Source organism: Anser cygnoides, chromosome 4 (genome assembly GCF_040182565.1).
Source record: "Anser cygnoides isolate HZ-2024a breed goose chromosome 4, Taihu_goose_T2T_genome, whole genome shotgun sequence".
In the NCBI taxonomy this organism is placed as follows: Eukaryota; Metazoa; Chordata; class Aves; order Anseriformes; family Anatidae; genus Anser; species Anser cygnoides.
Genome location: NC_089876.1, coordinates 53911911 through 53970035, shown reverse-complemented (window position 1 = coordinate 53970035; position 58125 = coordinate 53911911). Strand labels below are relative to the sequence as shown.

The 58125-nt window shown below is 48.3% G+C and overlaps 1 protein-coding gene across 5 annotated transcripts; it reads right to left on the bottom strand.

Annotated features, from left to right (window-relative positions):
- Positions 1-35235: 35235 nt before the first annotated feature.
- LOC136786311 (maestro heat-like repeat-containing protein family member 2B) lies at positions 35236-54066 on the bottom strand. 5 transcript variants are annotated; one of them, XM_066996148.1, is made up of 41 exons: positions 53342-54066; positions 53025-53164; positions 52559-52681; positions 51802-51967; positions 51521-51619; positions 50865-51016; positions 50317-50460; positions 49670-49762; positions 49313-49382; positions 49088-49201; positions 48928-49001; positions 48445-48564; positions 48198-48305; positions 47839-48001; positions 47676-47716; positions 47241-47382; positions 46782-46834; positions 46274-46381; positions 45891-46010; positions 45619-45741; positions 44965-45120; positions 44610-44783; positions 44217-44296; positions 43670-43808; positions 43462-43554; positions 42963-43067; positions 42629-42752; positions 41792-41904; positions 41551-41703; positions 41152-41306; positions 40759-40921; positions 40289-40476; positions 39224-39361; positions 38914-39025; positions 38565-38708; positions 38108-38290; positions 37811-37963; positions 37188-37310; positions 36851-36953; positions 36230-36282; positions 35236-36051 (listed from the first exon to the last, which is right to left on the bottom strand). In XM_066996148.1, the coding sequence occupies exons 1-40, from the start codon at positions 53364-53366 to the stop codon at positions 36248-36250; spliced, it is 4812 nt and encodes a 1603-aa protein (XP_066852249.1). In that variant the 5' UTR covers positions 53367-54066; the 3' UTR covers positions 35236-36051; positions 36230-36247. The 5 variants fall into 5 exon arrangements, with proteins under 5 accessions (XP_066852249.1, XP_066852246.1, XP_066852247.1 ...); XM_066996145.1 differs by having other exon boundaries at positions 42629-43067; XM_066996146.1 differs by having other exon boundaries at positions 42629-43067; positions 44610-44732.
- Between the last annotated feature and the right edge of the window lie 4059 nt (positions 54067-58125).

Below are 58125 nucleotides of genomic sequence, written 5' to 3'. Positions count from 1 at the left end.
GCTCATCATATGAGTTTGTTCTATGAGGCGAAACCACAATGTGTTAAGGTTCTCCTGATGTATCCTACAGGTATCAAAGAGCAGATGGCAGTGAAATGTGAAAGCTATCCTGAAAAAAAAAATGCTACCATAAGGAAAGAATTATGTATTCTCCACAATACCATGAGCTATGACAGGAGCTCTTTAAGCACAGACTAATCTCAGAATGACAAAAATAATAGTTTCTTAGAAGGTTATAGAGCTATTTGATTATTTTTCTTACAGGAAAGCACTTAATTCTTTGTCAAAAAATATTTTGAAGATAGCTTCAGCTTATGAGTAAATTTATACTCTGGGAGTGTGATTTATTTTAATAAATAAGGGGGGGGGCTTCTTTCTATAAATCGCAGTTATACTGAGTGCAGGCAGCAACATACTCTCACTTCAAATTACTCTGTTATTCAAAGCTGTTTATGGACTTCAGTCTGAGGGCATTCACACACTAAGCATGTTATAATTGTAAGATTTTCTGCAGTATGAATAATTCTACACTGGACGTTACCACTTTTTTATATGAAAGGTAAATGTTTCTCCTAATTTGCAACATACTTGAGTATTGGACTAAAACCATGTCCAGTTCATGTCTATTTACAACCTAACCCTAGTCACCTTTCTAATTTTTAACAGCTGCTATAACGGATTATGTGTTATATCATGTTCCTAACCTCTATTATTTTCAGCTGTAGAGTTGGGCATTGTCGTCAATATTTGACTTTTTAATTCAACTGCATGACTTGAGTGAGTTTCTTAGCCCGTACCCTTCATTTTACCTCTGAAAGCAAAAGGTATAAAAGGGATTTTAGGAAGGGATTAAAGTATTTAGTCTTCCAGAGAGCGCTAAAGGTTATTTATCACCTTAACTCATGTGAAACTCAAACATCTATAAATCTCTCACCATGTCCCAAAGCACTAATAGTGACAGTAGGCAAAATTAAAAAACACCCAAACTACTGCAGAACATTTTATGTCAAACTGTATGGAATGCAATGTCAAATTTCTCATCTAATATTTTTTCCATGTTGACACTAAACTAAAATGGCACCAAAATTGAAACAAAACTTTCAACACAGACCTTGACACACCAGACAGTGTCAGGCCTGTAAAAGCTATTTCTTCAAAATTATACACAGAAAATATTACATCTTTGTCTTTTTGAGGCAAGGTATGAAGTTTTTACTATATGGAGAGCAGAATTCATACAGAAAATTCAGGTTGCGGTTTTACTGGTTTAGCAGTGTTTTTACTGCATGCCTGTTAGCTTCTCCAAGTTTTCTGAAATTCATCCTTAGAAGTTACAGTACAATTATTCTTGCAGGAGATATAGTGCAGCACAATGAAATCAAATACTACGCACTAAAATTAATTTTGTACTTCCAGTGGTGGCTATTCTGCAGAAGTCTTTGCTTAACAATGTTATTTCCTCTCCTACCACAGAATTTATTCTTTTCATGCATATTCAACACTTGCTACTAGAACTGGTAGAGACATTCTGAAGAAAATAGGTTGCTTAGCTAAAAAATAAGGAATTAAAGCATTTGACTAACATCAGAATTGCACTGAAAGTTGTATTACTAACTTCAACCTGAATTAGCTCTTTCTACAAATGCAAGGAAGTTCCCCTGTCAAGGCTTTCTCTCCTCCTTTAGTTCTCACTGTTTTTAAAACAGTGGATAAAATTCAGCCAGACATTTCAAATCTCAGTAGTTAAGAAGCTGAGATATTCACTGACAAATAACATACATATAGCTGTATTATTTACTAGCTGGAAAATGTGCACCAGACATGGCTGAAAAAAGAACTTGCACTGGAGCAAGATGACCAGCTCACGACTGCTTGAGGTCCCTTCCAGCCCAGTGTTTCTGTGATTACATATGGCTGTGCACTACATGCATCATTTTCAGAAAACTTTATCATCCAAGCCTGTCATTACAGCTTTTGTTTGTGGCTGTAGCTGCTGAAAGGCTTCAAGTTAGCATTAAGGGCTACGTTCTCTGTTACATGGAGGGTGGTCTTGTTCCACTTCAGGAATACAACAAGAATGATTTCTATGCCCCTGTTTAGGCACTGGTGGGGCCAGAGGCTCCATGGGGACGGCAGGGCAGGGCCCCATAGCGAGGGCCCATCCCACTGCCCCAGCCAGGAGCCAGGAAGGCAGGGGCGCTGGGGTAGCTCCAGGCCCAGGCATTGGGCCTCCCTCCAGGGACAGGGCCAGGCTGAAGCTAGGCCAGCATGTGGGGCTGCAGGGCTGTGGGGAGATGGGGACCAGCCCTGACACAGGCTCTGGGGGCTAAAATGGTGTCCTGAGCTATGGATAGGGTCGGGGGAGACCCAGGGGAGCAAGCAGGGACTGTCAGGGCTGTTGGTACCCTCAGGGACATGACAACCTCTGATAAAGCAAGAAGAGCTACACAACAGCTGAACTTTGAGAATGCATCGTGTGATTTATAAACATGCTAATTTTTTTCAAGTATCACCAGATGCTTTTTGGTATTTCTTTGTTGCCTTTAAACTACTTGCTTTTTCCTTCACCGTAGAGCCACTTGGACGTCAGTCCCATTTTCAGCCTTACTTCTGCTTGTGTCCTTGTTTGGTCTCTTCCTCTTTCTCTTGCTCATCCTACCTCACAGTTTCAAGTTAAGAGCTGCATGGAGAAGGCCACTAGCTATGCACAAGATGTTAGTTTCGCCTTATGTGTTATTAAAAAACAGCATCGCATGCAAGCAGGCACTAATCCTGGCATCCTACATTTCTCTCCCTAAAGAAGCAGAATAATAAAAAGTAGAGATGAAAGCAATCCTGAGAGATTACTTAAGCAATTTCTGTTTCCCAAGATTGAATCAGTAACATTCAAACAATCTTTGACACATTAATCTATTTTACTAATATTTTTTTTCCCATTCTCATCAATTAAACACTCATCTTCATAATCAAGGCTTCTAGGTGGAAAATGGGACATGAAGTCCTACATTATGACACAGTTGCGCTTTGCAGGCCAGAGATCATTAATCACATACATCTTCATGCTTCAAGAGAAAAGAAAGAGATATTATCTGCCCCTATGTGTCCAGACTCCAACCTATACCTCAGAGTATGAAGAAAGCTGAAAGTTCAAGGAAAGATGTGAAACTATCCGAGTTTCCAATAATGAAAAGAAGAAAAAAAATGCCATGAGTCCTCAGATTCACCAAAAACAAAGTCCACCAATAAAGTTCACCAAAAACATACTGTCTTTATCTATGTAAATATTAGATAACCACCCTGTAACACACCATTATGTTTATTGTAATTGATGAGGTGCTTAAGAGAGCCATCTGTCTCTGGTACTTTAATAATGTAAGGCACAAAAAGGCTGTCACAAAACAACCAAGGAGTCTTTCAGAGAAATTCTGAGACAATAGCACTAATCTAACGGGATTTTTTTTCTTCTAAGGTTTCAGTGTTAAAGGGAAGAACACAAAGGGAGATAGACAAGACACCTTGGAAGAGTATTTCAAAGTGCTCCTGAAGTCCAAATAGTGCTAGATTCAAAGTCTACAAGAGACCCACTGTATTTTCCTTAGAGTGGAAAGTTGCCAACGTGTTTGGGACTCACTTTACCATGTCAGGTGACAACTGCTCACATGAATCAAGGTACGCACTTGTTTAAAGGCTTGCAGAATCACAGCTGTAAATTATAAGAATGTTACTAAATATCAGCAAAATTGAATTTACTTTGATGATAATTAAATACCCATTTCTTCCAGAATGGAAAGAAGTATGCCAATCTTGCAGTAAAGGCAGAAGTCTCAGCCACTTGGGTTCTATCATTAAAAAAAATACAGTCTTTCCGTGGGATCTCTCCTTACAATTCATAAAGCTTATAAAAAGACAGCTGCAAGACTCTGTCATTAAATTATATGTATTACTTCTTTATAACTTCTTTGGTTTAATGTCTAAGAAAATCCAGATTAAAGTTAGGCAGTTCACGTAGCAGGACACGATCTATGCTACCTAGTGCAGACCTAATGCATCTAATGCATCTCACCAAGTCCTAAAGTTTTTGTTGCCTGTCATACCTCATTTTATGCATAGGTACTAAATCCTTTGATGAGAGATCATTATTTGTTTTTGCCTATATAGTTTGTAGAAAGGTGGAATTCTAGTCTGTGATAGAATCCTCTATCTGCCAGGAAATGGCAAATAACAAAAATAACAACATCTGATTTACTGCGGATATCTCTCTCAAGTCACTTTCTCCATGTAATTTTCATTCAGTAACACAATGCTCTTTGGCTTCTGAACACTACAATATGTTTTATATTTTATTTTAAACAAACTTTATTCAGAGATTAGTTATATAATGTTTGTATACATCCTTGAACAGCAAAACACAGTGGAGATCCTAAGTATTATTTATAGTTTTTTATCATGAGTTTTTATTTTATTGTTCTAAATTCCATAAAGACTTCCACACTGCCAATACATTAGATTTGTTCTTGACTGTTTCTGTTTACTGTCTGAATTTCATGGGATGTAGTTAAATCCATAAGTGTGAACATTAACATTTTCTCAAATACTTAGACAGAAAACTTCAAAAAGCAAAGTATCTGGGGACATCGTTCATGTGCAACCATCAGGCAAGGGCTAGTGCTGTCTACAATCGAAGGCCCCATTTGGTTCAGTATAGATGTGTGACCTGTGGTCAGTCTGGTGAGAAAACTGCTGAGACTATAGAAAGTAAGTAAACAAAAAGCTGTGTGAGGTAAGAAGAGTACAAACACGGAAAGAAAAATAAAGTCTAAGTGTAGATACGGGGACAGTTAGCAGCATGAGGACTCAAGAGGAAAAATACTGATGCTAGAAGGTCTAAACGCCTAAAACAGTGAGGAATCAGAAGATGGCATCTCAGCAAAATCAAGGATCAGCTCAATCTAAAGAGCAAAGATAGCTGACCCCCCCTCACCTTACGTACAACTACCTGTCCAGCAAGGACTTGTCAGATGTCTCATCAGAGTGGTGATCATGTCCGGTAATATTAACTGGATATGATATTAATACCAAATTAATATCTCAGTCCAGTAATATTAACCCTTAGCCTACCAGCTCACTAGTCCTTGCTATGCTATGTGCTTACCAATAAATAATTGCTCTGTACTCTGTAGCTGTGCAAATTCCATGCTTCTTGCTCACAGTAAAATGAGAAAAAGGAATAAAAGTTGCTAGAGCAAAGTGAATCAGAGAAATGGGATTATAAATACAATAGTTGGCTTTAAAAATAAAATAAATAATAATTATGGTTGCAGTACCATAAGGCTATTATGTTCTGATGGCATTTTCATACACAAAATACTGCAAGGAGCCTTTATATATTCACAATGAAGTGATTATTATGAAATATGTAGTCTCCTGGAGTCATTGTGCTGGTATATATTCCATATAGAATCCATGCATAGGAAGTTTCACATGGACAAATTATGTGATCATAAGCTTGACATATGAATGCATAAGAAGAAATAGGCTTTTCATAGAAAAAATAACACAGTTGCAGTTGAACTCAGAGGATGACTTGCACAGTATTGAGTCTAAGTTTTGCAATCAGCTTCAGTGGTAATGTCTATATTGCCTTTGACATGTCCAAATTCAGTCTTAAATTTATCAAGACAAGTGATCTGCACAAGCAATATCCATCGTGTAAGCGGCCATTATCCCCAGCCTGAAGACACTAGAACTACACTGTACAAGACAGTCCTTCTAATGTGCCATCCACAACAGCGCAGTATAAAACACACTCCTTGGCTAACTACGGTGCCCCATTCTCACAAGACTCTCCAAACACAATCTATCAGAGGGGCTCAAACTCATCATCATAGTGTCTGTGCTAAATTTGTTTGCATGAGTCCTGACCAGCTGAGAATTTACATCACAGGTTACGTGTCTGCTCCAGTCATTGCTTGTCTCCAACCATCACTGACTTTTCGTGCAAGCCATGAAATTCTGCAGAGGTGGACTGTTGTACACGCTAAGCTGGCTAATCACGCTGTAATTAACTTCACACTATCACCTGTACACCAAAATCTTGACAGGAGAATATCACATTTTGCTCTCAGCTCAGAAATTGTCCAGGTACTCTAACAAGCTCTTCCATCACAGCTGGAGCATTTAGTCCTTCCCTGTCTTTCAACTAACAGATGCAGACAAACAATCTGAGGTGCCTGTGCAGTCCAGCTTCAGCACAAGTTGTGGTCTGTGTGAGCAGAGAGGTAGTTTGAGATGATCTTCTCCCAGTCACACCACTTTGAAGCTCTTTCCTTCATCCCACTTATTCCAATGGGAAGGAAGTACTAAACATTTTTTTTAATTATTATTATTATTATTTTTTGGTGCTTAGACCTATGTCTAATGTATGACACTTGCCTACAATGGGCACACAACTTTAACAACAGATAATGCTTTGAAATGTATTTGCTAAATAAAAGGGAAATAAGACAGTCTCATACAAACTTCTACAAGTTCTCTAAATAATACATAACATATGGATTCAGAAACCATACATTTTTCCTCTCCTGATAGAATGGCACGAATGCGTGCGTCCCTTTACTCAGAGAGTTAAAAGCACATTTTGTCTGATAGAACTGCTTGCATACCAAAGGACTATTCACTGTGAGCAAGGGATGTAAATCTGGCCACACATAAATATCTGGTATTTACAAGCTACCAAAATTTCACAACTGTATCTAGCAAAGCCTACACTTCCAAGCTTTTTTTTTTTTTTTTTTTGTGCTGAAATAGAAAAGAACATCTGGATTTAAAATTCATATTAGCCAATTCTCAGCATCACTGTGAGTGTTTACATTCCTAGCATCTCATACACATTCAAACAGATTCAAAATTAAAGCACTGCAAAATGCTTTCTGTGCATTTGCTTAAAAGGCTGCAGATTGTGAAAAGAGTCCAGTACACAAAAAAAAAAAAAAAAAAAAAAAAAAAACCTCTGGGAAATGTGGACTAGACTTAGTCATAGGTAAAATCTATCTCATGATGTATATGGAAGAAAAGTTCTCTAAAGAACAGAAATCATTCATAGTTAATGTATTTTAAATGATACCATCATTTTGGCAGCATTAATTATGAACTCTAGTATATAATTATAGAAATCAGTTGGCACTAATGTATCTATAAGATGGAATAGACATATTTTAGAATTAATATCTTCTACAAACTTACTTTCGTTCAAAAATAAAACTAAGTTTCGAACTTGCAAACATTTGGACATACTGTGTTGGTCTTGGTTTGGAAAGATGTAAACTGCATTATACATCCACAGTGCAAGTCTAATCTCTAAGCTAATTAATGAAATCCAATCAGAAATAGGGCTAAACACAGGAATACTTTATATCAGAGAGTAATTACTTTTGTACCTTTCTGTCCTTTAAAAAGGAAAAAAAAAATGTAGTCACTTTTCTTCTAAACATGAAGGAGTCAGTAGCATCATTGAATTCTGTTTGCAAAAAAATTATCAGTCTGGTACAAAACAAACAGAATTGTGCTGACTGTCAAAGAAGGTAAATTTTCCCCAGATACCTTAATCATCAGAGTATTCTCTGCCATTAGAAATGGAAAAAAAAAAAAAAAAGATAAAGTTTAAAATATTAACCACTTTTTTGGGCTTGACATGATCTTGGTGACTTTATGATTCTAACATAAAAAGAGACATAAAGTATCTCCCCTGGTTATGTCCACATTAATAGTTAGTGCTGTACCATCACAAAGGAGTTTTCAAACCTTTTACTTGATGAATTTTATCTAGATGGCAGCACTATTCTGGAGAGGAATTTTCAGCTTGTACCTAAGTGTTTTCCTTAGTAGAGATGAACTGATACAGATGTTCAGGTTATATAAATAAAAGAAAGGAAGACAGGTGACTTTTAAGTTCATTTGGGGGACAGAATAATAACTGCCACTGACTTGAATACTCAAAAATGTGAGAAAAATTCACAGTGTACCTGAAATTTTGAATTCAAAAACCATGCTGCTCTTAACATAGCTAGAAGTGAAAACATTTTTCTCTCTGAACAATATTAAGATATTCTGAAAGAAATTCTGATCAGCTGTGATTTACTCTGTAGATAGCAAGTGCTACAACCAATTAATTGGGAGATAAGTAAGTTATTTGCCTTCTGAAAACTGGTACCTATTACCATTCAGTATCAGTACATACGATGGCCATCGAAGTGTAGGTAGGAAATGGCAAGTGCCTCCAACGACAGAGCTCTGGAAATGTGGATGTCTGCCTTTTGCTGCCATGGTTGGATGGACCAGTGTGGGCAGCATTATTCCTCACAGAAGCAGGAGCTATCCCTTCCCCATCTCTCCTTCAAAAGGGAAAGCCCTTCCCATGCAAAGAGCATCCAAAAGCCTGGCCCCATCATTCACGTTGAGGAGAAGCATTTGGTATTCCCTGTGTTGTGGACTTGTCTAGAGCCACCACTAACTGGGTGAATCACTTCCAGTGGGCTGATTTCTGCCCTCTGCAAGTTAGAGAAAGATAAAGGGACATTTGAAGCTGAGTGTTTTAAAGGGGAATAGATACATTAAACTCTATGAAAGATAACCCCGGATCAAATTTCTAGCTAGTATAAGAGACGCATAACTGAATTTAGCGAAGCTCTATCAATCACATAATCCTGGAATAAGGTTCTTTGTACATCCAGTAAAGATGAACAGAGTCATTTCCAAAGCTTTCCATCTTTGTTCAGTTGCTGTCAAGTTTCAAGAGTTTCTGTTTGGTTGGTTGGTTTGCCAAAATGATGCACAGCTCACCTTTTAATTAGTAGTAATATCTACTTTAATAGTTTCCATTCAATTGGTTTTTCAAATGGGGAAAACAGAAGTCAAGATCTTGTTAAGCACAAAAGTAATCAGATTTAATGCACTTTATTTATCAGGGCCTACTTTCCAGCCCACTAGATAACATTGAATCTTCTGATCAAGCCAAAATTTTCAAGGTGAAGCTCTTGGAACTTTAAAGACCCTCCACAGATGGGTCCCTCCCATCTGCTATCAGACTGCTCTCCAATTTGATATTCAAGCCCTCTGTTTGCAAGCCTGAAGAGCATTTTGACTGTGATAGTTTGTGGTAGATCTTCAAGAAACCCGTTGGGACTCCAGAAATGGAGCACATTAATTCCTGGCACATTTGGACATGCAGTGGCTCTAAATGTAAAACAGACAAAGGCTTTTGACAGTCCATCTCCCCTGACTCAAAGCTTTGGGCAGAGAATGTTTTATTGTAATATAAAAAGAACACATTACAGAAGAAGAGAGGTTATGACATGAAACAAACTTTTCTTGTTCTTTGAAAACTGTGGAGTGCACTTACTTTGCCACATGGTGAAAGACGAGTGAGAGGAACACAAAATAAAGTGAAAAAAACCCCTTTTCAAGAGGGAGGGAGGAGCTTTTTCCTAACGTTTTAAAATAATTTCAGACCTGTCTCACTTATAAGGTCCATTTTTTTCCTATAAATAGTGCTAAACGGTGGACTTCCCTTTGAAACTTTGAAAAACAATCACTGGTGACTCAAAAATACTACATCAAGGAGAAAACAGCAAAAGATCATGGCAAAGAAGAAATCAGCACTAGTTACTGCCTAGTCTTTCATAGGCTACAGCTTCAGTAAATAATGTAGCAAACAAAAATCTCCTTGTTTACAGGAAATTACCTGTCTTCTTCTTAGGATTTTTTCTTTCTTAATTAGAAGTGAAAATAGCATAGGCAATTCGCATGTATTCATATATTTACACAAATCATTTTCTACCGATCAAATGGATCAATAAAAACTATTTAAGCACAGAATTTATTTTGTGTTTGATTTACTACCTAGTCATCATTCATAGCATAAATATCTGGCATGCTCTAGAACCTCATTGATATTTGACATTGATATGCTAAACATAATGTTTGCATAACAGTAAAGGCTGTGCAATTTTTTTTTCAATTTGTTGTGAATTAAAGTGGAAGGTGTGTAATAACATTTTACACTCTTTTCTTGTCCCAAGCTTTTCCTTCTCTATTCAAGTTAGCAAATTTTCTGCCCAAAAGCTACCTGATCTTCCAAGTTCCCCAACTGCGAATTGTAAGAATTTTCCAGAGTGCACACTGCAAAACGTGATAAAGATTACACTGCAAAAATGACCTAGCAGAAAAAGTTCAACTATCCCAGACCAAGACGGTGTCCTAGGCTTCAGCCACTTATTCTCACGTAGGAGACTGAATACGCTGGATTCTCACCATTGTCTAATTTATTTAACAAAAGCTATCCTGACCAATTTGCATTGCTAATCCGCTTTTATAAATTCTCTCTCATTTTTTCTCCTGATTTTCCCAAAGAGGTCAAGTTTGTTTTTTTCTCCAACACCTCCCACCTTTCCCACACTCACTACAATAAAGGCAACAGAGCAGATTGTCTATGGTCTGTAAAATCCACATTCTTCCTTTTTATTGACTGCATGACTTTTCACTGCTACCTGATTCAATCATTCATAGTGGAGTCCTCTGACAAGAACTCTCATATCATCTAAGCTTAATCATTCAAGAAAATATCCAACAACTTAAGGTCACCAGGAACACATAGATAATTAAATGTGTTAAAGGGCTTTTCCAAAGTAAGCTACAACCAGGCCAGTATGGAACATCCATGTTTGCAATAAAAAAGTACTTTCCCAAATGAAAAAAAAAAAAAAGCCTACATTTTTAAAGGAAAGATTAAGGTTTCAGAAAAGCAATATTAGGAAGGAGAGACACAAATGTTTACTTCCTTCAAATACAATTTAGGAAATTTTAGTGGGTTTACTTATTTTTTCCTTGCACATTGCTCTGAAAAACAATGAGCATGATTTAAACCTGTCCCTGGAATCCTTGCTTCCAGAGAGAAATAAATATGAGCTTCTTTCCTTGAACTTTTAATGAGTTTTATACCAAGTTGTGTTTTGTTTCATTGTTGTTTATTTTTTTCCCCTAATGCAAAATGAACAATCGGTTGCTGAAAATATAATGAATATTGTTCTCAAGTGTGCAGTTCTACAATGTGAGAAGACCATGGCAAAGTTTTCAATAAGGTTTGTATGTACTGGAAAGGCAGCAAAGCTGCACAGGAGAGAAGCCAAATATAAACAAACTCTTCATGGTAATTTGACGAGACTAGGTTATCAGTTTTGATACATGAAGCAATAGTATGCACTCTACTTAAAAAAAAAATCATCTAAATGCATCTTATTTTGACAGTCATAATGCTTATTTATTATATTTTTTCTACTGTTCACTATTCATAGGACTCAGTGGCAACTGCAGAAAAGAGCTAGCCAAAAGGAGCCTTGCTTTTAAGAGAATATTAACTTTCCCATAATGATTTGTTGAGTTCCTTTTAAAAACACATCTCAGACCTCCTTCCTGCTTTGGCCATTTCCACATCAGCTGCCTATGGTTACATACGAGCATGCCCATATACAGAAGCACTGGAGTGACTGACAGGAGCCACTACCCTGAATAACATTGATTCAGGAAAGCAGGGAGCCTCAAGATAGGTTCATATGGAAAGAAAAGAGTTGAAGAAGAGACTTAGTAAATATTCAGTTTTTCATTGTTGGTGATTCTTAAAAAAATAATTTCTAATCTTTTTTTTTTTTTTTACTAGCTACATCTCTGCAAAAAGACAATACCAAATAGACAGAAAACAAACAAACAAACCACAACTTAAATCTATCTCCAGTTTGTTATCAGTTTTTGTTTTCTCTTATTTTTTGGTCTGCCTAAAAAAGATTTACTGCTCAGACAGTCTTATTAGGAACTCATTGCTCGTGAATCTAGTGAGAGCTGCAGAACAGAGTTTAGTATCTTAAACTTTTCCATCTACATCTGCCACAATTCATACACCTCTGTAAAACTGATTTTCAGAATGAAGTTAGAAGGATTTACAAACCCTCTTCACCTTGACTTGCTTGTTACCAAAGTTAATAGCAAATTTCTCATTGACTTTAACAGCTGTAGGTCCAAATTCATGCAAACTGCTAAACCACTCTGCTTTCTGAAACAAATGCATTTGTTTGAGAACTATACTGTAAATGTAATAATACCTGATATAAATCAAATCATACTTAGATATACAATCCATTATTGCTGTAAACATAAATCAAACTGGGCTTGCTTAGGTATTTTGATACCTTTACTTTGATTTTAAGGGTTTTATCTTTCCTTCTAGTGAAATCAACAGAAGTTTTGACTGAATTACTGTTTCAATTACATCAATTAAAGCTTAAATGGTAAATATATATCTCCCAGGAGCCTTTTAAAATATAAATATAAGGACTTGAGATCTTGTCTTAAAGATAATAAAATAATAATGAAAACCAGAAATGGTTGGTTAATAGCATTAATTGACCAGTAAAGAAAGTAGTTAACTTTCTAGCAGTAGTAATCATTGCATGCGAGTATGCACACACTTGGCTAAAAAGTGCTTTACAAAATTCAGTTTTAATCAGTATGGACTATCCACTCAAGCATGGTGGGCATTTAGTTTCTTTGTACATTCATTTCATTCCTCTTACTGTAAATTTACACTTTTTAAAATAATTTCAGTTGATATATCACCTGTTTTTGTCACACTGTAGTGAAACACTGATCAGCTTCATCTGTGCAAAATAATCAGGCTTCTTGCTTTGTGCTTCAGCCTTCCCCTTTCCTAAAGATTTCTTTAAATCTTTATTCAAGTTCTACACATCCCTGAAGTGCTTCGCTTTACTGCTCCAGCAGCTTCACAGGCAAAACTGACAAACCAGACACTTTAGCATTTTGACAAGTTTTCATCTATGTGGAGTCCATGTGAAGCCAAACCTGAATCTCAAACACCTTTGACCTGAGAAGTTTGGCTGTATATTCTCCCAGTATGACTTTGGAGAATATTTTTTTGGGAAAAATATGATTTTCCATTATTTTACTGCATTATTTAATAGCTTTACATATCTCTTCTGAAATTTGCCAATGCTCAGTCATACAATTTGATTGGCTTAAAACACCCAGAAGTGTTTTAGTAGCATGTAAATAACAGGAAGAAGAATGAAGTTATTAAGACACGTGCTGTATCTTATCAAGACATCTCCTCCTCGCCTTTGAATCCCAACAAAACAGTCTGTTAACCAGAAAAGGCTGCAGTATTATAGTGGGAAATCCAAGTTCAAGGACCTGAGTGCCTGTTTCTGCCACGTCAAGGCCAGAAACAGAGTATGTCCACACTGCCGGGGAGTCGGGATGTAGAGACGCCAGTGGTGGCAGTGTGCTAGCTGGTGCCTCACCTGGAAGTTGCTGAGGGTCACCGGCATGGTGCTGTGCTCAAGCTGCTTCTCCAGACTGAGGGAAGTATGCAGGTACTGGCTAATTCCAACGCAAGTCCCTTTGCTCAAGCTCTTCCCCTCTCTTTAGCTCACATTGGTTGGAACGTGGATTTACTGGAGTTCTAGAAAGTTATAAAGTCAGATGATTTTGTAGAGTAAGCTGAAAGACAAGCTAAATTAGCTTGCCTCAGAAAGCTCTCAGCACTTCCTGAGCCAAGAGGGTCTCCTCAAGGAGAGATTCAAATTTATGTCTTTCATTTTGTTTGGCCTGAATAAGGACTTGACCTTCTCTTCCATTTCCCAGGTAGGCACCTTCACTCCCTGTTTACTAGCTATTCTGTAACAACTTGCTATCTATGCTTTTGTTCACAAAAAAAATCTCATCAAAACATGGAGACATATATGAGGCATTTTTGATATAACAGTTTCATCGTGGTGTCTAGAGTACATGGGATAGGTAAAGCATGGTACAGCATAACATACATCAAACTCCACAGTCAGCTACCAGGAGTGTGAAAATCATAATTCTGAATGCTCAGCACTGGCAAAACCACTCCTCTGCAGAGACTTTGGGAAAAACCCTTGCTCATTTGTTGCTTATGGGTTACACAACAGTTACGGAACAAAGCCAGGAAAAGTAGTATATTGCTTGCTGCATGGCAATTATGCTTCAACCGCTGGGTTGCAGGGAAAACTGTTCTAGAGCTTTGTATTCCTGATTAAGATGAGTGTGTCAGAAAGGTCAAAATGAAAAGCTGGAATGCTATCAGAGAATAAACCACAACTACTGGATAAGCAAGTGATTCCTATTAGCATCTACTAGTATAGCATTGGCAGCAGTCTTATGTTATTATAATGGAAATTAATTACCAATAAATATAAAATTGCCTCATGCATTTGTACTTTACTAATTTTACATAGTTTTATACCATAAACTATGTACTTATTGGTATATTTTTGTACAGAGAGAATAGATGTGGATGCATTTCAATGTTTAAGACATCAAACCATTTAGAAGACAAGAAAGTCTTAGAAGCAAGCAAAAACATTTCACAATAAGAGAGTGAATAACTTTAAAAATATATTTGAATCAAGCATTTCTTTAATACATTTATTGTATGTTTCAAGTAATGCTTCTGATAAGTGAGCTGTCATTAATAGCTACAGGTGGACTTCTAACTCTCTGCTGATTTAACAAAATACTTAATCATGATGTTTTAATTAACAATAGGGATGGCGTTGCACTTGAGGCAGGCAGATTCAGAGACAGAGAGCAAGCAAGACAAAGCAGGCTTGCCCCAGAAATAGGTAGTAGCAGGCAGCTGTCTGTAGGGATGCTGAAAGCACTGTTGGGAGCATGGGCATTAATAAGCCTGCTACAAGAGCAGAGAAAGCAAGGCATAACAAAACCGAGGAGAATATCAATCTAGCCAATTTCTTCCTCCCTCTCCTTCCTATCTGCTCACACACACACTCAGTGGAGGACAGATGATAATATCTCGTCAGAATCTGAAGACAGACCAAAAGGCAGTTTTTCTTTCTGACGTCTGGAATGTATTTCAGACAGCTCGCTGACCATCACAGGTCATTAATATATCTAATTAACACTAATATCAATAAGAACCCAGAAGAGCTATTTTTTTCAACAACCTTGGTCAGAATTTTCACAGTTTATAATTTGAAACCTAAACCTTAGTATTTAAAAAATTATGCAAGCTAGTTATCCACAGTTTGCTAGAACTGTAACTCCATGATACATATTCTATCTCCTCCTCAAATACACTCATTGCTTTGACATTTTGCCCCAGATATTTAAAAACAACTACCATTTGTAGCAAAAACATTGAAAGATGGGAATGGGGAAAAGGGTTAGGGTGGGAGTTAAGACTTGGCCTGGTTACGTTTATTCAATTTTGTTTTTCTCATTAGATGACAGTGTAAGAACACATAACATACACCATGAGGTAAAAGGTCTTCCAAAAGTGGGAATTCAGCATCTTGCAGTTTCAGGGGGTGGTGGAGACCAGACATTCTGCATTATTTACAAGAAATCTAGGCTCGCTCCTTTAGCAGTTGTAGTAAAACTCTTGACCCTCCTGAGAGTCACAGAGGTTAAATGTCTGACTTTCATGAGTAAAAATTAATCTTACTGTATCACTGGACAGCTCAGAGGATAATCAGATTCTGAGGATGAAATTCTGCAGAAGAGGACTACATAGGCATCCTCATTTTTGTTATGTTTTATTTAAGCACAGAGTAATTCAGTAAGCATTTATTCTGGAAAACCTACTTAGCTGAAATAAAAGTCAAAACATACTAAGACAGTTCTATGAATATACTTCAACATAAACAGGTATCATGAACAGTACACAATGAGTTTCTCTCCTGACCTCTTAGGGAAAGATGATGAGACTATTCCAGAGACCCATGGTCTTTTTAAATGGGAGAACAGTCAAATTAATCTTTTGAACTACAAGCTAGTCTCAGACTTCTGTTCTTCAAGTCGTATGTGCGAGTGTACCATCAATCTCCATGCCCAGTGAGCTGCCAGATCACCAGCACACCGACAGGTTTCAGATGGGGCCATACAAATCAGTATGAAGACTCTCAACAAGGAAAAGAGCATTTTATGACGTTACAAGGCAGAGGGACAGTGTAATTAGATCAGCAGATCCGTTAGAGGACCCATAAGCCCTGCAAATGGCTTGGGAAAGATATCATGAGTATGACAGCTGCTTTTTCTGCTCTCTCGATGGATAAATGTGAACTGCAGAAGTTCTGTCAAAGTTTAAAGGAGGACATGCACAAGACACAAGTGAAAATGCATGAATTTGTGTTGCAATTTGCAAAAATGTGTCAAGCACAGATTAAGACACATCTACAAGAAATTATTCTGCACTACAGTCCCCTGTCTGTGTCTCCCTTTTCATCCCACTGTTCATTTTCTGCACTATTTTCAGTGAAATACTTCAGTTAGGACTCTAAGATCACTATTGCATAGGTGGAGTTGCATACTTTGAGAACTGCAACCTGTTCAGGGGTGCAGAGATCTCTGCGAGATTTAGGTAAACTGAGCATAGTATACATTGGAAGGTGGTTCTTCATCAAATTGCACTGTTCTGTTCAGACAGACCAAGACATAACTGTAACAACTATACTAAAATGGAAAAGAGCATATAACGTTAGAAAAGCGCACCCAGACCAGGGAGCCCGAATAGATATTTGCTCTAGTTTCTTCTTTTTATTAAGGCAAGTACTGGCAACAAAAAGTTGATCTAAGCAACATTATTCCACTTCTGGAGGTGTACTATAGAATAAATCTGTACTCTTCTGATGAAAATCTCATTATAAGGAATTGACTACTCATGAGTCAGAGAAAGAAAAACAGAGTAAGCCAAAAGAAAGTCTCGAAACTAATGGTTTTACTGGGAATTAGTTTCACAGTATCACATTATCTACAGAGTTAGTGAGGCCATTCTGCTCCTGAAACATACAACGGAGCACAAGATTTAAGTTACCTATTCCATTACAACTCTATCTATCATCTTATTTGTATTATAAGAATTACACAAAATGATGGTTTCTCTTTCTTCAGCTGGTGAGGGATAGCTTCTGATGATAAAATAGATGTATTTATTTTTTTCAGATCAAACATTTTGCACAGACTGAAAATCTCTCCTCCCCAAAGATATCCTACAGAAAATATTTGGCCCAGCACCAACTCAACATCAGCTTTGTATTCCTGATTAAGATGAGTGTGTCAGAAAAGACCTGCAAAAGACTTCTTTTTCATTTCCTATTTCCTGCTGAAGCCCAATAGCGGGCTCTTCCCAAGACACATGTGAGATTTCTGCTCAGTTGCATTTGCTACAGCAAATACTGGTGGCCATTCTGGCTCTTCATGGTGTGTTCATATTCCAGTGGCATTCCTCATTATTTCATTGTTTGCTTTCACCAATATACAAGGGCTAGATAAATATTTCCAACTTTGGAAATGGACTTTTTGTTGCTTTTTGACAAAGAAGGGCCATTACACTTCCCCAATTTTTGAAAAGGATTAATTTGCAGGGAAAAAAAAAATCATTGATTAGCATACCACTATTTTCTTTGAATCATCACATTTGTAATATTTTTTCTGTATGTTCTTTGATACACCAATTTACATAATTTCTTCAACCTACATACAGCTTTTAGATTCTATTTATTTTTCCTTCTCATGGTTACATGATAATAACTCCTGGGAAGTCTTTTTTTTTTTTTTTTTTTGCATTAACAGTACTAGTTCTTATGCAGAATTACAAAAAAACTTAGTGCAATTAATGATACAGGGAAAGTATTAATCATCATCAAACCAGACTTTGGCAGAAAAAATTGAAATCAGATTTTGGAATGATGTTAAAGTATTTCACTTTGTCTATTCAAACTACAGGGCAAGTAAAACTGTGATATAAAATTAGACTAAGGGAAAAAGTATTTCAGCTTACCAGCGCCTGGGTTACCCTGACTTTTACTATATTTCAGTGATTTATTCTATTGACTTAATGGGTTTAATGTTAACCTTCAATGCAATCTGCGTATATGATGAACTAATACAGATTGTCTGAAGTTTGTATATCACATTTTAATGTTGCCAAACCTGTCAATGATTAGCAGTGTACCAGTGCATTTACAACTTCAGGGAAACATCTCAAACTAATGAGGTTTTGAGGATTATGTTCTGAAGCTGTTTTGTTCTTGCAGGGCTGATTTTCTTGGTCTAGAATCTTTTTGAACTGATATCAGTCAGGACCGGACACGTCATGGAGTTTAGTCCCACTGTGTAGTAATGTTGTTAAACTTAAGTTTCAAGCACCATAATATTTTTTTCCTTGAAGAGCAAAAGGCATTAGACATTTATCATTTAGTTTGCAGTACCTTATCTTTCCACTGGGCACTCTGGAATATGAGTCAGGGTAATGAACTGCAGCAAGAGCAGCTGCGACTCAATAGACAGCCTGCTTAATAAATGTTTATTGATTTAAATTGCAGATTATACACATGCATGAGATACTAAAATAATTTAAATTAGAGCTGGTTATGCATCTGTCTACACTTAGCTATATGTCTTAAATAATTACGGCAATATTTGAAGCAAGGCAAAAGGGTTAACAGGTTGAGGGAGCAGCTGGTGCTTTGCTGGCCTTCTTTTTGAAGGTGCTGATCAATTACAGCACCCCTAGAAGGAGTTTTCTGAATATACCCCCCAAGACTGAAGACAGCTTTTGAAGTGCTCACTTTCTGTTTGTTTTCAAGGACCTTTATTTTGTGCAGAAGGTGCTCCAGGCCGCAGCTGGTGCAAGGAGAGGTAAAGGCACTTATGGTATGACCCAGCAATAAGTTTGGCTTTATGCCTCTCTGCTTTGTGACATATTTCCATGGCCGTACTGTTGAATTAGAAATCATTTATTCTATTCCTCAATAAGCTTGACTCTAATCAGCTATCAGACCTGCAGTGCATAGAGGTATCATAACAATTTTCTTGTATGTTTTGTGCACAGTTATAATTTCTCTTATTATTTTTCCTGACCTTCAATCTTTCTCTCTCTCCAAGTGTCTAATTCAGAGGTTTGTCACATAGAGAGGACATTATTATGTTCATAACAAAAGCACATCTGAAAACTCTGCTTTTTAAATCACTGTCTTTCAGCGGTGGTTTCTGGACACTATTGCAAATAAGTACACTTCTGCATGACTGCTTTAACTGAAATAACACAGAAATAACTCAGATACAGTTCACCTGCGTGATTACAGCCTCAGATATCTGTTTCAGAAGTTCTGTTCCTAAGCTAAGCAGTACTTAATCCAGAGCGGTGCGCCTAGGTAGGAGTATTATTTTGTACGATTTTTTTTTAAGTAACCAGCATGATCCGGTTTTGCTGATAGACTGTATTCTGCAGTATAGCATAGTGGATCAGGTTTATGTTTATGCTAAGAAATGGCAACAAGTTCGTAGTTCCAGCTGATTGGTACTTTTCAACACTAGCTTGGCCCCAGAGTTCATTTAAGTGATCTTTCAGTTCCAGTTTTTGGCAATGGTTAGATGTTTCAGGAGGTAGGTTTCTGACTTTTCAAAAGATTTTAAGAGCCTTATGCAGATCTTGGACAGCTGAAGTCACAAGCAACTGTTTCTGTCTGAAAAGTTTTCATCGTTTTTTCTCCAAGATGGAACATCACCTTATGATTCTCTATACCCAAGGTACTGCTCAAGGAAAAGAAGGATTTCAGGATGGCTGGTAATAACTGAAGTGAAGTACATTACTGGAGGGTTTCAGACTACCTGTTAGCACTACCTGTTAATTCCACTTGATTTTTAGATGGGTTCAGAGATTTGATGCCCACATTAAAGAAACTAAATCCCATAGCAAGGTGAGATGCAAGATTTCATCTGGTGTAAGAACACCCATCATCAGCATTTCCTCTTAATTGGCTTCACAGTTAATATAATCATGCTGATCAGAGCAGCCTCCGAGTCCTACAGCTGCATAACTTGTGTTCTACTCAGGATGGGGGACATTGCTACCAGCCATCTCACAGTGTCATGGGCACAGCACACAGTGTGTTCCCAGGGAGGAATGCATTTGATTTAGAGAGCTTTGTGCTGCTAGAGCTGCCCAGATGGGCTTGGATATGGTTCTAACTTTTCTCAAAGCAGAAGTCCAAAAGACTGAAGGGATGTCAGGTGGGAGGCAGTGGAAGAGTGAGAGGCTGTCATGAGACACCAGCCTCATGAGATGCATGTTTAACCAGCTTGGACACTGAGCTCCTCCTCATTTTTCTTTTAACACATGAGAATCTCATTAACTCATAACTAGTTTACATTCATGTTTGCTTGAATTTGTTTCACCATATAGTCTTGTATAGATTGCAGTCTAAAGTTTCTCCTGAATCCTCACAATTATGTTGCTCGCTCTGTATTTTAGATCTAAAGCTTTTGCTAGTATTGACTTACTGAATGGTTCTATTCCATTTGGTATATCAAGATGAATATTGTGTTAGCCAAAAGGGAAGTTTAGTGGTGCCGATTTAGTTAGAGAAGGATGAAACCTCTTTCTAATTATGTTGGCCAACCACTGAGTTTTGGAAACATCATCTGCCTTCCATGAGTATTTTGTACCATTCATAGAAGCAAACATTAATAGCATGTAAATCAGAAGGGTGTTGCATGACTAAATTAATGTTTGTACATTGTTCTGAAAATCTAAGATGCTAAATAGTTTGGTGCAATAATTAATGTTGCTAGTGTTAAGTATCATCCAATTTCTGTATTATATATTCATGTCCTTTTACAAGGGAAAGGAAGCAGAATGCAATGCTCACTAATGTTTTGAAGTCCTTTATTAAGTGCTATTAAAAGTCTGGAAAAGCATCTTTCAAATATGAGGTTTAGTTCTTTCTCTGCTACTTTTGAAGCTTAAAGATTGTACAGAGGAACTGTTACCACTTCATAAACAGGTTCCTGGGATGAATTTGCAGATATACTTATGTCTCATCTTAGGGTAGTCCTAGAGATACTATGTCATAAATATGTAGAGGATGTTTGCTATCGTTTCTTATGCTGTAGATTCATGGTAAATTCCCCAGTTTATTCAGAAAGTGGCCTGCTGTGGCTCTATATAACGTTTGTTCCTTTCGGAACTCAGACTTTTGTTATGGATACAAAATGAAACCGTAGTGCAGCATTACTACACTCTGAAAGCATTAAATGGAATTAGTATTTCCTCTGTTGTTCTTTACAATGCATACTAGTTTTTTTTTTTTGAATTCTCTGACACCAGATGTATCTCTGTCATTCATGATTTTGCTTGCCACAACAGAATTTTCTTTTGAATCAGCTCCATCACTGTTTTTGTACAATTGCCCGCTATGTCCTTTTTATGGAGAGATCTTTAGAACTATGATCAATTTTGACAATTTACCATCTTTCTTACACTGTTGTTTCTCTTCAGTTCTCATGGTCACATTATACTGATCTATATTTTAGTTACTCTCTCACTATCATTTTCTCACAGAAGATTGTGTAACAGAGCTGGAAATTGAACTATCAGGAAAAGGCTTTTTTTTTAGTTTGAAATTAACTGTAGTTTGGGAAAAAAATAAGACAATCCTGTATCTGAGAAAAGTCAGACTTTAGAAGAACCTGTGTACTACTGCAGGAAATTTGATTGTCATTTGAGTGACAGAGATGCCTACATCAAATGAGAAACACTTCATCATAAGGTGAGTTCAATGGACAGGTGTATCATTAATAAACTTGAAAGGGAAAACAAACGGAAACTTAACACAGAGTTCAGCTGACATATAGCATTCATACAACTGAAATAAGAATATAAACCATGTGCAGAAGTTACTGAGGAAAATACAAGTGATCATGAAAATAAAATTTATCTTTACCATTTATTCAATAAACTGCTGTAGAGCAGACCTAATACGCTGCAAAATGATCAAAAATAACGAGGAGGACATTTTGCAAATTGCACTTTAAATAAACACAAAGTGTTATGTAGTTGTAACCTGAGGTGAACATAGTGACAGAAGAATCTGGAGTTCTGCTACAATGGTTACTTGCCTCCATACTTATTTGGCATGCTTATTACTAGATAGATTCCTAAAAATGAATTCCACAAAAAGTACTAAAAAGTAAAGTACTGAAATATTAAGAACATACCAAAAAGCGATTGTAGCTTGAGTACATGGAAAAATTAAAGAAAGATTATATTGTTTACAAAAAGCATCAAGAAGAGTGCAATACTTACAATAATCTTATGGATTAATACAAGGGTTCTCCAACATCATTAAAGTGCAACATAACATGGTGTCAAATATAGAAGACCGAAGGCTAGAAGTTGTTACACATTTTTGTAAAAGAAATTACTTCATAAAACAAATACCTGAAATACCAATCTTCAGGAATTAAGAGTGGAATGAAAATTCTGCAGGCACTGTATTTTAATAAGCAAATAAAGAATAGCATAGAAGTAGGAGAAGAAACGTTAGCTTGTTGGATGTAGACAGTGAAAAAACAACAGCACAGCAATACTGGATTTTAATGAGTGCAGAAGTAGGATGTTGGGTATGATGCTGCATACATTAATAAAAGTCATGTTGTGGGCAGCTAGCCTGTTTCCCTTACACGTGAAAGTGTAATTCTGCTGGGTGATTTCTGTGATTTTACTGGCAGCATCTATGAGTGCAATTACAGTGGGATGTTTGAAAGAAGGTGCTTCTTGCTTGTCATGAATCTTATGCTGTCCCTTCTCAGGGTAAAAAGGAAAGGTTGAGCAGATACCCTCACACAGTAAAGCTGGCTTCCACATTGCAAATTGAATCATTCCTGAATGGCCCAGTGATTCCAGAAATGCAATTTCTGGGGTCTGTAACCTGCTTGCCTGCCTTCTCAGCAGTCTGCTGAGATGAGAACAAAGGAGTAAAAATTTCTATTGAATCTAATCTCTCACTATCACAGGTAAATGCATCATTTAATTCCTTTCATTGATGTTTTTTAACCTTTTCTATTGCTGTCCCACTGTTCCACTCCTGTTATAACATTGTTCCTTCAAGAATGTGTCTGAACTGTTTGCTCTATTAGATTTAATGGTAGGAAATATCGTTCAGGGTACAGCTTGTTGTGCACTGTATTTTGTTGTTCAGAATTTGGAGGGGAAGTTTGGCTTATGCCCTTCTGCACCTGAACCTCAAGTGCAAAACAAAATCAGTGAGAAGGTCTAAGCTGCCATAGATAAAGTAGATGATCAATGTAGCCACATCAATACTTTTTATTGGGTTACAGAGAATTACTTTTTCATTTTGAGATATATTTTTCATTTCTTCGTTAAGGCTTCTCTTCTGTATTCCATTTCTCATTTTCACCTGTATTAGTTATTCATATCCTTTATATTTCTATGATTAGCACAGGCTACAACATTGTCTTTCTTTTTATCTAGCTCATTTTTACTCCAGCAGTGAAATCCACACTGATTTGACTGGAGCAAATTCTTCACCCAGTAGTAGTTTGTATAGCCTTTAATATAAACATTGCCTTTTTACACTTCACTTATGCAGTCTTTTTTCTGGATAATGCATATAGATGCAGCTCATTTAGACCTGGGCCTCCACTTGGTTCCTACACTTTGGCCCTCTTCTGAAATCGGATGTATTTTTCAAATAATATAAGTTATTTACAGTAAGATTAGATTTTTTTTTCTATTTCACAGAATCACAGAATTGTAGGGGTTGGAAGGGACCTCAAGAGATCATCGGGTCCAACCCCCCTGACAAAGCAGGTTCCCTAGAGCAGGTTGCCCAGGTAGGCGTCCAGACGGGTCTTGAATATCTCCAGAGAAGGAGATATACAAGTTACAATTATTTGAGTAATTTATCTTAATTTCTTTCTGTTCTTATTCTCAACTTTGTCTTTACTTCAGTATTTCAGTGTCACTTTTTCCTATCCATTAACTGCTAGTAGAATTGTTGTGGTTTAACCTGGCACGCAGCTCAGCACCACGTAGCCATTTGTTCATTGCCCCCTCAGTGGGCTGGGGGAAAGAACTGGAAAAAAGGTAAAACTTGTGGGCTGAGATAAACACAGTTTAATAGGACAGGAAAGGGTTAGGAAAATTGATGATGATGATGATGAGAAGAAGAAGAATGAAGAATATAGAAATCAAGTGATGCATAACACCATTGCTCACCACCCACTGACTGACGCCCATCCCATCCCTGCGTACAGTGCCCCCTCTCCCCCCCCCATCATCCCGGCCAACTCCCCCATTTTTGTTGCTGATCGTGACGACAGGTGGTGTGGGACATCACTGTGGGCAGCCTGGGCCAGCTGTCCTGGCTGTGTCCCCTCCAGCTCCTGGGGCACCCCCAGCCCCCTCACAGAATCACAGAATCGCCTAGGTTGGAAGAGACCTCCAAGATCATCCAGTCCAACCTGTTACCTAACACTAACAAGTCCTCCACTAAACCATATCACTAAGCTCAACATCTAAACATCTCTTAAAGACCTCCAGGGATGGTGACTCAACCACTTCCCTGGGCAGCCTATTCCAATGCTTAACAACCCCTTCAGTAAAGAAGTTCTTCCTAATATCCAACCTAAACCTCCCCTGGCACAACTTTAGCCCATTCCCCCTTGTCTTGTCACCAGGCACATGGGAGAACAGACCAACTCCTACCTCTCTACAGCCTCCTTTAAGGTACCTATAGAGAGCGATAAGGTCACCCCCGAGCCTCCTCTTCTCCAGGCTGAACAAGCCCAGCTCCCTCAGCCGCTCCTCGTAAGACTTGTTCTCCAGACCCCTCACCAGCCTCGTCGCCCTTCTCTGGACTCTCTCGAGCACCTCGACGTCCTTCTTGTAGCAAGGGACCCAAAACTGAACACAGTACTTAAGGTGCAGCCTCACCAGAGCCGAGTACAGGGGGACAATCACTTCCCTAGACCTGCTGGCCAAGCTGCTTCTTATACAAGCCAGGATGCTGCTGGCCTTCTTGGCCACCTGAGCACACTGCTGGCTCATATTCAGCCGACTGTCAACCAGTACTCCCAGGTCCTTCTCTGCCAGGCAGCTTTCCAGCCACTCATCTCCCAGCCTGTAGCTCTGCTTGGGGTTGTTGTGCCCCAGGTGCAGGACCCGGCACTTGGCCTTGTTGAACTTCATGCAGTTGACCTCAGCCCATCGCTCCAGCCTATCCAGATCCTCCTGCAGAGCCTTCCTACCCTCGAGCAGATCGACACACGCACCTAACTTGGTGTCATCTGCAAACTTACTGAGGGTGCACTCGATCCCCTCATCCAGATCATCGATAAAGATATTGAAGAGGAGTGGCCCCAGTACCGAGCCCTGGGGGACTCCACTAGTGACCGGCCTCCAACTGGATTTGACTTCATTCACCACAACTCTTTGGGCCCGGCCATCCAGCCAGTTTTTAACCCAACAAAGCGTACACCAGTCCAAGCCCCGAGCAGCCAGTTTCATGAGGAGAATGCTGTGGGAAACGGTGTCAAAAGCCTTACTGAAGTCAAGGTAGACCACATCCACAGCCTTTCCCTCATCCACTAAGCGTGTCACTTTGTCATAGAAGGAGATCAGGTTCGTCAGGCAGGACCTGCCTTTCATAAACCCATGCTGACTGGGCCTGATCGCCTGGTTGCCCTGTAAGTGCCGCGTGATGACACTCAAGATAATCTGCTCCATGAGCTTCCCTGGCACTGACGTCAAACTAACAGGCCTATAGTTCCCTGGGTCTACCCTCCGACCCTTCTTGTAGATGGGCGTCACATTTGCTAGCCTCCAGTCGACTGGGACCTCCCCTGATAGCCAGGACTGCCGATAAATGATGGAAAGCAGCTTGGCCAGCTCCTCAGCCAGTTCTTTCAGTACCCTCGGGTGCATCCCATCCGGCCCCATCGACTTGCGTACATCCAAGTGCTGTAGCAGGTCACCAACCATTTCCTCGTGGATAGTGAGGGCCACGTCCTGCTCCCCATCCCCTTCCACCAGCTCAGGGTACTGGGTATCCAGAGAACAACTGGTTTTGCCGCTAAAGACTGAGGCAAAGAAGGCATTAAGCACCTCAGCTTTTTCCTCATCCCTTGTAACTAAGTTTCCCCCCACATCCAGTAAAGGATGGAGATTCTCCTTAGTCCTCCTTTTGGTGTTGATGTATTTGTAAAAACATTTTTTGTTATCTTTAACGGCAGTAGCCAGATTGAGCTCCAGATGAGCTTTGGCCTTTCTAATTTTGTTCCTGCACAACCTTGCAACAGCCTTATAGCCCTCCTGAGTGGCCCGCCCTTTTTTCCAAAGATTATAAACCCTCTTTTTTCTCCTAAGCTCGAGCCACAACTCTCTGTTCAGCCAGGCCGGTCTTCTTCCACGCTGGCTCGTCTTTGGGCACGTGGGTACAGACCACTCCTGAGCCATTAAGATTTCCTTCTTGAAGAGTGCCCAGCCTTCCTGGACTCCTCTGCCCTTCAGAACCACCTCCCAAGGGACTCTGCCAGCCAGTGTCCTGAACAGCTCAAAGTCAGCCCTCCGGAAGTCCAAGACAGCAGTTTTACTGGTCCCCTTCCTGGCTTCACCAAGAATAGAGAATTCTACCATTTCGTGGTCACTCTGCCCAAGACAGCTCCCGACCACCACATCTCCCACCAGTCCGTCACTGTTTGTGAACAGAAGGTCTAGTGGGGCACCTCCCCTGGTAGGCTCTCTAACCAGCTGCGTCAGGAAGCTATCTTCCACGCTCTCCAGAAACCTCCTAGACTGCTTTCTCTGGGCTGTGTTGTGCTTCCAGGATATGTCTGGGAAGTTGAAGTCCCCCACGAGAACAAGCGCTGACGATTTCGCAACTTCTGCCAGCTGCCTGTAGAACACCTCATCCGTCTCCTCATCCTGGTTTGGCGGTCTATAACAGACCCCCACCAGGATGCTTGCCTTGTTGGCCTTCCCGCTGATCCTAACCCACAGGGACTCGACCTTATCATTCCCAGCCTCAAGTTCCACAACATCAAAACACTTTCTAACATAGAGAGCCACACCACCACCCGTTCTGTGCTGCCTGTCCCTTCTGAAGAGCCTATAGCCAGACATTGCAGCACTCCAGTCATGAGAGTGGTCCCACCACGTTTCCGTGATGGCGACCAAGTCATAGCCTGCCTGCTGCACGATGGCTTCCAGCTCCTCTTGTTTGTTACCCATGCTGCGTGTATTAGTGTAGATGCACTTCAGTCGGGCCATTGCCTTCTCCCCTGGCCTTGCCATTGTTCCCCCGGCACATCTCCAACAAGCCTTATTTCAGCCCCGTCCCCCTTCTTACCTAGTTTAAAGCCCTCTCAATGAGCCCTGCCAGCTCCTGGGCTAGGATCCATTTTCCCTTTAGAGATAGGGACCCGTCTGCAGCCATCAGTCCGGTTGCTGAGTAAAGCGCCCCATGGTCAAAAAAACAAAATTTCTGTGTTGGCACCAGCCTCTGAGCCACGTGTTAATCAGGTGGGCTTTCCGTGTCCACTCTGTACCCCTCCCTGCTATTGTAGGGATGGACAAAAACACCACCTGTACTCCCGCTCCATCCACTAACCGTCCCAGTCCCCTAAAGTCCCGTTTGATAGCCTTCAGGCTTCTCTCTTCAATATTATCACTGCCAGCCTGGACTATCAAAAGTGGATAGTAGTCAGAGGGGCGAACCAGGTTGGGAAGCTTTCTGGCAACATCCCTGACCCTGGCCCCAGGGAGGCAGCAGACTTCCCTATGGGTAGGATCAGGCTGACAAATAGGGCCCTCTGTCCCCCAGAGAAGGGAGTCGCCTACAACAATTACCCTTCTGTCTTTCTTGGTGGAGGCAGTCTTGAGGCATGGAGTCGACCTCCTCCTCCTAGGTATCCTCCTGGGTAGACTTTCTACCTCATCTTCACCCACCGGTCTCTCAAGCTCTAGGGCCTCAAACCTGTTGTGTACGCACACCTGGGAAGGTGGGGGCGGTAGGGGGGCGCATCTCCTGCGAGGTCGAGCAGGGACCTGTCTCCATTCCTCCTTAACTCCTAGGTCCCCTCCCTCTGCCTGACAGGGCAGGGGGTCCACCCCCATTTGGGGTGTCTCACCCTGGTACCTCTCCTTCAGGCCCTGCAGGGAGTTGCTCCACCAGTCTATCTCCCGCTCACACTCCCTGATGGCCCTCAACCTCTCCACCTCCTCCCTGAGCTCTGACACCAGCCGGACCAGGTCATCCACCTGCTCGCACCTCACACACACAGTCCCTCTGCCTCCCTCAGATGGCAGCAACAGGCTCAGACACTCCCTGCATCCAGAGACCTGAACTGCCGCATTTTTGAGCAGGCAGTCAGTCCGGGTGGTTACAGACTTTCTAGAGAGAGCAGTCTGCCTGGTGTAGACCATTGCAGCCCAGCTAGCAGTCGACAGCCGTTAGAGGAGTTGTTTGTATGGGCGGGGGGGGGAACGGTCTCCGCGCTCTGCCCTTCCTGCCCTCCCTGCCTGCGCGAACTGCCACGCAAATTGTCGTGCCCCACCCTTCTGACACGCCACGCCCTGTTTGCCTGCCCTGTTCACTGCGCTCCTGGTCGCTCGCGCTCCTTAGGGGCTGCTTTTGAACGGCTGGGGAGGGGGTGCTGCTGGCTCCGCCTACGCCTCGTCACCCTCCTTCGTGAGCGTTGCCGGGGCCTGGCGGCTCCCTCGAGTGGCCTCGATGCTGGAAAAAAAACCCTGCCTGTCCCGATCCCCCGCTCCGCTGCAGAATGCGTCTGCCCCGGAGGCGATCGCCACGGCAAGGATCGCTGGAAGGATAGTGCAAGGAGATGTAAGCTGTAACACCCTCGCCCAGCAGAGCCTGCAGACACGCCCCTGGGCTCTAGGCTTTGACACCAATGGGACCTTGGGACGGGGCCAGGGCAAATGACTGCTCCTTGAGCAGCTCCAGGCTGGGCCCTGCCCCGTGCCGGGGCTTCTGGACGAGGAAACCAAGAGGGCAGAGGTGCCGACAGGCACAGCTCCCCCTGCGGCACCCAGGGAACCCCACTGCATCATGGTGGGGTGCCCCCAGCTCACCTCCTCGTCTTGCAGACGCTCTAGCAGAGAAGTCACAACAGTGGCAAAGGTCGGGGCCGCTTCAGGGACAGGCCCCGTCACCCTGCCTCTGCTGTGGCGACGTCTACGTCTGGGCCGGCAGCCCACACAAGTAAAGAGACCTGGAAGGAAAGAACGGAGCAGGTGTCATTGGTGCTGCTGGCTGCAGGGGGCTGGAGCTGGTAGGGACAAGTATCTTGGCCAGTTTGGAGAGAAATCTCCGCAGGAGATGCAGCCCCGAGCAGCCTGCTGTGAAGGGTCCTGCTTCAGCCCCCAACCTCCCTCCCGCTGCCCCTCACCGCTAAGGGCTCTCAGCCTCTCCATCGCAGCAGGATGTCCCCAGATAGACACAATGCTCTCTCTGGGTCCTCCTCCTACAGGCCCCACAAGCAACTGGGCCACAGCTGGCACCCATGTCAGAGGGAAATAGGAGCCAGCCATCAGCAGACACGTTTAGGATACTGTCATGTTAATGTATTGAAATTTCAGTAAGTATAGCTTTACATTTCTTCTGGCTTCTCTTGTCTTTCACTTCTAGCACTAGACATGTAAAAAAAGGCCCAGCAATCCCGCCAAGGAGCCAACCCGCTAAGTTTGTAAGCATCTGCCTCAGTAAGTGTCTTATCAAACACGCACATTGGGAACAAATGCCGACTCCACACCACTGGCCCCTGGGGAACCTGAAACCCCATCGTGGGGAGGGCTGGCATGCGGATACAGCCTGCCCTTATGGCGTGCGGTTACAGAGTGCCCTTATGGCGCTGTGGCCACGGGTTCCACCCGCCCCACCACAGCGCCGCCAGCTCTGAGTGGCTGAGAGCTGTCTCCGGTTGCCCCGATTGGCCCGGTGGAGTCGGCCAGTCTGTTGGAGAACCGGCTGGAACCAGCCTGAGGCCATGCACACAGACTGTAGAGCTCTGTAGCAACCAGTGGAGAGTGCAGTATAAGCACTATATAAGCAGCATAAATCATATAAATCGTACACATAAACAGTACAAAGCATGGTACTGGAAGAAAGCAAACGAACAGGTATTTGTAAATCCGATGAAAGTTAGGAAAGCAACAGGCATGGGATCTATAATGGCAGAAAGCATTTCCATTTGGACCAGGCTGCCACCAGTAAGTGTTCTTGTGAGGGTGGTGAGTTGTGGAGGAGTGTTCTTGTGAGGTATTCCTAAACAGCAGTTTAAAGTCTTCCAGCTATACAAAAAAAAAAAAAAAAAATTCCTGAAATTAAAAAGGTAACTACTTCAGGAAGATAATGCTTATAATTAATACATTAATGAAAATAAACTTGGTAGGATATTTCTGTGATCTACTACTCTACCTTTCTTTAGGAAAGCACCAAACTCAATAAAATCAGAAGTCGAACGAACATATCTATATATACTGATACTGCATTGAACCCAAATAGAAATCTTTTCTTGTTGCAGTCAGCAAAACCAGGTTATCTTTCTGAAAGAAGAGTCTGATGGCAATTTTATATAAAAATGTTCTGGAAATAAATCACCAGAACTAGACTCCCATTCTTCATCATACTGATTTTTATGGTCCAAAGAGAAGGATGATAAGAGTGACGCTCTAGCCTGGTAGAGAGCATATTCATCTGAGATATGGAGGTCCCAGGCTTTCCTTTCGTGAATACTGAAGTGTTTTGCACAAAATGGAACAGCTTTGACAGAACAGATTGAGAAAGACTCTGAAGCTTTAAATACCGTTTCATACATTCTTCTCGTCCTCAAGTGTATGCTCAACCACGGATCACAACAAAAAAAAGAGTTCTTTCTAATATTCTTGATACCGCCACAGCGGCGCCACCAGCTCTGATGGGCTGAGAGGTGCCACTGGCTGCCTGGATTGGCCCGGTGGAGTCCTCCCGGTCCATTGGGGAACCATCCGGTACCATCCGGAACAGGCCAGAACCGGCTGTGCCTGGCCCGCCTCGAAGACAGTTAATTCCTGCTCAGTTGCAGTAGCAAGACTTTATTTTACAGTGCCAGTGTATCTAGTTAAAGAATGTTGTTTACTGGTGTATTCACAAATTAAAAAAGAAACAACACCAAGGTTTTTTATTTGTTTGTTTGTTTTCAGGAATTTGCACCGTAACATCCATCTTATGCACGATAGTACTCTCACAATAGTGCAATAGAATTGCTTTTATTGTCATGTCCAACCTTTACTCTTCTTCCTAAACACACTCATCTTTTTGACTGGGGCATGAAAAGTACAGAATAAAAGTAATTCAGGAGGTTATATAAGATCTGTTAAAGCAGCAGGTATCAAATGGCTGTCTCACTTCACTTTCACTACTTCAGACGTAATTACTGCTGCTTAATGGCGGACGGGCTGGAGTCAAATTTGCAGTCTAAATATTAAGAGTGGGTGACGGCAACAATAAATACCTGTCAGCAGCTGCTTTCATATACTAAAAGAATCTGCTTGTGTCTGGTCAGAGTGATAAAACCATATGAGAGTTCACAAATTAACTGACTGTAAAAGGATTTGTCAGACCTGCTGGGCTTCTGAATTTATATATCATTTTGGAAAAATATTTGTAGCTACAGATTTGTGACTGTTGTAACAGGAAATCAAATCAGAGATAAGGAGAAAGGCAAGTATAAGGTTTTTTATCTACGTTTTATGCAACTGCCTCTACTTTTTGAACAGCGTATGCAGGACTTCCTAGTAAAGTACCTCACCTTCTGCTGACAAGGCAAGGAAAAGCGTGCAGCTTTGGGCGATAAGCGCACCTCTTACGTCATCAGCAGACACGTTTAGGATACTGTCATGTTAATGTATTGAAATTTCAGTAAGTATAGCTTTATATTTCTTCTGGCTTCTCTTGTCTTTCACTTCTAGCACTAGACATGTAAAAAAAGGCCCAGCAATCCCGCCAAGGAGCCAACCCGCTAAGTTTGTAAGCATCTGCCTCGGTAAGTTTCTTATCAAACACGCACATTGGGAACAAACGCCGACTCCACGCCACCGGGCCCTGGGGGACCCAAAGCCCCATCTTGGGGAGGGCTGGCGTGCTGTTACAGCGTGCCCTTACGGCGTGTTGTTACAGCGTGCCCTTATGGCGTGCTGTTACAGCGTGCCCTTATGGCGTGTTGTTACAGCGTGCCCTTATGGCGTGCTGTTACAGCGTGCCCTTATGACACCGGGGCCATGGGCTGCACCCGCCGTGCCACAGTGGCGCCGCAAGCTCTGATTCTCTGAGAGGTGTCTCCGGGTGCCCCGGTGGAGTCCTCCCGGTCCATTGGGGAACCGGCTGGCACCATCTGGAACAGGCCAGAACCGGCCGTGCAGGCTGTGCCCGGGGCAGCCCCAGCCTTGGCTCCCTCAGGGCCGCCCCTGCAGCCAGGCATGAGATCTATAATGGCAGAAAGCATTTCCATTTGGACCAGGCTGCCACCAGTAAGTGTTCTTGTGAGGGTGTGCTGCTGCGAATGAACAGCAGTCGTGCACTGGGCATCTGACGAGTTACAGCATGGGGACTGCACTCCCTGCCCATTTGTCTGCAAGGTCTTGAAGCTGTAGTGGGTTTATGTGGCAAGCTTTTGGCAGCAGGGGGCCATAGGGGTGGCTTCTGTGAGAAGAATCTAGAAGCTGCCCCTCGTTTGGTAAGGGCCCCGCTACTTATCAGAGCCGAACCAGTAAGTGATGTTGTTTGTGCTCTGTGAGAGCGTATTTAAGACGGGGGGGGGGGGGGGGGGGGGGGGAAAGAAAACTGCCACACAGCAGCTGGGAGAGAGAGAGGAATGAGAAGAATGAGAAACAGCCTTGCAGGCGCCAAGGTCAGTGAAGAAGGAGGGGGAGAGGTGCTCCAGACACCAGAGCAGAAGTCTCCTGCGGCCTGTGGTGAGGACCATGGTGAAGCAGGCTGTCCCCCTGCAGCCCATGGAGTACCACAGTGGAGCAGGGTTCCACGCTGCAGCCCGTGGAGGAGACCACGGTGGAGCAGGTGGACCTGCACTGACAGAGGCTGCGGCCTGTGGAGGACCCCCACCAGAGCAGATTCTGGGCCAGACCTGTAGCCCGTGGAGAGAAGACCACGCAGGAGCAGGGACTCTGGCAGGAGCTGCTGCCCATGGGGGATCCAGGTTGGAGCAGTTTGCTCCTGAGGGATGGACCCCGTGGTACGGACCCATATCTGGAGCAGTTCTTGAAGAGCTGCTGCCTGTGGGCAGCCCACGCCGGATCAGTTTGGGAAGGACTCCACAGCACAGGGGACGAGAGTGACCGAGAAGGAGCAGTGGAGATGAAGTGCCATAGACTGACCACAACCCCCATTCCCCTGTTCCCCTGCGCCGCTCACGGGGAGGAGGTGGAAGAGGGTGGACGGTGGGGAAGGCATCTTTGGTTTCTTTCCTTTGTTTCTCGCTTCTCTAGCTTGTTAGTAATAGGCAAAAAATCTTACTGTCTCCCTACTCTGTTTTGCCCGTCACGATAATTGTTGAGCAATCTCCCTGTCCTTATCTCAATCCTCAAGCCCTTTGCATAGTATTTTCTCCCTGTTCCTCTCTGAGGAGGGGGAGTGAGAGAGCGGTTGTGGTGGAGCTCAGCCACCCATCCGAGTAAAACCACCACAGAAGCGTTTGTTGAGAACTACTTTTGAGAGCAGTTTTCCAAAGATGCCCAAGATGAGTTCCTGTAATGTGCAAAGTGTGAAAAGGGCTCTTTAGTGAAACCTGGGGGAAAAAGTTAAGATCCAGGTTATAGTAGTATACGTTCTTACGAAATGTACACATTGAGAACAGGGGTGGCAAGCAGTTTCTTCTTAAGGGAAGAGAGTTTTGTAGAAACAAATTTGGAGAGGTTTGTCAAGAAAAAAACCTTGGGGACACAGCGTAATAGCAAGATGGAAAGGTGCTCAAGAAATGTTTCACAGTATTACTGCAGATTCACAGAGGTCAATATCTTTGTAATGTTTGCAGCAAGGGGAAATTTATAATGTTGTGTTCGTAAGGTACCCATAAAGCACCAGCTTTTTTACCACTGAGAACTCATGTAAGCATTATGAGACGTCTGCACTATTATTTTGTTTACCAGTTACTTTATTCATCAAGGATCTTAGGAGATGCCGACTGGAGCCCTCCTAATAACAGTTTTATGCCACAGGAATTTTCAACGTTTGAATGAAAGCCGTATTACAAACACTTGGCAAGAAATGTTTCTCCTAATGCCCTTCTAGCTGTATGGGAGTCGTATGTTTCTGTCAAGCTTACAGCTTAGGAAAGCCAAGGATTGCAGTAACTGTAGTAGAACCTCTGAGCTGGTATCCTATAGGAAAGCTCTGGTAGAGGCCTTGTTAAACTTTCTACTGCTCGTTATGATTCTGTTACACAACAGAAATTTTTGAGAAAGGGAAGAAAATAGTCCAAATTTTTTTTGAAAGCTGTTTTGGCCATAAAACAAAGTAAGAGCAAGGGACCTGCACAGGAGATCCAGTGTTTAGGAATAAAATGACAAGAGAGTCACAGAATCATAGCATGGTGGAGACTGGAAGGGACCTTAAAGCCCATCCAACACCCTGCCATGGGCAGGGATACCTCCCACCAGACCAGGTTACCCAAAGCCCCATCCAGCCTGGCCTTCAACACCTCCAGGGATAGGGCATGCACAGCTTCTCTGGGCAGCCTGTTCCTGTGTGTCACCACTGTCTGTGTAAAGAATTTCTTCCCAGTGCCTAATCTAAATCTACCCTGTTTCTCCACAGCTGAGGTGCAAGCCTGCAGGGAGGAAGAGACTGTCTTTGCACTGCAGGGGCTGTTCAGCCATTTCATCCATGTGCTCCTCTCTGTCTTTCCAGGTCGCTACTGGCAATGAGTTGGCATACGACGATGGCGTGCTTGGTGCAAGCTTGGTGCTTGAACTTCTCCACATGCGTCACGTGAACTTGACTTCCTCTGGCTGCCCAGATCGCTATAAACCACCTCAAGCTTGGCTCACTCCCTAAGGTACAGGATACATCTCTCCCACTTCTTGGTTAGTGCTTAGGTAACGCGATTATTGCTTAGGTAGCACATAGAAAAGCACCCCAGGTGCCCAAACAGATGTCGAGCCCCACTACTGCGCTTCGGATGTTACCATAACTCCCTACTTCGCCACAGGACACGAGGAGGGCTGGCGTAACATTACGGCATGCTGTAACGGTGCTGCGGCCATGGGCTCCACCCGCCCTGCCACAGTGGCGCCGCAAGCTCTGATTCGCTGAGAGGTGTCTCCGGGTGCCCCGGTGGAGTCCTCCCGGTCCATTGGGGAACCGGCTGGCACCATCTGGAACAGGCCAGAACCGACCGTGCAGGCTGTGCCCGGGGCAGCCCCAGCCTTGGCTCCCTCAGGGCCGCTCCTGCAGCCCCCCGCAACCCAGCCCTCGCGCCCTGCCCCCAACGTGGGGTGGGAGGACGGGGCAGGGGGACGGGAGCAGGCCTCAGCCCAGAGGCGCTGAGCAGCGGCGGTGCGCTGGGCCCTGCCCCGCTCTCCCCTCGCCCAGCCTGGCTGTGGCTGCCGTCAGGCAGCTGAGGCACTCCGTCCCCCGGCATCGCACGTGCTGGCTGCTCCCCTCCCAGCCTCGTCCTGCACAGGGCTGGAAACGGTTCCGATCCCATCCCATCCCTGAGGACTGGGGTGAGGCCGACCTGCCCGCAGTGCCCAGGTCTCTCTCCTGGCCCACCTTGACGACAGGAGCGACGTTTGCTTTCTCCCAGTCCTCAGCAGCCTCTCCTGATCGCGGTGACATTTGAAGGATAATCCTGGGAGGCCTCACGGTGAGGTCCGCCAACTCCTTCAGAAGCCATTTGTGCATCCTGCCAGGCCTCGCCCCACAGGCTCCAGCGTGCCCCCCCTGGCCCTGGGAAAAAGACCCTTTGTCCACAGTGGTGAGGCCACATTGAGTTGTATTTCCCCAAGTACACAGCGGTGAGACCACGTGCGGAATTTTATTGCCCACAGTGTGCCACAGTCACGGAGGGCTTTGTCTGCCGCCTGCCACGCTCGGGTGTCCTCAGTGCTGCTCAGGCCTTGGAAAGCTGCAACAAGACAGAAAGAGCTGTGAGCAGCCAGCCCAGGCAGCTGTCCCCCCTGCCACCCTGGAGCTGCTCCCCCCTGGCTGGCCGGCCCCTGGTGCCGGGCATTTGCCGGGCTGCTTCTGGGCTCTGACCTCTGCCCAGACCCACGGATCCGGAGCTCAGCCCCACGTGAACCGACCTGCTATCTGACGGAGCCTCAATTCCTTCTTCTTCTTCTCGCCAGGATGTCATCTAAAGTACAGAGCAAAGAGGCAAACATCAGAGCACTGCTCCACAGCCCTGGCTTCCCGCGCTGCCCTACGGCTGGGACACATACTTGGGGAGCCACTGTGCAAGGCTCTAAATATCACAACTTGATGGTTGCTAAAGCTTTTTAAGGAACTCGGAGGCAGGTTGCAATGAAAAGCCCTGTGTCCCTGTCTACCCCATCTTGAGCCCATGGTACACAGCACGGTGGGTGCTGTGGCTCAGCCTCCGGAGCAGGCCCCGGCAAGGATGAACCAGCAAGCTGGTGCCTGGCAGGCTGCGGGGGGCAGGCTGGACTCGCTGCCCACCACGCTGCCTGCACCTCCCCGGGACGGGGCAGCGAGCCAATCTGAGCATCGCCCCGTGAGGCGCCCGGCCACTCTGCTAGCGCCAGCTGTGTGGTGCTTCTCCTGCACACAGGCCAAGCTCTGAGCAACCCTGTCTGCCCTGTTCTGCAAAGGCAGGGCCCAGAGGAAAGAGGAAAGAGAAAGCAGAGGCCCCTCCAGCTCTCTGGTCGGGAAAGGGAGTGGTAAGTTCCAGTGCGGGCTCTCACCAAGGATTTCGACGGCCGATGTGTGCAGCCTCTGACCGTTCTCTAGGCAGCCTCTCCTGGCTATGGTGTGGAGCCTGTCCAACATGGCGGGGGCGTATCTGGCCTAGGGAAAGACAGGAAGGCACAAGTTCATGTGGGTCCGAGAAGATGCCTTCTGTTGACCCTCAGCCAGCTGGCTGGGTGGGCCGCAGGGGGAAGGTGAGAGGCAGCGGGTGGCCAGGAGGGATGGCCATGTCCCAGTCCCGGCCAGCCCAGCATGCGTCACCGCACACTCCCCTCTGGGAGCCAGGGCAGGGCCGCAGGGCCCTGATGTCTCGCCGGAGCACAGCTTACTTACCAGGTGACTGCAGACCTCATACTGCAGCTCGTTTGCACCCAGCCTCTTGGAGAGATCGATGATCTCCTGCACCCGACTCAGCCCCATAAATGGAGCACAGAGACTGAAGGTGATCTTGCACATCTGAAAAAGAGAGTTGTGCCGTCATTCCTCCTCCACCAGAGTGTCTGGGGCCTACCCAGGGAGCTCGTCCAGCTGTGTGCTGCTGAGCTCCACCTGGGCGGGGGGCTGCCCGAGGGGCACTCGCTGGCAGGGGAATGCACTGGCGGCAGCAGAGGGGACCTGCTCCATCCCTTAGGCCGGCACCCGACCCAGTCCTGATGCCTGGCGGCCGGATCCGTGGGCTTGCTCCCCACTGCCCTCTCCCAGGGGAGCACCGGCTCCGGGAGGAAAAGGCAGGCACAGAGGCACGTGGCCAGAAAAAGGACCAGAGGCCTGAGATGGTCCTGCCAGCGATGCTGGTAAGACTGCCCTGGGCAGCACAGCGGAAGGCTCGGTGAACACTTTTAGGAGGGATCTGCAGAGACGCCCAGCAGCTGCTGAGCAGGCAGGAGTGGCAGAACGCCTCGGCCGTGGCCGCGCAGCTTTCTGTGGCTTTGGGAGTAAGCTGCAAGGGCACTTACGCTAGCAACTGCAAAGTCGGGATCCCGGAGGTGCAGGAGAAGGCTGACCCATGTTTCTGCCACTTCTCCGGCGAAGAACGACCGCTTGATCGAGGCTGAGGAGGCCAGGACTGAATAGAGGCGGAAGGCCGAGTAGCGAAGGTACTCTAGTTCCTGCAACCCAGAAACCCGTTTGTCAGCTGGGTAACGAGGCCAAAGCAGACATTCAGCCAGCAGAGGCCATCCACGCGGCGCGTGCAGGCCCCTGCCCACCCCCCACTTCTCAGACCAGCGGCAGAAAGAGTTGGGTTCACTCACAGACTCGAAGAACATCTTGGTGGACCTGGCGATGGCTTCAAAGGCCGATCCCAAGTTCACTGCCTGCAGCACCCTCACGAACTCAGCTAGCGCCACCATGCTTTCTGCAACCACCTCGGGACAGGCAATGTCCGCCAGGCTCTGTTGCAGCACCTGTACAACAGGTCTCCTGTGCTTTCGCACCTGCAAAGCCAAAGACACGCACAGACTTAGGGCTCTTCCTGCCTCAAAGAGCTGCTCTTTACGTGGCTGACAGGTCTGTTACGAAGCATTGTTACTCTGACATTTTGCACCAAATTTTCCCTTGGCAGCCCTGCTGGCATCAGGGGAAGGAGCGTGGCCTTAGGAAAGAGCCCTGTTTTTGCCTTTGCCGCTCTGTCCAGGCTCTCGAAGCAGCTCTCCCCCGGGGTCTTGCTAGGGAGGGGCTCCAGTCAGAGCACAGGAAAATCCGTCTCACCTCCACGGGCACACTGCTGACTGCGTTGCCCAGAGCTCTCACTGCCATCTGCCTTATGGTGCTGCTTCGGTGCTGTGCTTTCTCAGTGAAGACCCTGAGAATCTTCAGGACGTTCCTCCCCTCGATAGGCGGGTCATTCATCAGCTACAATAGAGCAACACATCCACGAGAGTCAGGACACAACCTCAGCCCAGGCACAGCACACAAACAGGGTTCGAACAAAGGAGCTTCCATCCGAGTCTCGATGGCGACGCTTTCTTCTGATCTCTTCCCACAGAAAGAGGCAGCCCAAGCAGCAATACCTTTAAGAAAAGCCCTCTGGAGCCCTCCTGCCCTCCTAGTGCCTCACCTCAGCAAAGAAAGCCATGGCCGTCAGCTGCAGGTTTGCTGATGGGCAGTCCAGCCACTGGGAGAAGCTCTCAATCAGCTCCTGTGAGATGAGCTGCGCACGGACCAGGACTCTGCACAAAGAGCACAAGAGGCAACGCCTGGTCAGGCGGGAAGGCTGCAGGCTGCCACCCCGGACTTCCCCTCCTCCAGCACAGGCGCTGTTCTGTCCTGCAGCAGAGCTCCCCGAGCACGCAGGAAAGGTCCCCGCCAGCCGTTGCCCTGGACGCAGCCACCCAGAGGAAGGTGAGATGCTGCCTTGGGGCTCTCACCTCGTCAGGAGGCACATGCCCTCGGCATGAGTGTGGGGGCTCTCCAGCATCGCCGACATTTTTTGCATCCAGGACGGCGTCAGCCAGTTCTTCTGAGTGCATTTGCTCAGCACTGACATAAGAGTTTCGCAAAAAGGCCTGGTGAAAGAACAAGAGCCAGAGGAGTCTCAGATCACAGCAGCATTCCGGAGGGGAAGACTTAGCAGAGCAAGAATGCTCAGCAGCTTTACGAGCCGGTTCTTCACTCATCCCAAGCTCCATCGAGGGAGAGGCAACTGAAGCAACGCTGTGTAGCCGCCAAGTCTGTAAAGCTGGCAAAAAAACAACTGTCTTTCTTAGACCTGGCAATGCCCCAAGCCACTTACAGAAGGACAAAACCCAGGGCCCCCAGGCTCAATCGATGCCAGGCACCCACAGCCCTCCCTACGGGCCCTTGCCGCCAGCACGTTGCGCAGAGGGGCTTGCAGGCTACAGACGGCCCCAGCTTTCTCCTGCCCTTGAGGAGCGGGAGCAGGGACAGAGCGCGGTGCTACAAAGAATTCCCGGGATGGGGCCCCCCAGCTGGGCCTTAAGGGGAGGAAAGAGCACCCTGCGGCAAAGTGCCCTGTTATGTTGTGGGGGGACTGACCTGACCACTCGAACCTCCGCAGGGAGGCAGCACCGCCTGAGTGCAATGGTTGGTGCACCCTGACAGGCCATGAATTACACCGGCAGGGCCTCTAGGGCAGGAAAGCACAGCTGCCTGTGGTCAGAGCTGGGCCACAAACCCTACGAGGATGTGGCAGCTGTGCTCGTGCTCCCTGGAAGTCACCACGCAGGAAGACCCTCAGCACACAGACATCTCTACCGTAATGAAAACAAACTTTGGACAAGCCATCATGCAATAATTACAGCCTGCCCGAGCGAAAAACAGAGAAAAGAAACCCCAAACAAACGGGGATGGGAGGAAAAAAACAAATCTGCAGCCTCAAGTGGCCTCATGCCTAGGAAGCAGGACAGGAAACAAACAAACATGCTTGCCTAGGCAATTCCAGGCCCCCCTTCCCTGCTCCTCCCGCTCCTGACCTGCGCACGTTGTCCTCTCGCCGCTGATCCTCAGAGAGCCCTCTCCAGGGGCTGAGGGGCGCAAACAGCATCTCTTCCCCCAGTGCCTCGCTGACCTGCAGCAGGAGCCCAGGGAGGAGGGAGGGAAGCAAGCTCTGGACCCCCTTCTCGGACTGCACAGACACCACTTCTGAGATGGCACAGGCGACCTACAGGGAAATTAGACCGAGAACCACCTGTTAAACAAGAGCTTTGCCACCAGCCCCGGCCCCCTGGCTGCCTGGGGCACTTTTACTGCCTGCACGTCCCGTATCCGTGACAGCCTTGCAGCCTGGGAGCAGCGGCTGTCCCGGCCGTCCCGAACTGCTAACGCGGAGACGCCCCAGCACAGCGTCCTGGCAGTGTCCAGAGACGTTTGCAAAGGGCACCCAACGCCTTTGCCTCGGACTTTGTGTGGGGGAGCAGACGCAAACCCCTGCCACTGAACGTACAGTCAAGGACTCCGGAGAAGGCTGGTGGTCCTCCAGCCTGCGACTGGACGAGCTGGGCTCGGAGCTGTCGTCTCCCACTCTCTTCAGCTTCTCGGATAAGCGCCTCAGCACACAGATGCCAATGCTGTCTTTCCCCAGAGTCCGCCACAGCTCCAGTGTGTTTCTGCAAAGGAGAAGATGTGCAACCATGAGCCCGTATGCTCTGTTACCTGTGATGCCTTCACCTCACTCTTCTTCAGCAGCTGGGCTGAAGATGCCCGGTTCCTACCAGCGATACGAGCACACCTCAGACATTTTGGTGTAGGAAAAGGAGCTGCTGCTTCACTTGGATCACCCTAGTGGAGACAAGCTACGGCTCTCTGACCCCAGCAAGAAAGGGAGTAGTGCACATACCTGTCCATAGGCACAAACTTCTGGATGATGACATCCGTCGTGAGCTCCTCGTGATAGCGGGCCAGGATCAGCACCGCATCGTGCACAAAGTACATGAACGAGGTCTGCAGCATGGACCATGTGCAGGTGTGCAGGATGGAGAGGACTCCTGGCACCTGAAAGAAGCAGGGGAGAAGGAATGTCTTGGTACGTCCTTGCTTCTGCGGGGACATGGACGTTCAGCCCATGAGCCACGCCTGCTCCCTTGCCACGCTTTCAAGCTTTAAGGCGAAATTTCACCCCTACCACCTTGCCCAAGCCCTGGCTCTGCACCGAGAGCTTCTTTAGCACACAAACGGCAAGATGTGTGGTGCGACAGCCAAAACGAGAAAGTCCACGTCGCGGAAAAATGTCTCTTACGTCTGGAAGAATGTCCTTTCCACATATTTTCACGAAGGTGATCATCCAGTTCCCTGCAGCACGCACACGTCTTCCTCTGGAACGCCGGAAGGTCTCCTTGATGGCCATCATGAAGTCCGTGGCCTGTTCTTTGGGGAAGTTTTTGCAAACGATCTGGAAAGAAACAAGAAACAGGAGAGATCCTGTCACGGCTCTGCTCCAGCTCTTCAGAACTTAATGCAAACTTGAGGGCACTCTTTACCTTTCCAATTTTGACAGAGGTCTGGAGCTGCTGAGATGCGGCGATCTGATTACTCAGCCCCTCACACCAGCTCGCAGGGTCGTCTGTCTCGAACACCCTGTTCGTGGCCTTGGCTGGAACGAGCATGGGGAGAAAAGGGGAGTCACACTTAGGGAAACTGAACTTCCGTTCCCGGGCTTTGCTGAAGGGGGACCAGAAGCCAGGGTAGTTAGTCTTTAACTCGGTGCAGCGGGATGTCCCTTGCCAGGTTCTGCAGCTGACAAGCTGGCGGTGCTTGTTTCAGGGGCTGCAGGCCTCTGCTCCCTGCAGCTGCCTCTCCTCCTGCCGCACAGGCCACCAGCGTCTCTGGGAGGCCCACACTCTCCTCAGCGCAGACAGATGCTGCTCAGTGAAAAGGTGGTAAGAACTGCCTTCGACGTGATTTCCCGGGGGGTTGGTTGGTGCCCCATCCAGCAGCTTCCTTCAGTACAGAGAGTGTTTCTCAAGGGGCTGGAAAGGGGTTGAACCAAAATCCATCGCCTCACGCTCTGGGCCTGCAGCTCAGCTCCCTCCTTCCTAACGCTCCTCACTTGAGGGGTCTACGTCCTGCTGTCAGCAGCGGGGGATGGCCCTGAGTGCCCCCGGCTGCAGGAAACGCTGCTGGCAGGTGGGACTGGGTGGCCCTCTGCCAGGATCCCTCCCCAGGTGGCTGGGGAGGTGGAGGACGAACAGGGTGGGGAGAGGACAGCAGCCGAGCACCGTGCCTCTCCTTTCCCTCCTGGCAGCAGGGCCCAGCCCCTGGGAGCCTGGTAGGGCCAGGCGGGGCACAGAGGGCCGGCAGGCGCCTGCTCTACTCACCTTGGATGTGGAGAAGGGAGCTGAGGCAGGTAGCGGCCAGCTGGCGGGAGCTGGTCACGGGGTCATAGGTCAGAGGCCCCAGAAATCCCGCCAAGGAGCCAAACGGCACGTAGGCACATCTTGTCTGCATGGGGGAGAGGAAGAACAAAGGCTGTAGGCGGCCCCAGCGCCCCCTTGCATCTCCCACCCGTGCCCCACTCAAGCCAGGACTGGGCAGAGGGGCCACCCCATAGTGCTGGGGGACCCGAAAGCCCGTGCACAGCTGGGCAGAGCTCCCCTTCCAGGCCCCAGTGGTTCCAGGGAGCAGGGGCACACGGTGGGCATCCTTACTCACCTGGAAAGTGACTCCATCTCTGCAATCCGCCAGCAGCTGGGCGTAGACCTGCAGGGCCCTCTTGCGCTCCCACGGATTGTCCGAGGAGAGCCGGAGCCACAGTACCTGGGGCAGAACAGCTCTGTCTCACAGGGGGCATCGTTCCCTTCCCGCCATCCCTCTCCATTTCCCTCCCTTCCTGGCACTTTCCCTGAGGGCCTGCCCCGCGGCCCCACCGAGTGGGCACTGGCACTGCTGCCTGCACTGCCCCACTCTCTTCAGACACACCTGCCCCCACCCAGGAGCTTTTTCATGCAGCCATCTCCTTGCTCCAGCCGGCCAAGGGATGCCTCCTGGCTCTCCCCCCTGCAGGGCCCATTTCTTTGCCTCCCTGAGGTCACAGTGACCTGGCATGGCAGCAGGAGGTTCCTGCTCCTCTGCTAATTCGCCAGGGGCCCCAGATCTCGGTCCCCACTACTGACAGGAGGGATGCTTTCCCCACCGCCCCATGGATACTCACGTGGACGATGTCTACGAAGACGACAGTGGTTGGCTTTGTCTTGAGCAGGACTGCCATGAGCCGGCCCAGAGCCTTCGTGGCCATGTGCAGAGACTGGAAGCAGAGGAGAGGGACAGAGATGCGGTATCACGGTTGCTGCCAGCGCACAGGTTGTGCTGGGGGGTGGGGTCCTGACCAAGATGTGGGCAGGGAAGGGACAGCAAGGTACCTGTAGCTGCAGCAATGCCACCTCCGTGTTCCCTATCTCCTCCATCTGCTCATCCGCTGAAGGAAGTGGCAGAATGGACTGGCAGCAGTCAGACAGCAGGCTGCAAATTTCCTTCCTGCTAAAAGAGATCTTCAGCTTGCTGGCAAGGGGAAAAAGGAAGAGAAAAAAAAAAGAAGAGTTACTAGCGCTCTCCAGAGACGGTCAAATGGCATCTGGTCTTGTCCTCATCGACCGCCCCAAATCCAACCAGCCTAGCCTGTGGCGGTGAGTGCTGCCTTCAGCTCCAGCAGCTGCTCTCTCCTCCCCGGCAGCAAATAACCCCCAGCTCCAAAGTGAGGGAGACCCTGGGGCTCCTTATCTTCCCTGCCAGATGGCAGGAGGACCAGAGCCTTTCTCCCCGCCCAGAACCTTCCCTACAGGTCACTGGGCACAACAGACCAGCCCTCCCTCTTGTAGATGCTGCTCCTCTTCCCCTACCCCCTTTGGGAGTTCCCCGACACGACGAACGTCATCCCGCCTCACAGCCCCCGCAGCTCCTCGCTCTTACCTCCACTGCTCCAGGGCCAGAATCACCTTCAGGTGCAGTGACGATGCCGGGAATTCCCAGAGAGTCTTCCTCATCAAGTTCTGCAAGTCCCAGAGAGAAATTTGCAAAGTGGGCATTGGGCGTAGGAGAGCTCTTGCACCCTGCCCAGAGACGGGCGCTACTACCAGACACTGGCTCCATCACTCCTGCAGCTCCCACAGAGGCGCTGCAGGATGTAGCAGCTCCCCAGCGGCTGCCCAGCCATGGCCACTGACTGCCAGCACCCAACGGCCCCACCAGCTGGGGACATGGCTCTAGGAGCTCAGGAGCTCCCACTCAGCTGAGGGAGACCTTCATGCCTCATGGCATGGCCCAAAACTCCCCTGCAAGACAGCTCTGGCTCTGGGCACTCACCTGCAGGATCAGCAGCAGCTTGTGCTGCAGGACGGGATCAAAGCTGCCGAAGTTACCCACAGCTTGGATGGCACAACCGACCTCGGTGATGCTCTGCACCAGGGCGAGATTTTTCTCCAAGTTCTGAGGCCCAGCAGAGAAGAAAACACTTTGAACTGGATGAAGGTCCGCGGGCTGCAAGAGGAACATGTGCATGTGGGGGAAATCTAGGGGAAGGGCTTGGATCTTCATGCTGGGACAAACTGTTTCTTGGGGGACCTTTTGAAAGAGACGGCCCATCTCAGTATGCCCTAGCGCGGAGGGACTGGAGCTGGGGCACCCAGCATCCCTGCCCCTGCACGCCCCGAGCTCTCACCTGGCTACTGGAGATGTAGAGCAGCAGGATGTTGCCCACGATGTCTGCCTCCACGTGGGCGAGCAGTTGTTCCTTGGAGGCACGCAGTGCCATGCTGCTGTAGGTGAGCATGGCAGCATTGCAAGTGGCCTGAGCTCTCCTGCTGGCCCGGGTCATCTGCGTTGGTAAAGATGCTGTGAGACGTCTGCCCGATGGCCCCCCACACCCCACGACGCCCCTTGGGCTCCCGAGGCAGGAGCTGCCCTGCCCCTGCACCAGCTTCTTATTTCCCCGGGCACGTCCTGGCAGCTCCTCAAGCTGCTCCCCCAGCTCTCTGTGAGCTCTGGGGCCAGGAGCTGTTCCGAGCCCGCAGGCAGGGCTCTCGCATGGGGCTGGGCCGGAAGGGCGCAGCCTCTGTCACGCTGCATTTCGGTCAGGGGAACAGGGCTGTGTGCAAGCAGCCGCTGCAGCTCGGATCCACGAGGCACAAAACCCCATCCTCTCCGAAGACACCCCACGGGCCCCAGCTGCGGGGGGTCCCCTTCGAAGCGCAGGTCTCGAGGGGTTCTTACACTAGGGGCAACCTAAATGCAGCTGCCATGATTTGGCCGCTACTGGTGCAGAAGTGAAAAGAAGGTGGAAGAAAGCCAATGAGTGAAACCCCAAACGCTTCACCTTCTTGCGTCTGGAAGCCCCAAAACACTGGGCGTTGCACAGTGTGGCAGCAAACGTTGTGAAGGTCTCCAAGGCCAGGCGGAAGTGGCTGTCGGCGGCTTGGCAGACAAGAGAAATGATTCCCTGCAACAAAAGACCGAGGGACAGTTGGCACAGGCCCAGACGTTCAGTCACGGCCAGCCACAGTGGCAGGCAGCGATGAGGAGATGGAAAAGGCCTGGAGCAGGGCCGGAAGAAGCCCTTTCCCCCAGGGACAGACCAGGGAAACTCACCTGGGCCTCAGATGGCTCCTCAGGTTTTGCTTTCTTCAGATGTTGCAGCAGCTTCTCTTGGACGTGTGGGAGTTCCTGACAAGCTCCCAGCGTTGTCCCAAGAGCCTTGTACAGGAAAGCCTGGAAGGGAAAAAGCCGAGCCCGAGATGCAGCAACAGCGTGGCATGCTGGAACGGGGCCAGACCAGGACAGGCCCCAGCGCACGGGGAGCAGCCGAGACCGGACGCAGGGATGGGCTTTAGCCAGCCCCGCTCAGCACGGAGGGAAAGGCCGCTGGGGGGCAAGGGCTGGGGAAGCAGCGCAGAGCACCGCCTGCAGCCCCAGCCCCGCAGGCGGGCGCCCCGTGGCTGCGCTGCCAGGGGAGAGCCGGGCGGGGAACTGACCTTCTCCCCAGAGCCGCTGGGAGAGCTGTCCAGCCGCTGGCTCAGCTCACAGCTCAGGCGCTTGATCCAGGCGTCGTCCTTGATGGTTTCCAGTGATGCCCTCAGGAACTACAGGAGAGAACAGGAGAGGAAGCGAATGTTTCTTTGCCTTTTGCCAGGGCCGTTTCCCACATTCCCAGGTCCCGGGAACCTGCTGGGGGAGAGCTGCCTGGAAGGACAGTCCCTCGCCCCACCTCACCACAACCCTCCCTCCTTTAACCCGCCTGCGCTCTTCTCCTTTGACACCCCTTTGGCTCAGGACAAGCAGGAAGAGGCAGTGCCAAGGCACACGGCCACGCCAGAGTGGCATTAAATGAGGGCATTCGCGTTCAGCTGTGGCCCGTGTGGGGAGAGACTCCTCTAGGCAGGCAGGCACCTTCTGCAGGAGGAGGCGCAGGGTGCCTGGGAAACGCCCCTGCCACCTGGGAAATGCCACCTCTATATGCTATGCCTCCCAAGGCTGCCGTACCTTCAGCAGATGGCGCTCCCACTCTGCAGAGTCTGGGATGTTCTCGTTTTCTCCTAGAAAGTAGGAAGAAGAAAAAAGCCCTTGCTTGGGATCAAGCCACAAAAGAAGAGCTGCTGCAAACCCGGCCTGGCCCAGGGAACCTGGTGGCTGCACCCCCTCCAGAGGCAGCCTTCCTGTCCCTCCCCACAAGCACCGTCCCAGCAGGGACATGGAGGTGCCACCAAGACCAGCATGCTGTCCGAGGGGACGGCAAGGGCCCCATCCATGCGCCGGGACGAATGGGTCGCTGTGGGACCACTCCCCCCCCCCCCCCAGCTTCAGTGCTGGCTCCCTGGAAGGGAAACGGCAGCAGAACAAGCACTGGGCAACAGGCAACGATTTCCCTTAGCCATGCTGGGAAGCTGACTTGTCATGCCCTCCCCTCCCTCCCCTGCCTCTCCATCCCCACCAGCACTTTACCCTTGAGGTACTGCAGCAGCAGGGGAATCTCGGTGTTCCACAGGGCCCCCACAGCTCCATGGATCCTGCTGTGGAGGCTCTGCATCACCAGCAAGGCAGCAGCTTGGAGTTCACTGCCCGCAAAAGGAGACCCCGCCACCACCTGTGTACAGAGAGCACAGAGAAGCAGGGTCACTTCTGCCGCAAGACCTGCGGCTTCTCCCATGAAGGAAGCAGCTCGGCGCTACCCCGGCTGCCAAGGAGCAGCTGATGGCTGCGCCCATCGTGCTTCAGCCACGGGAAGGGAACGGGGTCCCCAGGTGGCACACTCAGGACACGCTGCTCCCTCCCCAGGGCTCCTGACACCAGCCTCTAAAGCATCGCTGCCCCGGCCTCTCTGGACATCGCTGCCCTGTCCAGAAAAGCTCTTTCTTTCCCCAGGGCCCCACTACTCACCAGCAGGCGAGCCAGCAAGGTATGTGGCGTCAGCGTTGTCTCTGCGGGGAGAAAGAAATGCTGGGTGAGATGCCAAGCCACACTGTGCCCTGCCACTCTGACGTCCCTGCAGGACGCAGACACAGAGGTCAGCAGAGCTCATTGGGGGAGTTTCTACTCCTACCTTGCAACAGGGAGTTGAGGACATCGGGATCCAGCTCTTGATGCTCACGCGCTGCTGTTAACTCATTTCTCTCAGCCAGGGCTCGGAGACAGCGGGAGAGGGGGATCAGCATGCCCGTGTACTTGGCCGGCAACACATATATCAGCAGCCTCGGCCACAGGAGCTGTATGTAGGCAATGAGACAATTCAGCCCATCAGCATTTCTGCCTCAGCTCAGAGATGGAGAGGATGGTGTGCATCTCCCTGAGCCCTGGGCACTTCAGAGCACACTGGGGGGGAGCTTTCGGGTGTGCAAAGGGGTCTAGGAACAAACGGCCTGAAGGAGAGGAGCAGCAGCCGCAGGACAGAGTATGACTTACTTTGGCCATCCCTCTCACAGAGATGTCCAGTGACCCCAGGACGTCCATGCACAGCCCTTGGAGACCTCCTTCTTCCTGGGCTTCTTGGGCAGACAGGAGTCCTGCAGCCTGCAAGACAATGTTGGGAACCCCCCGGTTGCTCTCAGTTCCTGACCCAGAAGGCTCAGGCGTGGCCCCGCCAGTGCTCCCATGCCAGCCTCCTGGCAGCGCAGATCTCCCAAGGGAAGATGTTGCACACTGGCCTTACCCTTCTGCTCGAGCTCTGGCTGAACTCGCTGAAGATGTATCCCACAGCGTCCCACGCTGAACAGCTCTGGGCATTGGCACTGAGCAGCTCCCTGATGAAGTGCAGAACTGCCCTCCTCACCTGCCAGGGGTCAATTGTGGTTATGATTTTCCTGCTCCGAAGCCAAAGGGAAGCCACCTGCTCACCGGGGCAGCCCTTCCGGCCTGCATAGAGACAGCGAGGATGTAGGAGAAGCCTTTTCTCCTGAGGTCAGGGCACGCTTTAGCACCAGGCCGTGCATTTTCCCTGCACAGCACGGGGACACGGGGACCTGCCCATGCTGGCAGCGGCATCACCTCTCGCCATCAGCCCTCCAGTAACCAAGGAGCGGGGAAATGGTTGTCTAGGTCAGAGCCCTTCCAGTACAGTCTTGCCAGGCTCTGCCCTGCGGGAAAAGGTTTCTCTACCACCCCGACGGCATAGTCCCTTCCCAAAGCAGCTCACCCGGGTGCTGGGGTCCCTGCACACACACTTGACAGCCTCCACGACCTGGGGCAGCTTCTCTGTCATCGCGGGCTCTGCAAGAGATACAGCGAGGCATGCGTGGAGGCACAGCCCAGAGGGCGGAAGAGAGCCCTCAAAGCCCTGACCCCGCAGTACTGACCGTCACAGCGTGCCAGAGCACCGAGCAGACCCAGGGCTGCCACGCGCCCGGCCTCCCTCTCGTGGCTCAGCTGGGACTCCAGGAACAGGATCGTCTCCTCTGGGCAGATCCGAGCTGTGGGGAGGAAATCCCATCCTGCATTAGCAAGCAGCTTACACCCATTCCTGAGCTTTGGGAGAGAGCTGCCGGGACACCACGGGGCATCGCCACATCTCCTCTCCTTACCTTGCAGCAGGATGCACTGGGTCAGCTCTGCCTTATGGTCCTGGCTGTGCTCTTTGGTGTCGTCAGTGAGCTGTGGGAACAAGGTCCATTGGAGAAAGTCACATCGGCATCAAGAGGGACCGAAAAGGAACGGCGCTGCCAGCTCTCATCTCCCTGGGCACTCGTGGGAAGAGGACCCCCAGCCAAAACCCAGCCCACCCCACAGCGTCCACAGGGACACACGCACAGGTCTGGAGCACCCAGGAGCCACCCAGGAGCCAAGGCTGAGCAGCCTTCAAAGTCTCGGGGCTCTGGAGTCCTCCCGAGGCTCAGCCAAGAGGTAATTGCTGTGGCTGCGTGGGTGCAGGCTCCCCTTACCTCGTTGTACACGACACTGCTGATGGCAAGACACTTGCCCTTGGGGATGAGGGTCTGAACTTGCTCCAAGGCCTCCAGGAAATAAATGAGGCTCTGCAAGAGAACAAGAGAGGAAGAAAGGGCCAAAGCCATGTCAAGCCACTTGCGAATGGAGAAACTGTGCGCAGCTGAGGTCAGGGGAGTCCCCAGTGCTCCTGCACAGGGCTTCCTGTTCACCCTCCCCTCACGGCAGCACTAGGAGTCTCTTCTCTGAACAGAGCCTTCTTTTGGCAATGTTTCCAGGTATTTCCTACCCATCAGGCCTCTTACCCCCCGCCCCCCCCCGCCCCCCCCAGTCAGATACAACTGGACATGGCCCTGCACCTTAGAACAGAGCTCCCCATGCAAACAGCCCCCACGGAGGTGGTAGCAAAGCCTCTCAGCTCCCAGAGATGGGCCCCACTGACTCTCGGCTCCCTCCTGGCCCCATCACGGTTGCTCTTCTTTTGCCTGAAGAGCCCAGGGAGCCTCAGATCTCCATTGATCTCCCTGTTCCATCTTTCTCTAAGGGGAGCTCCCTGGCTCCTCCCTGCATGCCACAGATCCCCGAGCCCTCGTGCCACTCGCACAGACCCCACGTCCGTGCCAGGCCCTGTGCCACACCTCACCTTGGTCACCCTGGAGGTGTCTTGGACCGTTCGATACTGGTGCAGGAGCCAGAGGAGCTGCTCCCAGACCTGCTCCCGGTGCTCCTCCTTGTGCAGGAGGATGCACATCAGTGGAGTCATGGCCCTGATGACGGCCTGCTTGTCCTGGAGAGGAACCGGGGAGGCCCAGCGTCAAAGGCTGAAGGTCTGCCCTGCCCACGGAGACGACTTCCCCTCTCCCTCTCCCTCTCCCTCTCCCTCTCCCTCTCCCTCTCCCTCTCCCTCTCCCTCTCCCTCTCCCTCTCCCTCTCCCTCTCCCCATTCCCCTTTCCCTTCTGCCCTGCAGGAGACGGGCTCGCTCTGGAGGGCAGAGAGGTTTTCCCCACCCCTCACCCCCCCACCCTGCCTGCCCAAATGCCCTGGGATTCAGCTGCTTCCCCGCAGGGAGCCCCCAGCCCCAGGCATAGAGCCAGTCTGGGGCCTTTTGCAGCCAGCCCGCTGGGCACAGACAGAGGCACCGTCGGGGGCATCCCTGCTGCCATCCCCAGCTGGGAAACAGCAGTCCTCACCTCTTCCTCCTGGCAGTCCAGCCAGTTTCCTGCCACAGAGCAGAACACCTGGGAAAGGTTTTCGTATATCTGCTCTTTCTCCGTGGCAGGCAAGGGGCATCCTTTCCAGGTGCAGATGTAAATGTTGACCCCTTTCGCCCATTGCTCCAGAACTGCACCAAGAGAAGAGAAAAAGGAGCCTGTAGCAGGGAAGGTAGCGGCACCCCCCGCCAGCCTGCTGTAAGCACAGTTCAAGGCTCGCCAGGGTTCAGCTCAGGAGCAGATCTAGGTTTGAGGGCAAGTTGTGTGCTCGAGGTGTCTGGATGACAACGCCACGCTGTTTCTGTCCTCCACATGACGCCTTTTCCTCACAGTCTCCAGCATTTTCCTCTGCAGCCCCTGCCCTTCCCTTCCCAAATCTTTGCCCATCAGCACAGGGACATTAACCCGGGAGGAAAGCCCAGGAAGGCAGCAAAGGGACCCAGGAGTTCCCGGGCACCTTCACCTCCAGCCCACAGAAACCTCGTGGCCTTCACCCACCCTTTCCAGGTGCCCCAACGTTTTGGGATGGCCGAGGTCTGGGAGCACTGTGGGCTCAGGCCCGCCATGCCCGCTCTGAGACCGGAGCGAGGTGCCAAGGGCTGCCCTGCCCCTGCCCCTCCCCAGGGTCCACTCACCACCACAGGCGGCACGCAGGATCCGGCTGCTCCCTAACTGGCCCACCACGGTGCGCAGGCCCAACAGCATCATGCGCATGAAGGGGATGCACTGCAGGGCTGCGAAGAGAATGGAGAGTGGCCACGGTCAGAGCCCCCAGCTGGCACTGGCAGTGAGGGAAGAGGCGCTGCAGCCACGGTGCCCCCCAGCTCAGCACGGACCGTGTGGAGAGGGGAAGGATCCCTTTCCCCAGCTATCACAGACTGGCCCAAAGCGGGAGGATGGGGGTGCTGGACCGTACCATAGGTGCTGAAGAGTTTGCCCACAGTGATGAGCACGAACTCCTTGGAGATCTCCCCCGGGGCCTTCAGCTGGGCCTGGAGCTCGGCTATCACAAAGCTGAAGTGGGAGCGGGCCAGAGCCACCAGGACGTCACTAGCAGCCATCTTCGTGTCTTCCGTCACGCCCTGAAAAAGAGGCTCAGGTGAATTGCCCCCCGGGAGACAGGCTGAGGCACTTGGACGGGCTGAACAGGTGCAGGTGCCGGAGCACTGGCACAGAGACACTGTGGGGTCTCCCTCCTTGGAGATCTTCAGAAGCCGCCTGGACGCGGTCCTGGGCAGCCTGCTCTGGGTGGCCCTGCTGGAGCAGGGGTTGGACCAGGTGGACCCAGACAGTCCTGCCAGCCTCAGCCATCCTGTGATACCCTAATATGTGAACCAGCCAGCACCGGCTACGGGGCTTCAGCTCTAACGTTATCTGTGTGCTGGAGCCACTGGGAAGATGGCCCCTACTCCCCCACAACACCCCTTGGGGACAGCTGTGCCTGGGGCTGGGCGGCTGCCACCTCTGGTCCCCTGGGGAAGGAAGGTGAGCAGCTCCCCGGCTGTCGCTCCCCGCCTAGCCCAGGCAGGCATTTCCCCAGCCGCTTTGTCCCTCAGGGCTACTGGGGAGCCTCTGTTGGGCCCCAGTGCCAGAAAAACCTGTCTGCACTGCTCCAGATTTCCCTGAAATGCCTGGCAGGCTGCTCCCACCGCCTTCCAAGAGCACCATCTCACCTGGTCAGCTGTCAGGTCACGGGACACCTCTGCTATCAGCCGGTTCACGACACCGCACTGCAGGCGGCTGTCATCTCCCCACAAGACGCTCTCCAGCTCGCAGTAAGTCTGCGCTCTGTCACCCTGGGGACAGAGCACGACAGGGATCAGTTGCAGTTGCTTTGCCCTTCTTCCCAGGGAGCCGCCAGCTGCCCACCCCCGCTTGGCAGAGCCTAGGGACGTGCCGCTGGGGCTGGGAAGCTGCAATGGCAACACAAATCCCCTGGCCTCTAGGCTTTGGCACCCATGGGACCTTGGGACGGGGCCAGGGCAAATGACTGCTCCTTGGTTAGCTCCAGGCTGGGCCCTGCCCCGCGCCGGGGCTTCTGGACGAGGAAACCAAGAGGGCAGAGGTGCCGACAGGCACAGCTCCCCCTGCGGCACCCAGGGAACCCCACTGCATCATGGTGGGGTGCCCCCAGCTCACCTCCTCGTCTTGCAGACGCTCTAGCAGAGAAGTCACAACAGTGGCAAAGGTCGGGGCCGCTTCAGGGACAGGCCCCGTCACCCTGCCTCTGCTGTGGCGACGTCTACGTCTGGGCCGGCAGCCCACACAAGTAAAGAGACCTGGAAGGAAAGAACGGAGCAGGTGTCATTGGTGCTGCTGGCTGCAGGGGGCTGGAGCTGGTAGGGACAAGTATCTTGGCCAGTTTGGAGAGAAATCTCCGCAGGAGATGCAGCCCCGAGCAGCCTGCTGTGAAGGGTCCTGCTTCAGCCCCCAACCTCCCTCCCGCTGCCCCTCACCGCTAAGGGCTCTCAGCCTCTCCATCGCAGCAGGATGTCCCCAGATAGACACAATGCTCTCTCTGGGTCCTCCTCCTACAGGCCCCACAAGCAACTGGGCCACAGCTGGCACCCATGCCAGAGGGATATAGGAGCCAGGCACTGTGACATCACCACCAGGGCCTGTTACCACACAGAGGGCCGTCCCTACCTCACCACTGAAGTAGACTTGAAGAGGAAACTTCTGCACTGAGATACATCGTGGCAAACCTACAGTATCATGGTCTGGTTGTCACCTTCCACCACTTCTCCACTGGGGTCACAGGATCACAGAATATCCTGAGTTGGAAGGGACCCACAAGGATCACTGAGTCCAACTCCTGAGTCTCAAAGGACCGCCCAAAAAGTCAGGCCCTGTGTCCAAGAGCGTTGTCCAAATGCTTCTTGAACTCTGGCAGGCTTGGTGCTGTGACCACTGCCCTGGGGAGCCTTTTCCAGAGCCCGACCACCGTCTTGGTGCAGAACGTTTTCCTCACACCCAGCCTGACCCTCCCCTGTCACAGAATCACAGAATCACGGAATGGTTGAGGTTGGAAGGGACCTCCAGGGATCCTCTAGTCCAATCGCCCTGCTCAAGCTGGGTCACCTAGAGCATGTCACAGAGGATCGCATCCAGGCAGGTTTTGAATATCTCTAAAGAAAGAGACTCTACGACCTCCCTGGGCATCCCCATTCCAGTGCTTAGCTCCATGCCATTCCCTCAGGTCCTGCCGCTGTCCCCAGAGAGCAGAGCTCAGCGCCTGCCCCTCTTGCGTTTGACTAACCTCTGTGTCTGCCTTATGCTGTTTTATGAAAAACAGTGTTGAGAAATGCACGTATGTCTCCCAGATGCTTCCATTCTGCTTTTCACAAAAGAAAGGACATGAAGCTATACATACAGAACTGTATTAAAGTGTACACTGGAGCTTTGTGAAGTGTGCTGACTGATGTTTTTACTGGGGAGATGTTTCTCCAGGTATATGCCAGGTACATAAATCACTTTCCACTGCAAATAACTGATTTTTATAATTTTTCTGTAAAATGAAAATAGAAGCTGAGTAGCGTGAATTTGAGGTAGCTACTTACTGAATTATCAGCATGCTGTATTCCTAAACAGCAGTTTAAAGTCTTCCAGCTATACAAAAAAAAAAAAAAAAAAATTCCTGAAATTAAAAAGGTAACTACTTCAGGAAGATAATGCTTATAATTAATACATTAATGAAAATAAACTTGGTAGGATATTTCTGTGATCTACTACTCTACCTTTCTTTAGGAAAGCACCAAACTCAATAAAATCAGAAGTCGAACGAACATATCTATATATACTGATACTGCATTGAACCCAAATAGAAATCTTTTCTTGTTGCAGTCAGCAAAACCAGGTTATCTTTCTGAAAGAAGAGTCTGATGGCAATTTTATATAAAAATGTTCTGGAAATAAATCACCAGAACTAGACTCCCATTCTTCATCATACTGATTTTTATGGTCCAAAGAGAAGGATGATAAGAGTGACGCTCTAGCCTGGTAGAGAGCATATTCATCTGAGATATGGAGGTCCCAGGCTTTCCTTTCGTGAATACTGAAGTGTTTTGCACAAAATGGAACAGCTTTGACAGAACAGATTGAGAAAGACTCTGAAGCTTTAAGTACCGTTTCATACATTCTTCTCGTCCTCAAGTGTATGCTCAACCACGGATCACAACAAAAAAAAGAGTTCTTTCTAATATTCTTGATACCGCCACAGCGGCGCCACCAGCTCTGATGGGCTGAGAGGTGCCACTGGCTGCCTGGATTGGCCCGGTGGAGTCCTCCCGGTCCATTGGGGAACCATCCGGTACCATCCGGAACAGGCCAGAACCGGCTGTGCCTGGCCCGCCTCGAAGACAGTTAATTCCTGCTCAGTTGCAGTAGCAAGACTTTATTTTACAGTGCCAGTGTATCTAGTTAAAGAATGTTGTTTACTGGTGTATTCACAAATTAAAAAAGAAACAACACCAAGGTTTTTTATTTGTTTGTTTGTTTTCAGGAATTTGCACCGTAACATCCATCTTATGCACGGTAGTACTCTCACAATAGTGCAATAGAATTGCTTTTATTGTCATGTCCAACCTTTACTCTTCTTCCTAAACACACTCATCTTTTTGACTGGGGCATGAAAAGTACAGAATAAAAGTAATTCAGGAGGTTATATAAGATCTGTTAAAGCAGCAGGTATCAAATGGCTGTCTCACTTCACTTTCACTACTTCAGACGTAATTACTGCTGCTTAATGGCGGACGGGCTGGAGTCAAATTTGCAGTCTAAATATTAAGAGTGGATGACGGCAACAATAAATACCTGTCAGCAGCTGCTTTCATATACTAAAAGAATCTGCTTGTGTCTGGTCAGAGTGATAAAACCATATGAGAGTTCACAAATTAACTGACTGTAAAAGGATTTGTCAGACCTGCTGGGCTTCTGAATTTATATATCATTTTGGAAAAATATTTGTAGCTACAGATTTGTGACTGTTGTAACAGGAAATCAAATCAGAGATAAGGAGAAAGGCAAGTATAAGGTTTTTTATCTACGTTTTATGCAACTGCCTCTACTTTTTGAACAGCGTATGCAGGACTTCCTAGTAAAGTACCTCACCTTCTGCTGACAAGGCAAGGAAAAGCGTGCAGCTTTGGGCGATAAGCGCACCTCTTACGTCATCAGCAGACACGTTTAGGATACTGTCATGTTAATGTATTGAAATTTCAGTAAGTATAGCTTTATATTTCTTCTGGCTTCTCTCGTCTTTCACTTCTAGCACTAGACATGTAAAAAAAGGCCCAGCAATCCCGCCAAGGAGCCAACCCGCTAAGTTTGTAAGCATCTGCCTCGGTAAGTTTCTTATCAAACACGCACATTGGGAACAAACGCCGACTCCACGCCACCGGGCCCTGGGGGACCCAAAGCCCCATCTTGGGGAGGGCTGGCGTGCTGTTACAGCGTGCCCTTACGGCGTGTTGTTACAGCATGCCCTTATGGCGTGCTGTTACAGCGTGCCCTTACGGCGTGTTGTTACAGCGTGCCCTTATGGCGTGCTGTTACAGCGTGCCCTTATGACACCGGGGCCATGGGCTGCACCCGCCGTGCCACAGTGGCGCCGCAAGCTCTGATTCTCTGAGAGGTGTCTCCGGGTGCCCCGGTGGAGTCCTCCCGGTCCATTGGGGAACCGGCTGGCACCATCTGGAACAGGCCAGAACCGGCCGTGCAGGCTGTGCCCGGGGCAGCCCCAGCCTTGGCTCCCTCAGGGCCGCCCCTGCAGCCAGGCATGAGATCTATAATGGCAGAAAGCATTTCCATTTGGACCAGGCTGCCACCAGTAAGTGTTCTTGTGAGGGTGTGCTGCTGCGAATGAACAGCAGTCGTGCACTGGGCATCTGACGAGTTACAGCATGGGGACTGCACTCCCTGCCCATTTGTCTGCAAGGTCTTGAAGCTGTAGTGGGTTTATGTGGCAAGGTTTTGGCAGCAGGGGGCCATAGGGGTGGGTTCTGTGAGAAGAATCTAGAAGCTGCCCCTCGTTTGGTAAGGGCCCCGCTACTTATCAGAGCCGAACCAGTAAGTGATGTTGTTTGTGCTCTGTGAGAGCGTATTTAAGACGGGGGGGGGGGGGGGGGGGGGGGGGGGGGGGGGAAGAAAACTGCCACACAGCAGCTGGGAGAGAGAGAGGAATGAGAAGAATGAGAAACAGCCTTGCAGGCGCCAAGGTCAGTGAAGAAGGAGGGGGAGAGGTGCTCCAGACACCAGAGCAGAAGTCTCCTGCGGCCTGTGGTGAGGACCATGGTGAAGCAGGCTGTCCCCCTGCAGCCCATGGAGTACCACAGTGGAGCAGGGTTCCACGCTGCAGCCCGTGGAGGAGACCACGGTGGAGCAGGTGGACCTGCACTGACAGAGGCTGCGGCCTGTGGAGGACCCCCACCAGAGCAGATTCTGGGCCAGACCTGTAGCCCGTGGAGAGAAGACCACGCAGGAGCAGGGACTCTGGCAGGAGCTGCTGCCCATGGGGGATCCAGGTTGGAGCAGTTTGCTCCTGAGGGATGGACCCCGTGGTACGGACCCATATCTGGAGCAGTTCTTGAAGAGCTGCTGCCTGTGGGCAGCCCACGCCGGATCAGTTTGGGAAGGACTCCACAGCACAGGGGACGAGAGTGACCGAGAAGGAGCAGTGGAGATGAAGTGCCATAGACTGACCACAACCCCCATTCCCCTGTTCCCCTGCGCCGCTCACGGGGAGGAGGTGGAAGAGGGTGGACGGTGGGGAAGGCATCTTTGGTTTCTTTCCTTTGTTTCTCGCTTCTCTAGCTTGTTAGTAATAGGCAAAAAATCTTACTGTCTCCCTACTCTGTTTTGCCCGTCACGATAATTGTTGAGCAATCTCCCTGTCCTTATCTCAATCCTCAAGCCCTTTGCATAGTATTTTCTCCCTGTTCCTCTCTGAGGAGGGGGAGTGAGAGAGCGGTTGTGGTGGAGCTCAGCCACCCATCCGAGTAAAACCACCACAGAAGCGTTTGTTGAGAACTACTTTTGAGAGCAGTTTTCCAAAGATGCCCAAGATGAGTTCCTGTAATGTGCAAAGTGTGAAAAGGGCTCTTTAGTGAAACCTGGGGGAAAAAGTTAAGATCCAGGTTATAGTAGTATACGTTCTTACGAAATGTACACATTGAGAACAGGGGTGGCAAGCAGTTTCTTCTTAAGGGAAGAGAGTTTTGTAGAAACAAATTTGGAGAGGTTT

What these genes read in the sequence shown, in the direction of transcription:
- LOC136786311 (XM_066996145.1), bottom strand. Translation starts at nt 53,366, where the DNA reads ATGGAGAGGCTGAGAGCCCTTAGCG. An exon ending in TGGACTGCCAGGAGGAAGAG is followed by an intron (nt 50,461 to 50,864) that starts GTGAGGACTGCT and finishes GTTCCTCTCCAG; the next exon opens with GACAAGCAGGCCGTCATCAG. An exon ending in GCTGCTGCAGTACCTCAAGG is followed by an intron (nt 46,835 to 47,240) that starts GTAAAGTGCTGG and finishes CCTACTTTCTAG; the next exon opens with GAGAAAACGAGAACATCCCA.